The sequence below is a fragment of the Macadamia integrifolia genome, chromosome 2 (assembly GCF_013358625.1).
Source record: "Macadamia integrifolia cultivar HAES 741 chromosome 2, SCU_Mint_v3, whole genome shotgun sequence".
Taxonomy (NCBI): domain Eukaryota; kingdom Viridiplantae; phylum Streptophyta; class Magnoliopsida; order Proteales; family Proteaceae; genus Macadamia; species Macadamia integrifolia.
In genome coordinates, this window is record NC_056558.1 from 28,809,798 (window position 1) to 28,881,886 (window position 72,089).

The 72,089-nt window shown below is 36.9% G+C and overlaps 1 protein-coding gene and 1 long non-coding RNA gene across 3 annotated transcripts; both read right to left on the minus strand.

Moving 5' to 3' along the window:
• Positions 1-7,248: 7,248 nt before the first annotated feature.
• Positions 7,249-33,177, minus strand: LOC122089410. The gene is made up of 5 exons (XM_042659117.1): positions 32,682-33,177; positions 29,819-29,979; positions 28,352-28,382; positions 19,864-19,966; positions 7,249-7,680 (listed from the first exon to the last, which is right to left on the minus strand). The coding sequence occupies exons 1-5, from the start codon at positions 32,982-32,984 to the stop codon at positions 7,574-7,576; spliced, it is 705 nt and encodes a 234-aa protein (XP_042515051.1). The 5' UTR covers positions 32,985-33,177; the 3' UTR covers positions 7,249-7,573.
• An 8,724-nt stretch (positions 33,178-41,901) lies between these two features.
• LOC122058124 lies at positions 41,902-52,139 on the minus strand. Of its 2 annotated transcripts, XR_006133681.1 has the most exons (4): positions 51,047-52,139; positions 50,366-50,510; positions 48,741-48,859; positions 41,902-42,268 (listed from the first exon to the last, which is right to left on the minus strand). It is a non-coding gene; the product is annotated as an uncharacterized LOC122058124 (long non-coding RNA). The 2 variants fall into 2 exon arrangements; XR_006133680.1 differs by having other exon boundaries at positions 50,366-52,139.
• Between the last annotated feature and the right edge of the window lie 19,950 nt (positions 52,140-72,089).

Below are 72,089 nucleotides of genomic sequence, written 5' to 3' on the forward strand. Positions count from 1 at the left end.
AGAATATTATTAAAAAAAAATTGTTAATTAATTACAGACCTACACTTCTATTAGCCTCATTCATTGCATCTCTGGCGTCTTGTGTGCAGAGGAGGAGGAGGAGGATGAGGAAGAGAGAGAGAGAGAGAGAATTATAAGAGAGTGGGAGAGATAAATCGGTTAATAGGTGAAATTGAAGGGTAATTTAGGTATCATTTTTCTTTTTGATTTTTGTCTATTTAACAAAAAGCATTAATGAAAACCATTTTTTATCAAAACATAAAAATGGTTTGGTAATTACTAAACAAAAATGGTTTTTTGTGAGAAATAGATTTGATATCCCTACGTATAAAATGGGTTTTTGAATAAATGAGTGAAGAGATATCCCTACGTATAAAATGGGTTTTTGAATAAATGAGTGAAGAGATATCCCCCTCACTCATCTTCCTCATAACTCTCTTTCTCCAATCTCCACTTTCTCTCTTTTGTAATTTGCTTCAACTTCTTTTCCTCTCATCCTCCCTATCCCTTCTCCTCCCTCTTCTTATTCACCCATCTCATCTCTCTCTCTCTCTCTCTCTCTCTCTCTCTCTCTCTCTCTCAGATCTGGAACCGCAAATAGCCCCAAGGGCCTTGTTGCAGCCTGCTGTGGCCAGCCCTCAAGGGCCAACACCTGTGGCTACTGCGTGTGGTTGGTCATGGCTAGTGGGCTGTTGGTTGGTCCTCTCCTCTTCCACTTGCAGATCTGAATACATGAAGAAACTATCCTTATAAATTAAAAAAATAAAATAAAATTGAAGAAGGCTGCAATCAATTGATGGAAGGAGAAGAAAAGAACGGAAGTTGGGATTGGCCATCGTCGGAAGTGACGGATTTGCAAGGAGGAGAACAAATTTGCCAGCGGTTGAGGGTAGGGATGAAGCATAGATGAGTTTCTACTTGTTTTTCTTAAAATTTAAGAAAATGACATTTTTACCCTAGATTTTGGGAAGTATAAACACGTGCTCATTAATGTTTAGCGCAAAAACAACTGCAAATGGTTTTCAGTGAAAAACATAAATGGCTTTCAAGTTCTTTTTTATTTTTGTGTTTTTTCAATATTTTTTAATAGAAATAGACTTCATAAATAATACCAAATGCACACCAAAACTATTTTTTAGACAAAAATCAAAAAGAAAAATGATACCAAAGTGGGCCTTAAGCGATACAATAAAAGTTTTTTCTATTTTTTTATTAACTGATTTATATATCGGACGCTCGTCCCATGGGAACTAATTGAATGATGGCTCGTTTCCAAAAGATTTGAATTTTCATAACGATCAGATTATATCTGATCTTGTTTCACTTTTTCAGTTATCCTAGATATAATTTTCAAATATCGTATCTTCCACTATTTAAATCGTGTGTCTCTATCACTTGTAAGTGATTTATCATTCATTAATAAAAATAAAAAAAAAAAAAAAAAGTTAATGTTAGGGGAGTTTCAGTTAATATAGATTAAACGTAGGGAGTGATATGAAATATCCCTTCCTAATATTCCAATCTAACAGTTTCAGCTCAAGGATTTACAGGTACACCTCTATACTACACACTTCAAATCTACCTTATCAAGTCTACCGATGACATCAGCTCATTTCCTGGCCCTTAATTGGTAGGAGTCAGCTGTGCAAGTTTTGCATGGAAAGCCGTGTTGTAAAAAAAAAAAAAAAGATTGGGAGGCCCTCTCAGCTCACTCCGTCCCTTACTCGTCTCAATACAATTGGAACTATTTTCACGGAGTGGATTTACTTCCTCTCTCCTCTCTCAAAAAACTCCTAAACTCACTCAAAAAACCCAAACTTCACAAATATCATCAAGTTTAAGATTTTGGGTAAGGGTCATTAGCAAGAGAAGAACCTTATTTGATTTACTTCTGGGGAGAATCAATGGCGGAACAAGAAGACCATTATAAGCAATCCACCATGATAGTCTGGTATGCATCTCCAGTTCTTTTCCATTCATGTTCTTAGATTTTGGTTTCTGGTTTTTTTTTTTTTTTTTCATTCGACCGTCGGATTGGAATAAGTACAGGCCTGATAAGGAGAAGAAGGGCTCGACGAAACAGGGGATTGTTGCAGGGGGTCAAGAAGGGCTTTTGACTAATAAGAAGAAGAAGAAGAAGCGGACGATAATAGATGATAAGAGTAAGAAGATTTGTGTGTGTGCTCCGACCAGACATATAGGATCCTTCCGGTGCCGTCTCCATCGGGTGCTTGGTGATGGGCAGAAACCATCTTCTTCCTTTTACTCTAAGAACAATGCTTTTATGGTGAGTGGTGGCGACTGTGGTAGCGGTGGCGGTGGTGGTGGTGGCGGTTGCTCAGGTAAGGGGCAGAAGATTAGGCTTTCGAGGTTTGCCAAGAGTGATTGCTTTGTTGCTTCCCAGGAAGAAAATCACTCGGGCAGTGAGACTTCCATCTCCTATTCATGATATGGTTCTCTCTCTCTCTCTCTCTCTCTGTGGAGCGGTTACTGGTGAGACTTCGTAGATTTTGAAGGAAAAGGTGGGAAAGTTGGACATCTGGGAATTAGATTCCCAACCCATGGCTATTGTGGAAATATAGCCATCTGGGTGTTTGAAACTTTTAGAGGGTTGTTTTTTGTTCCTCCTAATTCTTTTTCCCCATATTATCTTTCGTTTGGGAAACTGGAAAATGATATATACTTAATCGTTATATACTTAAAATGTGATTATTATTGTAGAAACCATTATCATTCTCCTTGTGAGTTGTGAATCTTGTGACAGCTCGATTGGGATTTGGGAATCAGCTCGATTGGGAATTAGTCAATGTTGTAGTATTGTTATATTAATTAATGGGTTAAACAGATTATCCCTTAATTAATTTACTTTATATGGCAAAAAGTTTGATATGTAACTGTTAGCTCACATATTAGCTCACATACCATAAACGTCATTAATGTATATTAATATCTCATGTAAGCAAAATTATAGAATTAAGAACCAGATCTACAGCGAATAATGGATGAGGGCGCCTTAGCTGGCCCCACATCAGACTCAAATTTTCGGTGGCTGAGTCACTGTCTCCCTGCATAGGACTTTTATGCATCCCCATCTCAATTACTAAGCCTCTATCCAGTAGAAGGGCGGGTGGATTGAGAATTTGAGGGATATTATTTGTGTAGATACTAGATACATACAGTGGAGTATTCAATTGATTTACTGCCAGAAAATCATGTTCAATTAGTGGAATCGGATTTTGTTGATCCGAAATGTAACTATGTTAAGGTCTCATATTAGTCTTATAGGGGTTGATCTTACATTTATTTTTAAAGGGAATTGATGTCAGTTGATATAGTCTTGAGTACCCTCACCTTGTAAATCGGTTTATAGAGTTGACTTCTTCCAAGCCTGTATCAAACCGGATATTTTGAAAATTTTTGTAAAACTGGGGAGGAAATCTCCATTACTTTTGGAAAAACTTTAAACTAGATTTTATAATAATTCTCTCTATAATCTTGGAAAATCATATCAGATAAGTAGAACAAATGCCCCTGTTAAAAAATATTCTTTTTCTTTTTTTGGGGTAAAACCTATTGGAAATCCTTGATGTCACCGAGTAACGAATTGATCCTTACCCTCAATTTTTTTTCCCCAACGAACTATGATGCACAGAACAAGCCTTACTCTTTCTTCTTCTCTTTTTTGGTCCAAGCCTTACTCTTTCTGACTTTGATGTAGATAAAAAATTTCTAATATTTTAATGTATATTTTTCCTTGTTATCAATAAAAAAATAAAAATAAAAATCGTAAGTTTTTTTTCCCCCCCTTTCATATAACATTTTCTTTAAAAAAAAGAAACCTAGAAGGCAGAGGAGAAATGACCACCCCACCCCATGAAAAATCCAACTATTATTGATGCTTCCACGTATACATCCATTGGTTCATTCGAAAGTGTAGGGCCACACTGCTTTTTAGGCAACCCTCTCATTTTTTTCTTACGGTCCTCTCATGAACTTTGACCCTATTCCAACCCATTACCTTGTGTTGAACAATTACATCCACACCCCCTAAAAGTTGATAATGTTAGTTTTGAAATATAAAAGACTAATTGGATTATGCTACAATTTCTTGTCCAGCAAAAAAAAAAAGTGACTGAAAAGAGAACTTTCCAACAAAGGTAAATTTCACCACCACTGCAGAGGTAAAGCAGTCTGTGCTTCTCTTAATTTATCTTGCACGATCAAAATCCCATAACTGAAGTGAACCACACCCAAACTACTACAGAAGATGGTAGAAAACAGCGGTGACAGCAAAAGTACATCTAACAGGTTGGCAATTCGCAACATTGTTGCTGATGATTTGTAAATGAAGGTAACTAACAAGAGAGTAATGGGAACTCATGATTCCATTGATCACATACATATATTGGTCCCAAAATAGCTTCTGGCTCCTCTTCCCTTGAAAATACCAACTCTAGAAGGTTGGTCGGTTGACTTCCAGAGATCAATAAACATCACTACAAGTTCAAAATATGACATTTCTTTGAAAACCCATATTCACATTACAAAAATCGTACTATAAGCAAGTAGAGTTGCAGCAGTCATTGAAACTTCGAAATTTCATAGGTTTTCCTCTCGGCTCTGCTCTTGGTCTTTTTATTCTTTTCTTTGAGTGAATCTTGAGATGGGGGAAGGTGTCTAGCTTGACATAGAAGGAACAAAAGAGATTTTTTTTTTTCTCTCATGCGATTGTGGTATGGGAGATTTGAAAATTGAGGAACTCTAGTTGATTTAAAGTCTCCATTCCTCTCTTTTGATCGTGGATAGAAATATGAATGAAGCTCTATCTTTAATTCTAGGATCCTCCCCGGTAAATGGCTCTTTTGGTGCCTCCCTATCCTCTTCTGATGATCGTTTGGATTCTTGCCTTGTTTTTTTTTTTTTTTTTATGATTCCTCAGTCTCGGTTAGACCTAGAGCTTTGGGCCCAAGATGCATCATTCTTAACAAGGATCGAAAACTTTGTGATGTGGCCTCAGATCATGTTGTGCCCTCTTCAATTAGTTTCTTGGCGCTCGTTATTGTACAGCCTCTTGTGGAAATTATTATGGTAGTTGAGGATATTAAGGTCTTCTGATCTAAGTTTGCTTCTTGTTAGTTCTATCATGTGTTTAGGACGAATAGTGTTGTGACCCATGCGATTTCTAAGTGGGCAGTTGACTACCCCTCTATGGGTGTTTGGGTTTTCTCGTTTCCTGAGGATTTATTAAGCATTGTAAAATCTCTATTGCCTTCTTCTGTTTAATATATTGGGGGAAGGGCCCTTGCACCCAAAAAAAAAAAATCTTTATTGATGATTTTAATTAAAAAGCCACAGTTTGGACTCAATTACATTAAAGTGAGAGAAACTGAGCCACTAGAGCTAAAAAGGTAAAAAAAACATAACCCAATTTGACGAGTTTTTGAAACCTGGCACATAGAATAACACATTTGTATACACCCTAGAATCCAAATTAATAACAATAAAGGAATGGATTCAAGGGGAAAAATTACCTTCACAATGCAAAGGAGAATTATCTTCACCAGTACCATTGCACCTTTCTCAAGTCGTCAACCTTCTCAGGTTGTCGATTTCGCAGCTCATAGATCTCCAAATTGAATTGATTAAGGTAGTTGCATAGTCGTCGGAGTTGGGATTTGGTTTCACAGTTTCAAGACTGCTGGAATGGAGCTGTTAGTCCTTGCAATTCGTCGGAGATGACAGCTTCATTTATGCAAGTCCCTGGAGAAGAAAGGGTTGAGAAGAAATATGATGTTGGAACAATTGAAGGTTAAGAACATATTTGAAGGTGTTGTATTGAAAGGGTAAAACGATAAAAATACATTGACAAAACTTAATATGGCAATTAATGAAAATTTTGCATAACTTAACGTATTGTCGCTACTTGTAAGCCCCACAAAAGTCTAGGGGAGGTCCATGTAATTGTTTAAAACACAAGGGAGGAGGTTGTAACAGGATCAAAGCCTAGGGAGGGCCATTTAAAAAAAAAATCTTTTATTTTTTTAATGAAGGTAAATTCTATCATTTCACATAAAAATTACATTAAATGTTAGATTAAATGACATTCAACTTTTTGAAAACCCTTCTTGCATTAAATGTTGCATTTAAATAACATTTGAAAATAAGACAAGGGGTTAAAAAATAAATTTTTCTTTTATTTTTTTTATTTTTATTTTTTTCTTTTGGTAGAGTAAAAAAGTTATGTTTTAAATTTTTTACAACTTCTTAATTCACCGGTTTAGTCACAAGAAGTTGTTCCCAAATCTAAAATGTTTTATTCAATAGTTATTGATTAAAGGTTATGTAGATCCTATCTCTAATAAAAGAGTTTCATAAAAAAATAATAATAAGAAAAAAAAAATGTAGGTAGTGGTTTCTATTTTTTTGTTTTTTTTTTTCGGCCTAAAATAGCTAGTAATTTAAAGTAGAAAAAAGAATTAAAATGAATTTGATACTTTTGGAAAGGTGTTCAGGAATCTTCACATTGGAGAGTGGGGGTAGTGGTGGAGGAAAAATAAAAGGATAACTTCTGTAAGTCCATCTTTTTGGAATCTGTAACTGCTTCATGTAGCAGGGTGGATGAGGTTGAGATTTTGTGAACAGATAAACCCAAACTCCTCTGCTTTTATTCCAAGTTTTAGTCCGAACAAAGATGGCTACGAAGAATGGATGCCCTTTAAGTACGTGGATCATGTTTTGGTGTTGTTCAACAGTAGTCCATGCCTTTGTAAAAAGGTCACCAAAGCAAACTCCTCCCCAACCCCCTTTTCTTTTTTACAACCCATTGGGTGCCTCCAGACCCCTTCAAACTCTGGATAGTTCGTGAGAAGTTAATTTTTTTGTGGTTGGGTACAGGGTTGAGGAGGAGAGAGTTGCCTGTGTGAATGCACCCAGCATTGCTTTCAACTTTGTCTCCCTTTGTTTTTTGTGTTCAGGTAAAAGCAATTTTCAAAGAAAATTTCAAGGTAAATCCAGTATAAAGAAAGTTTCACCTGAAATTTTTCCTTTTTACATGTTTTTTTACCTGAAATGAATGGGGCTTTAAGTGGTTTGCAAGACGGTAATGTTCTCTGCACATGGCCACAGTGGATCTGGATTGCTAAAAAATGTCCTCACTTTAATAGTACACTCCCTTGCTGGTACCTGCAAAGTTCATGATGTTTTCTCTAGCAGAGATGGAGGTTTCAATATTCAAATGAAAACTTCATATAGACACCTTGGCAGTAAGCAAGGCTCACGACTATATCATTAAATAGAAGCGCGACAAATCAATATACCTTGAAAAAGAAAATCTCAGGAAACAATTGATACAACATGAAAATAATCCCATCCTATATGATTTTAGCTCCTCTTTTGTTGTGAGACTCCATACAACTATACAAATTCAACTTTTAAGGCTCCTGCATTCAGATAATCGGGTTTCCACCTTTGATCTACCAACCAACATGAGCTAGTCCATTTCATGAGATTAGAGTTGGGTGTGTGAGGCTGAACCTGCATTCCAGGAATTCTCTTGTATCTTGTCAAGTTTCACTCACTCTTCCTCGGACCCAGAAAAATATTTCTGGGCATCAAAAGGAAGAACCCTGGAGCTTGAATCACGGGAATCAAATCCAGATCCATCGTTCATGGGGGCAAATGCTGCAAGACAAGCCACATGAAGATGAATCAAGAGCAGAAACCAAGGATGTGAAAAACAAAGGTAAGAAAGCTTGCCTGGATCATGTACTTCTTGTTTAATTAATATAAATTTATTTATCAAATTATTGAAGTCACAAGGGTCCATTATTTTTCCAAACATCACGAGGCATGTATTCAGTCATGTGGACAGATGTGTCCAGAGTCTAATTCAATCACATTACCCCCAATGTATTGGCATGCATCGTGTATATGTACTGTAGACAATATTGAGCACTCTCCGAACTCTGAGCAGAAATAGACGGTTTAGATTTAAAAATTCATAAAATGGATGGCTCAGATTTGCCATGTGATTTTCAGAAACATCACATTCCTTTCTTACATGGATAATTACCCACATTTTGGGGTTGACTACCTATGCACTCATCAATTTATTACATAAGTTTAAATAAAGCCCACATAGACCATCAAAAAGACCACCAAAAGCCTACTTGAATCAATGTCACTATTGAAACTGCAAATAAGAAATGAAAAAATACACATAAGTTTGCCTCGGTATGTGCCTTTTCTATCAGACTAATCTAAGTTCATTCCTTTGTAGTTACCCCAGAAGATTTCAGTAGAGATTAGAAAAGATCCTACCCATCATCTAGAACTCATCATGGTCCTAAGTGTTAGTATGCCATTCTACACACCCCCAAAAAAACACAAGGATTCCTTCTCCAAATGGAGCATCAACCCAAATTTCAAGATGTTATATCTCAAAGTATAAGCTAGACTAGGAACAAACACTAAAGATGGGTTGCAATGGAAACTAGAAAGTGTTAGTCACAGTATTCATAAATTCCCATTTGGATGGTACCAATGACATCAGTGTTTGGTTGTATTGATGTATTTGATCCAAGAAATAACCAGAGGGAGATCAATCACAACAAGATCACAAAATGCAACAAACATAAATCGATAATGGAAACACAGAAACACTGTAGGGTCTAATTGGAATCACCTCCAAGAGGGCTGGAACTGTATCACCACAGTACAAAAGGACAGCATCACCACTGCACCAACAAGGCTGAAGCCAAAACTCACTTTTTTAAAAATCATTAGAGGGTCTAAGCCCCTTCTCCTTTATGTATAATTTCATAGAAACCAAAAACTAGGAAGCCTCCAGTATAGTAAGCGGATCCCTTACAACTTAAGTCTTCCTTCAAAAGAAAATGTTGTAATAATTGGTTTTATGGGTTTTCGGGAAAGTGTCAGTTACCAAACGGATCCTAAGGGGTTTAATGGTCTTTGTAATTCTCTAGAACCTTCTCTTCATTGTTATAAACAACGAGGGATAGTATCACATTAGACACAAGTCATTACCCCATCCAACATGGTACCACAGCCTTAGAATCCGAAACCCTAAGGGCTCTCCCTCTTCCTCTTTCTCATCTCTCTCTCTCTCTCCCAACGCCTCCTTCATCTACGCCTCCCTCCATCTCTCTTCATCTGCTTCTCTCTCGTGGTGGGAGCTTCTCAAACCACAAAGAAGGTTTCAAACCTCCATCCAACCTTCCCTTAGGCTCTCAAACTCTCTTCTACAATGATCTAAGAGACCCATAACCTTTTTTTCATCACTTTTTCAGGGTTTTCTCCCTGAAATCGTTTTTCCATCGCCGGGATACTTTTTCCTCACTCGATGCTCCGATCATCTTGATGTTTGTTGCGATTGGTGCCCCTTATCCTTATAGTGGTATGGACCGACCACTTTTTTGTTTGATGTCTCGATTCTAGAGCTATCCCCAAAATCGTTTTCTCAAGGTTTTACCCTTTATCGATTTTTTGGGTTTTCTAGCTTTTTCTAGTTATTTTGGTGCTTTCTCTACCTCCGGCTAGTGTCTCTTCTATTTGCATAGCCCCCTTGAGTAGCAACCATGTCTACCAGCTCATCTGCTTCTACTGGCAAAGACACCACAGCTCTTCCTACCTTTCCTCCTTGTGCTATCAAGCTCAATAGCACAAACTACCTTATGTGGTCATGCTCGGTCTGCATCTCCATCAAGTCCCATGGCTATAACGAGTACCTCATTGGAACCACGAAGCGTCCAACCACCGGTCCTGAGATTGACAAGTGGGAGTGTGCCAACTCTCTGGTTATGGCCTTCATTGTCAACTCCATGTTGCCACAACTTTTGTATGGCTATCTCCTCCTTGATTCCACTGTAAAGATCTGGAAGTCTGTCCAGGATATCTATTCCTAGGCAAAGAATGATGCTCAGGTCTTTGAGCTTCGCCAGAAGGTTCGTGATCTGAGGTAGAGAGGGCTCACTCTCACAGTACTACTATGAGTTGAGGACACTATGGACTGAGTTGGATTACTCTATGAGGAGTATACTCCTTCCACCCATGAAGATGTCACCAGTTTTCATAAAGGAGAGAACAAGATCAGGGTCTATAACCTTCTGGTAGGTCTGAATGTGGAGTTTGATCAATTGCGATCCCAGGTTTTGAGTCCTATCCCCTTTCCTACCTTAGATCAAGTATATGCTATGATCCAACCTGAGGACAATTGACGTACCACTATGCTTCCACAGCAAGCCGCCACTCCTATTGAGAGATCTGCACTTGTCTCTGGCACTCAATTCCTTAGTGTAGCCCCAGAGTCTGGTGGTTCCCCTACCGGGACTCCAGTGAAGTGCAATTACTGTGGGAAGTAACGTCACACCAAGGCACACTGCTAGAAGCTTCATGGTCGTCCTGCTGATAAATCTGGAAAAGGGCGAGGGAAGCGTCGTGCTTGTACTTCTAGGCAGGCCAACCATACTAAGAGCCCTGACTCTGACTCTGCTCTTAGCACCTCAGTAGCCTCGCTATCATCTGATGAGCTTATTGCTCTTCGGCGGCTCTTAACACGTCCAGACTCTCCTGCACCAGCCACTGCGAGCTTTGCTCTTTCCACCCCTTTTGGATCAGGTATCTCCTTTTGTGGCCATATATGTTTGTCCCTTCTACCCTTTGGATTATGGACTCAGAGGCTTATGATCATATGACAGGCCGCTTGTCTCTTTTTTCACAGTACACTACTTGTGGTAATGGTAAGGTCAAATTGGCTAATGGGACTTATTCCACTATTCTGGGAAAGGGCTCTGTTAGTTGTACCCCTTCTTTATCCCTTTCTACTGTATTGCATGTTCCTTTCTTTCCCACTAACCTTTTGTCCATTAGTAGTCTTACTTCTAGTTTTAATAAAGTCACATTTTTTTCGTCTCATTGTGTTTTTCAGGATCTGGAGACAGGGGCAACGATTGGCTCTGGTAGGGTACGTAGTGGTCTGTATCTGCTTGATGATGACTCAACATTGGTCTCTGGTCACGCTCTTCAGACATGTTCTACGTCACCTCCCATCTCTGAGTTACTGCAGTGGCATCGTCAGTTGGGACATCCCCCTTTGGGAACTTTAACTAGAGTTTTTCCTTCCTTTAAAAATTGTAATTTGAGTCAGTTTTTTTTGTGAGGATTGTTTTTTGACCAAACAAACTCGAATCGCTTATTCTATTTTTGGAAATAAAAGTGCCACTCCTTTTTCATTGATACATTATGATATTTGGGGTCCAGCCCGTTATGTGTCTGTCAATGGTTTCTCTTCTATTGATTGTCATTCTTGGACTACTTGGGTTTATATGATGTGAACCAAGGGCAAGACCTTTTGTTGCTTACAACAGTTTCACTGCATGGTTCAGACTCAGTTTGGTGCTACCATTAAGATCCTTCGAAGCGACAATGGCCTTGAATACTTTGAAGGGACCTTTCAAGCTTACCTTTCCGATCATAGGATGATTCATCAGACTAGTTGTGTGGATACTCCAGCTCAAAATGGGGTCGCTGAGTGAACGAATTGCCACCTTTGTGAGGCATGAGGTAGCACAATCTCTTATATTTGAGATGCATGTTCCTCCCCAGTACTAGAGCGACTCAATTCTCACTGCTGCCTTTCCTATCAACTGAATGCCTTCTCGAGTCCATACCTTCCGCTCTCCTCTGGATCTTTTCCAAGGTTCCGCTGCTTTTCATGTTCCACCTAGGGTATTCGGTAGTGTTTTCTATGCTCGTGAAGATCATCCTTATGAAAGTTTGATCCTCGTGGTCTCCGATGCGTTTTTCTAGGGTATGCTCCTACTCAGAAAGGCTATCGGTGTTTTCATCCTCCTATTCGACGTTGGTCTGTGACTATGGGTGTTGTCTTTCACGAATCTGCGTCATACTACACTACAATACCTCTTCAGGGGGAGTCTCCTTCCATTGTGGAAGATGTGCCACTGTCTCTTGAAATTGTTATCCCTACTAGTATCCCGTTTCAGGGGGAGAGCAACAACACTCCTCTTCTCCTACTTCACCTCGGCCAGAAATACGTGTATAGTCGCAGAGAGCATACTCAGACCACTACAAATCCACCATCTACCCTACCATGCCACTTGTCTCCTCTCAAGCCTGATCTTATCCCCTTAGACCTTAGTAATTCTCCTTCTTCTGTTGATCAGTCTCTTGAGTTGCTTATTGTTGTTCGTAAAGGCATTAGGTCTTGTACTTTACATCCTATTGCTAAAAATGTTTCTTATGACTCACTTTCTCCTTCCTACTATAGTTTTGTGTCTTCTCTTTCCTCTGTGTCCATTCCCCATACCTGGCAGGAAGCGAGTGCAGACTCACAATGGCAGGTAGCTATGGTTGAAGAGATGTAGGCTCCAAAGAAGAATGACACATGGGATCTAGTGTGTCTTCCCTCACAAAAGAAGACAGTTGGGTGTAAGTGGATCTTCACAATAAAACAAAAGGATGATGGTACAATGGATCAATATAAGGCCAAACTTGTTGCCAAAGGCTTCACACAAACTTATGGGATTGAGCACCAAGAGACTTTTGCTCCAGTTGCTAAGATGAACACAATCCGTGTTATCTTGGCTTGTGCCGCCAACTTGGATTGGGATCTTTAGCAGTTAGATGTGAAGAATGCCTTCCTTCATGGGGAACTTGAGGAAGTGTATATGGACATTCCTCTTGAGTTCACTTGCTCCAAAACCCAAGGGAAGGTATACAAACTGAAGCAATCCCCTCGTGCTTAGTTCGGACGTTTCCATAAGGCTATAGTCACTATAGGTTACTCTCAAAGCAATGCCGACCACACTTTATTCATCAAGAGATCTAGCGGAAAGATTGCTATCCTAAGAGTCTATATAGATGATATTGTTGTTACTGGTGATGATCTGGCAGAATTCTCTCGCCTCAAGAGATACTTGAGTGAGGAATTTGAGATCAAAGATCTACGAAAACTTCGTTACATCCTCGGCATTGAAGTTGCCGGGTCTCCTCATGGGATCGACTTGTCTCAGCGAGGTATGTGCTCGATCTTCTCTCTGAGACAAGCATGTTGGGGTGTAAGCCGGCAGACACTCCTATTGAAGCTAATGGTCACCTGAGTAGCAAAGAAGGTGATCCTGTGGATAAGGGGGAGATATCAGAGATTAGTGGGGCAGTTGATTTATTTCTCTCATGCACGCCCTAACATAGCATTTGCCATCAACCTGGTTAGTCAGTACATGCATGATCCCTACTCGACTCACATAGAAGTTGTGTTGCGTATTCTCTGGTACTTGAAATCTTCCCCAGGACGTGGCATCCTTTTTTCTCCTCATGATCACGTTAGGGTGGAGGCCTTCATAGATGTTGATTGGACAAGTTCCCCTAAAGATCACAGGACTACTACTGGTTATTGTACCTTTGTTGATGGAAACCTTGTTAGTTGTTATGTGGCGAAGTAAGAAGCAAGCTGTGGTTACCCGTTCAAGTGCCGAAAAAGAATTTTGTGCAATGGCACATGGCATTTGTGAGCTCTTATGGCTTCATGGTCTTTTCACTGATTTGGCTATTCCTGCTACCCTTCCTATGAAGATCTTTTGTGACAGTAAATCTACCATTAGCATTGCTCACAACCCTATCCAGCATAATCGAACCAAGCATGTGGAGATCGATCGATACTTCATCAACGAGAAGCTGGATATGGGCCTTATCATTGTGCCTTTTGTTCCCAGTAGTGAACAACTAGCTGATGTATTCACTAAAGGTCTTAGTAGTAAGATGTTCCATCCTATTATCTGCAAGTTGGGCATATGTGATATCTATGCACCAACTTGAGGGAGAGTGTTGTAATAATGGGTTTTAGGGAAAGTGTCAGTTACCAAACGGCCCCTAAGGGGTTTAATGGTCTTTGTAATTCTCTAGAACCTTCTCTTCATTGTTCTAAATAAAGAGGGCTAGCGTCATATTAGACACAAGTCATTACCCCATCCAACAGAAAAACTATCTAGAACATCACAAAATAAAAACTATGGCTGGATTGTAGCATATCTATCCACCCTTAAAAAATAGAACTCACAATTCCCAAAGTAACTGGAATATCTTTAACAAACTATTCCCCACCCAAATCTCCTCTAGATCTTTTAGAATATCCTTCAAATATCCTCTAGATATTCTAGAATATCCTCCAAATCTCCTCTCTATGACCTGCATCATGTACAGTGCAAAGCCACATGTGAATGCGAAATACCCCACTGTATGATGCAGGAGCCCCCATTTGAGAACCCACGCCATGAACCAGATCAAAATTTGGATCTCTGGTCTAGTAGAATATTAGTAGTTTATTTATTTACTTATTTAGTTATCTCGTAATCTTTCACTTAGGCTAGAGTTTTATTCGGTTTTTAATTTGAGTTTGATTTCATATAGGTTGGGTTAGATAATTAGAATATTTTATTTCTATTTCAGTTTTAGACTTCAATTAGGAAAGTTTTAATTCATATTATAAATATGCTTGCAACCCAATTCGTTGGGTAGATTAGGTAATGAATTGAAAAGTTGGGTTTATGTGGTGTGAGGCCTGCATGATTGTGTGTGCATTCCCCCCCCCCTTCCTTCCCCTGCAATTCTTCTTTATTTCTTCTTTCCTTCCACTTTTGCTCTGTTATTTCTGTACCCAGAATCTGCCGACTCTACAGGGCTGAGAAGCATTTGATATCTCTCATCCCCAATCTTCTCCCTCTGAGACTTTGGAGATTAAACCTTTAGCTATAGGCAATTCATCTCCTAGAATTTCAGACCCAAATATCTCCTCTGCTAAACGACTTGATTTGGAATTCCAGTTGGGAATACCATTACCGACAGACTCCATCGCAGTAAGGTTGCTTCAGTTATTCAATTGCTGGTTTGGTTGAATAGTTGCTTGGGTTTAGAGGGACGTGAGTTACAAACTGAATCTGAGAATTTGCAAAGACCTGAAGAAGCAAAACTCCACTACCCAGATCTATTTTCCACTTCTGGTAGCGTCTGGAGGTAGAAGATAACTATTCTCCTTCCAACTTTCCAAGATTCTTTAGCCTTTTTATTTATACATTTAGTTTCCCATAATGATGCCCCTCCTATTTTCCTTTATCTTCTATTATCATTTCTTTTGAGTTTGTTCCAAAGTATAACCTTCATTAATAAATATAATTCCCACCTTGTGTCCTCTCCTATTGAGTAATCCTATAGCCTCTCAAATTCTGATTTATTACAAGTTTGCCATTCCCCTTGAGAACTTGCGATAAATTACAAAATTGCCACCCACTTTGTACACTTGGTCTATTTATTATTTTGCCGCTTAACCTTGGACTTGAGTGTTTCTTTGTTTGGGTGGGGCCCCAAGCAATCCAATAAGGTTTATTCTGACCCGGATTACACCACTGTGCAATGCTGTTATTGAGGAGGCAAGGAGAAAGAGAAAATCCTCACTCCTTAAATCATTTTAAGGTCTACATATAACAGTCTATAAGATTGACAATGAATATGAATTCACAAACCAGAAAGAATCGATGGAGGAATCATCATAATTATTTGTCAGAGGAAATATTTCTTCTCAGGTGAAAATATATCAAGTGCTTCATTGAATATTTTTTAATCGCTTAATGAAGGATTGAGGAGCAAATTTAACATGCATATGTGATTTCCAATTAATCCAAAGCACTAGGAGTGAGAATATTGATCTTCAATTCCCTCCACAAAGCCAAGGGACAGCCTCATTACAGATGCCACATGACCTAAAGCATATTGTGAATACTTAAGTAAGATTTGGATACAACAGCTTCTCAGGGAAGGAGGTGAAGGTAAAAACCTGTAAGACTTATTGATGTAGGGCCAGAAGGGGTAGGGAAGAATCCCTGAGATGAACTAAAAGTTGGTAGAGAGGATTCATAAAAGAGAAGGGGGGGACACAGGCAAGGGCTATCAGGCCATGTAGGCAACACTCGATACCAACTCAGTTCATTCTTCTATTCTGTCCAAAATCGTTGGTTACAACATGTAATTATAATTTCTCTTGAATCTTGGTCTCCCCCCCCCCCCACTAGCTCCTCCTTACAGATGGAAGAAATCTGGAATACTTTGCCTCAGCTGCCCCCTTCTGGCCTCTCAAGGTGTGTAACTCTGCTTTGGAATCATTCCCCTTCTATGATCTTCAATGCTAATGCTGCCTGGGTATATGTCTGCTCTCAAAGCTCTCTCTCCCCTTGGCACAAACTAATATGGTTTAAGCATCACATTCCTAGACAAAGCTTCATGGCCTGGAGAGTCTTCACAAAGTGCCTGCCCACTCAAGCCTTCCTCAGCCTTCGAAGTATCCCTGTTGTTGGTGTATGATGTCTTGTATTCCGTCACAATTTAACCCAGGGAGTACTAGTGCAGCGTCTCGACAAGCAGGACGTCTCCCCGAGTTGTTATCTTTGTGGAACTGTGTCGGAGGACATTGATCATCTATTCTTTGCTTGCCCTGTTGCTCATTCCATTTGGAGCCTAGTCCTCTCCAAATGCTGGCTTTCTTAGAGAAGAATCCTCCCTTTCCACAGGGAATGGATCTGGATGGATATGACATTCTATGGAAAGACCATTTGTGACTTGGTGGGCAAGCTAGCCTTCTGTGCAACCATCAACCAGATCTGGATGGAGAGAAATCATAGAAAATGGACCTCCAACTCTTGGCCTCTTGAAAACATTTGGAGCTCCATCTTTTTTTACGTTAAGGCCAAGATCTCAAAAGCTTCCCTCACATGTCCCCCTTTCCCTAGAAATGATCATATTGTAACTTCCTGAGAGCTTTTTAGCTTTATATCCAGCCCCTGAATTCTCATTGAGATCTTATTTTGTCTTCTTTCTCCTCCCTCCCCTTCTTAGGGGCTTGTATATTCTCTCCTCTTTCTTCCTTGGTAATAAATTAAATTATTCACCCAAAAAAAATAAAATTCCTAAACTTGGACTAACATAAGTAGAAACTTAATAAAATCCAAATTGGAAATTCCCCTCCTTGTCTAATATGTTCTCCAAAATAACCCTTAATAAAGGATCATATCTTTGCCAAATAAAATAAATATTCTAAATATCCCACTGATTAACCACCAGACTTGGATCCGGTTCATCTCTATCTGGATACCAAGACGGGTTTCGATCGGTCCAAGGTTGTGCACCTGCATTAATTCCTCCGGTGTTGAGAGAAACTTGTCCATAAGTTTTGAAGAACAGTAACAATAAAAGCTCACAAGTGGGAGTGAATTGCTCCTTCTTTGCATTGCGAATCAAATCCAAGGTATGAAGCTTCAAAGGTGCATTCAAGTCCGGAAAATCATAGGGGAGAACAAACTTATGATGGGTAATAGTTGGCTTTAAACTGATGTCCATCATTACTTGATCCACGATCTTCTCATTTTCCATTGTCATTACTTGTTCCACAACCGGATGAGCTTCCTCTTGTGTTGATCCATTAGGCTTGCCCTTTCATTCAACCGATCCATGAAGAACAAATTTCTGCGGCATATAGAAAGGCTGAAGGGTGCACAAATTTGCATTAAGATCAAGGATACCGTTTCAATCTTCCAACCAATCTCGACCCAATTTAATAACGTGTTGAGGAAAATCAAACACTTCACAAAAAGCTCCATCACAATATCAAAAAGCAGAAAATTCAACAAAGACATCATCCTCAAACTCAATAATAATTTGGTTGGTCTTTAATAGCACACCCACCACAGATCGTAAAACAAAATTGTCGTGTTGCCTATCATCAATCAACAAAGTACAAGTTTTCCATTGGGCAATCAAACTCTGAACTTGAACACAAAAGATTCTATGGCTTTGAATTAGAAGCACTTTAAACCACTATGGCAAGAGAACACTTAAGGTAAGGTTTAATGGAAAAACAGTAAATACAAAGCATGTATAGACAGGGGTAAACTTGGAAGCAAGTTAGAAAATAGGAGAAGAAGGGATAGAATAACAAGGGAGGGGCAAAAGTGAAAAAAAAAAAAGACTCAGAAAAAGAAAGACTTATCAATTTTCTAGGGAAGAGGAGGCGTGGGTCTTCCTTTGACAGAGGGGGATGTCTCCTTGGAGAATGAACTACAAATTAGCGAGGGAGAAAACTGAAGAGCCACAAGACGATGCGAGAAAGGAGGATCGTGTGACTTCAAAGGAGGACTAGGATGCAAGAAGAGCAAAACTAGGACCTCATGAAGTCGGAAGACGAGAAAACCAGGTTAGTTCTCTGTCTCACGCTTTATATTCTCTAAGTCTTCTTTTCTTTTATGGTTGTTGGTAAGAAAGGATTTAGGGGTCAATTGAAGTGTTCTTTCTTTTTCTATTGTCGAAAACCTAGAAGAAGGGAAGGAGATCCATTGAAGGAGTCATAGGGGAAAGAGGAGGGTGGTGGGACTATGGGGGTTTGCTATGGGAAAGGAGTTCACCAACGGTTTTATTTTTATTTTTATTTTTTATTTTTTCCTTTTTTTCTTTTTTTCTTTTTCATACTCTTTGCAAAAGCAATGGAGTAGAATGGGTAGGAAAAGAGATGGGGAAAAAGGTAGAACAAGGAGAGAACGAAGGAACTTGGCTCTGATACCAATTGATGGAGGGCCAGAAGGGTTAGGTAAGAAACCCTTGGATGATCTCAGAGTTGCAGGGAAGGGAGAGAGGATTCTCACAAAAGAAGGGGGGAAGGAAACACACAGCCAAGGGTTGTCAGGCCATGTAGGCACCACTCAATACCAACTCAATTCATTCTTCTATTTTTTCCAAAACCATAGGTTGCACATCTATTTATAAAGTCCCAAAACCCAAAGACTCCTAATAACTTCCTAAACTTAGACAAACATAAACAAAAACTTTATAAAACCAAAATTAGAAATTTCCCTACTTGTCTAATAGCTACCCCCAAAATATCCCAAAATAAAAGATTACATATCGTTGGCAAATAAAATAAATATTCTAAATATCCTACTGATCAACCACCAGACTTAGATAGGTTCATCTCTATCTGGATACACAAATGGTTTTGGATCGGTCCAAGGCTGTGCACTTGCATCACCTATTTCCCAATCTATGAAGATGTTGGGACGCCAATAGGGATGCCTCTATATGGGCTCACTTAGTGTCATCCGCATAAAGTTATCCCTCTATATATCCTTCACACTTGTCAAATGATGAATGGTATAAGATAATCCAGGAATTATTTGACGAAGTTCTTCAACTGAAATGATTTTGGGCAGCAGAAGGACATGCATCCAGGGGAGCTTTTAGCATAACAAGGAGGTTGGCAGATAGACCAGTTCATTAGAAAAAGAAATTGAGAAAGTATAAAAATCCACCAAAAGAAATTTTGAAAGATCAAACATGACACCCAAAGAAACCTAGTCCAAAAGCTTCTCAAAAGGGAAACAGAAAGACAATCCCCACATGATGAAAAATAAAGAGCAAGAAGAAAATAGTGATGGAGGAAGTTTGGCAGTCAAAATCAGTAAGCATGGTTTTCCTATCCTTTGCTTTGGGTAAACTAAATGGTTTTCTTGGTGGGCGGATATTTGAGTATCTACATAAAAGAATTTATATTCTATGTCCAGGTTGGTTTGGAGCTTTTAATGGAACTTAAACGGATCCACGCCTTATTAGATGCCGGTTTTCACTTCTTTTGAGGGATTTTACAGCATATTTTCACGTACTAAATTTATAACCTGCTTCCCTCTTACACTTCCCAATAAGGTAACACCAACAATCCAAAAAGAAGGGACTCCCAGAATCAACCTAACTGTCATATTGTTGTTAGAGGAAAAGTAACCAGCGCATAGAACTCACCTTTCTCTCTCATTCTTCTCTCCCTGTCATACTCAAACTTGTCCCGAATTTGGCCCACCTTTTCCCAGGTATCACTTTGTCCATGTTTCACAAAACTCAGCCCCTGCATTAAAATACAATTTATATATGGGGTGGTATTAGTTAAAAACATCCAAATATATAAGCATGTCTAAGATTTGAAAGGCATGTAGCATATGATTAACTAACTTTTGAGAGAGCAATTATGGAGACAATCAAGTAAACATGCAATAATTATTCAGTACGAAACGGTTCTCCAAAATGTGTTTCCAGAAACAATTCTATTCTTGGAAGTATCAATCACATGTATACTCAACTCTAATGTAAGGCTAGGTAGGAACTACCCAACCCCAGTTAGGATGTCACAAGTTCAAATCTGAAATCAGATTTCAAACAAAAGTGCAAATCTGGCTGAAACAGTAGAAGACCTGCGGTTGTCTTTAAGAGATTCTGATGGAGCTCAAATTTTGATTGAATGCTCCTCTTGTGGTGCTAAACAAACCCTTAAAATATGAGACAACTCCGATGGCTGAATTGAGAGTTATGTTATCGATATGAATTAGGAAATATTTTACCATTCTTCAGAGACTAGGGTTGCCAGCATCAGTTGATCCTCAAAATTGGAGTGAAGATTTCAAAATATGAGCCTCAACCGATGATTGCTAGGGAAGTTATGCTCGAAGAATGAAAAAGGAAACTTATGGAAGTTCTGCAGTATAGCAGCCAGCTATAGGCCTTCAAGCTGGTCTTTTGATGGAACTTCTGAACTTCAACAAGCTTGTTTTGATCACTCACAGCAAACAAATAAAAAGATAAAGAAAGAGAATCAATGGAGGGCTGAGAAGGGTGGAAGAAGAATTAGGGAATAGATGCCCTCGATTTAGGCATCTCACCTGGGGCATCTCATCCAACTACATCCCACAACACAACAGCATAAGCCATCTTTTTTGTTTTAACTCCAATTTGTCCTTTTCATTATAATGGTTGGCTTTAAATAGCCTTACATTGCTTGAACAAAAAGACATAACTAAAAAAGGAAACTAATGTTGGAAATAAAACCTTCTAACTTTACTTCTAACTTGCTAACCAAGAGTAAATTAGAAACTAACTAATGACAAAAAGGAAACCAACCTAAGTAACAAAATAGGAAAGTAACATGACTAACTTGCTCACTAAGTAAATTAGAAACCAACTAAACTAAAAATAGAAGATATTGCACAAAGTACCATTCACGTGTCCAGTGTTTCGTGAACAGTGTTTTCTGACTCTCTTTTTTGCCTTCTTCAAGCTTTAATCTACATCAGTTTCATGTTACTGTTCACATGAACAGTGTTTTCTGTCTCTTGTTTTTCTCTTCTTCTTCAAGCTTTAATCTACCTCAAACTTAGACTTAAGCCAACTAAATGGGGGTTGGTTACATAGATCCTATTTCTCCAATCAGTTCTATTCAAAGTCATACAAGATTCCAATACTAAGATATACATGTCCTTCTATCTTAGGCCTACCTCTAGCTCTTTTAGCTCCTTTAATTTTCAATAACTCACTTCTCAGTACTGGAGCATTCAAAGGCCTCCATTGCACATATCCATGCCACCTCAGCTAAGTTTCTCACAACTTATCATGAATAGGGGGCAATGCCCAGGTTTGGTCTAATTTTTTCATTCTCTATTTTATCTTTTCTAGTATTAACAAACATCCACCGCAACATCCTCATTTCAGCCACATAAGTTTGTTTAAATTTTGCTTTTGTACTACCCAACATCCGGAGAAGTCATTGCAGGTCATATAACCTGTCTATAAAAAATTCCTTCAGTTTGAAGGGATACTTCGATTGCATAACACTCTAAATGCACCCCTCCATTTCATTCACCCTATTCTAACTCTTTGTATAGTATCATCCTCTATTTCTCCTTATTTATTCATGACTGAACCTAGGTATCTAAAGTGATCACTATGCGGTAACTCCCTATCATCAATTTCCACCCCTCCCCCACTCTCTATCCTATTGTTACTAAAGTTACACATCATGTTCTCTGTTTTGTTTTACTTATCTTAAAACCTTTTGATTCCAAGGTTGATCTCCATAAATCCAACTTTGCATTTATCCCAACATCTATTTCATCCACCAAAACAATATTATCTAACAAAAATCATACACCAAGGGATATGATCTCGAATGTATCTAGTCAACTCATCCACGATTAGTACAAGCAAATACAGGCTTAGAGCGGAACCTCGGTGTAATCCAACCATTACTGAAAATTCACTACCATGTCCCCTCATAGTTCTTACACTAGTCATTGTTGTATTTTGGGTTGTCCTTGTTGTCAACACTACCCGATGTAGCAGTGTACAGAGTACAAGTGGCAAGTTGTGTTAGATTTTTCAGTTTCAGCAATGGTCAGATTCGTGGGCATTTTGGCCCATTTCATATGGAAAATTCAGCAGATGATAGTTCCGGAAAGTTGTAAAGTGTCGGGTTGTGAGTCCAACGCAACTAGAATTGTCTCAATCCCACTCCAGATTAGAAAGTTATGTCTGTTTCCGTACAGTCGCTCCAAATCAGACAAAGTGTTCAATGAAATGTCCGAATGAGGTGTTGAACATGTTTCAAGGCCCAACGGCCCTATTCAATGACATGTCAGATGTGGTGCTGTGGATTTTTTGGCACAGTGCCATGTGGCTCATAGTCAACGATGCGGCAACTACTTGGCTAGCTGCACACAGAAGCATAGTTGCCAAGGCGACAAGGCAACCCAAGGCGGTGGAAGGGTGCCTAAGCGCTTAGGAGACAAGGCGCTCAAGTGTTATCTTTTATTTTTCCTCTTTTTTAACATTATTCAATATGCTACATATACCCTATACCATAAAAAATCAACATTAAGCAACCTCAAGTCATCAAAAATCAAAATTTTCTTGTTTTATAATAAGTTTGACTGGGCAAATGATTTTATTTTTACACAAAACTTTTTGTATTACCTAGAGCACAAAACCAGTTTTCCAACAAATCCAAGATTGCTTATATCCAAGTTGTATTGATAAAGATATGTTCCGATCAAACTCATTTTAAGGTGCGGGAATGCTGTTAAATATCTCTTGAGTTGAAAATAAAGTTATGGAGATCAAGACAAAAGATTATTTTACCAAACTTCTGGTTTTTAGCAATGGTTTACTATGATAAGATTTATGGAATTTTCAGATTTGGGAAAAATCCCAACATTTGAAAGTTAAAAATCACCCTTACAACCAAAAATCTAGTTTTTGTTCTTGAACTGGGGGTTTGACTTTTTATTGTTTTGGAATTTGAGTTTTAAACTATTTTTATTAGATTAAATAGGGGTTTTTTTTCTTATTTGTGAATAATATCTTTTTTGGATGGGTGGGATTTTTGAATAATATCTTAAGTAAACTAAATAACAAATATAAAATCATTTCCTTAACCAATATTTGGCATAAATAAGTTCCAGACTAGCCAGGCCAGCACCTGCCTTACACTAAGGTGATAGTCACCTTGACCCCTACAAAACTGCCTAGATGCCAAGGCATTGCCTTGACAACTATGCACGAAAGGCAACCACGGCACACGGCATAGCCTTTGGTTGTACACAGCACGGTAGCACGAGCAGCACACAAGCCCACGTGCACAGCCTGGCCAGCCTACATGCGTCATGGCTTGCCCACATAGGCACGCGCGTGAGCTAGCAAGCACATAATATGTCTCAAAATGGCTTAGTCCTGTATGGTTCCCCAAGTGTTCACTAAATTGCCTCTAAAAGGCTCTTGGAAGTCTAGCTTATGTGACCAAAGGGTCCACTAGGGGTTCTTCCTGTAAATTACAAAACTCAGATGTCCACAAGAGCCTCTATTTTGGGTGGAGGAGCCTTATGGCGATTATGATAAGTCGGGTTGATTCCCCCTTGTACTCTCATTGGCCAGGTACAGACTAAGGAATAAGCCACGAAGCACTGAATCAAGTCCGGCATCTAATTCGCATGTGCAGAATTGGTACACTTAATGATTCTCTCTCAAAGCATCTTAGCTGACCATTATGATATGAAATCCGACGGTCTAAGGAATTGATTCTCCCATGGACCAATGAGAGGACGAAAAGTGTCCCAAGCACTTTATATCTTGTCACGATTATTCTAATCGGGTGGTCGTGATTCGTCATGATCTCCGCTGACAAGTCTAACATGATCCAACAGCTCGGGATCTATCTAGGGTTCTATGATCCTAATCTATCAGCTCTAATACGTCCCATACTTGTGTACTTCGCGTGTACACTAAACAGAACCCAAAGACCATTTGATGGCCTCTCATTGCCCAACTTCATTTTCTCATAACTCCTCCATCCCAACTCAGATTGGGGACTTTCAAAAGCCAATTTTCTTGTTTTTTTCATGCTCTACACTCCCAAGACAAGAGAGTGAGAAGAAAGAAGAGAAAAAGCCCTAGAAAATCAAGAAGAAAGAGAAGAGGGTAGGAGGAAGCTTGGGATTGCATTGAAGTGTCTCCAACAACCATTCTTGAGCACCACTGACTTGTGTTGAAGTCCATTAAAAGTTGGTTGGGTGTATTAAAGCTTCATTAAAGTGTCTTTGCAAGAAAGACAAAGAAAAGAAGAAAAGGAAGACAGATAGAGAAGGAAGAGGTCCCCACTTGCTTGCACACACTTGAAGATTCAAGTTCTCCATCGCATTGGGTTTTAGTTGAATATTCTAGTGGTGTCACAAGATCCTCTTAGGGTATCAAGATCAAGTACGGGCATGTTTGTAAGCATCCCTACCTTCAGTTAGTTTGACTTTAAGACTTGTATCATTATGTATGCTAGTGTGTAGCAAGGTGCATGACAAAAGGTCTAGACTAGCTTGAGCTTGTGTTTGGGGCATCATTGTATAAGCCCATTTTATATATTTTTGTTGGTTTTGTCCAGTGGGCACTAGACACAGGAGTTGTACCTCCCTGATAGTTGCATCTACCATTTCGGTGTTGTAGCGCCCTCCCAGTTATATGGTGGGTTAATTGGGGTGGGTGCTCTTATTAATTGTAGCTGACTAAAAGTAGCGTATTGAGCAATATACGAAGCCCAACTTGGGCAATACTCCCTGGATATAGGCAACTTTTCAAACCACTTATTTTGAAGTGTGCTTCAGGATGGGTGTGCACACCAGGTAGACCTTGCCACATGATTCTATGTCTACTTATGGTTAAGTGGCTAGGTGTGTTACATGACTTCACAATTAGTGCACTAGATATACTGTCATAATCCTAAATTTTCCGCAGATTTGTAAAGAATCGATCTATTTAAACCATGATCATAAGCAAGTGCATAAATATAACTCCTGAAGAAAAGTGATATAGAGTTGTCCGAGATCTTCTATGTCTAATATTTTGTAATTTTCCATTGAAATGAGATTAAACCAAAGGCCGGTTATTTCTTGGGTTATCAAATGATACATAGTGCAATACAGTCAAAACAAGACGTGTAGTAAGAAAAGAATAGATACCTTAGAGAGAAGTTGTGTGCAAGTGTTGGGAATCATCAACAGTGCAGTAGGGCCAAAAGAGGAAAGAATTAAGTACACTAATTCACCACCCCCCTCAGTGTCAACCATAGTTCAATAGTCACTACATCATACATATCTTTAATTATATCCACGTATTTACTAGAAACATTTTTCTTCTCTAAAATTTGCCAAATTAACTCTCTAGGAACTCTATCATAGGCTTTTTTTAAATCAATAAAGACCATATGAAGATCTTTTTTTTTATACTCTAAATCTTTCCATTAGTCCTCTAAGAAAATAAATAGCTTATGTGGTTGATCTCCCTAGCATAAAACCAAATTGGTTATCCGAAACATTAGTTTCTTGTCTTAGACGCGCTTCAGTTACTTTCTCCCATAATTTCATAGAATGCTCATGAGTTTAATTCCTCTACAATTATTACAACTTTGAACTTTATTTTAATAAATCAATACCACAATGCTTCTTCTCCATCCATCCGGCATTTTCCTTGTACTCAAAATCTTATTAAATAACCTAGTTAGCCACAATGATCCACAAATTCCTAGATTCTTCCAATCCTCTATTGGGATGCCATATGGACCTACCACTTTACTTATTCTAATCATTTTTTTTGGGGGTGGGGGGTAATTCAGCCACATTAATTTTTCATATATGTCTAAGATTTAAGTTCCTTGATGGTTATTGTAAACTTCCAATATATTATTGCTTGCATTATTGTCATCTAGTAAACTATTGAAATATTTAGTCCACCTCTCTTTAGTCTCCTCATTGTTTATTTAAATATTATCATCCTCACTTTTAATACATCTAATATGGTTGAAAACTTTGCTGTTCCTTTCCCTCAATTTGGCTAGTTTATAGATACCTTGTTCTCCTTAGTGCCTAAATTTGGCTAGTTTATAGATACCTTGTTCTCCTTAGTGCCTAACTTGTTATAGAGATCCTCATATTTCGTATCCCGTGCTTTCCCTAAATTCTTCTTAAGTTCGTTTCCATTGAATTTATACCTATTTAAGTCCTCATCTTTTGCTCTTTGGCAAGCTTTAAAACTGGATTTCTTAGCCTTTGAACTTCCTCACCCCACCACCAAGTCTCCCTAGATGAGTGTCCTATTCCTTTAGATTCACCTAAAACATCTTTAGCTGTATTTTTAATATATGCAACCATCTTGTTCCACGTTATATTAGGGTCATCACATAAATCCCACCTTCCATGTGATACTAAATTATTAGTAAATGTCTTCAAGTTTTCACCCTTTGTTCCACCATCTTATCATATGGCAAATATTCTAACCAAACCTACAGTTCAGTGTTCTAAAATACATATATATGGTCATTAATCTATGTTTTGTGGCTAAGTTCTCCCCTAGTATAATCTTACGAACTTTACATGATAACCTATCAGCTCGTCTAGTTAGAAAGAAATCTATTTGGCTTCTATGTTGTCCACTCTTGAAGGTTATTAAATGCTTTTCTTTCTTCTTCAAACATGTGTTTATTATTGAAAAATTGTAAGCAACCACAAAATCTGACACCGAAATCCCCTCCTCATTCCCATCTCCAAAACCAAATTGTCCATGAATTCTTTCATAGCCTCTATTATCCCTTCCAACATACCCATTTAGATATCACCTTATTATAATCCTTTTATTTTGACTAATTCATTGAATTAAATTATTCATGTGTTCCCAAATCTAATCCTATTTGGAGTGCGTAAGCACTAAATATATTAATTACTTCCTTCTTAATATAAGTTTGATGGATATTATCCTATCGCTAATCGTTTTAACATTTACAACAATTTTTAAATCTTTATCAACTAGTATTCACACTCCATTTTTATTATTTGCATCTCCAATATAGCAAAGTTTATAGTCATCTAAATCCTTAGCCTTACCCCTTCCATTTGGTCTCTTTTATACAAGCTCTGTTAATTCTTCTTCTTTTTCATTACATCTATCAACTAAATTCTTTCCCATTGAAGCTCCTATGTTCCAAGACGCTAATCTAATCCTATGCTCTTGGGCTAGCTTCTTTACTCATCCATGGTGCACAAGCCTCCTCTATGTAGTTTCAGCCGCTCCCTCCTCGTGCTCCTACAGTGTTATCATTGGGCAGTACCCCAATGTGAACTAAAATCACAGTAGCACCAATGACTTGTCTGATGGAAGAGCTATCACTCCTACATGGTATAAGAGGTATCCCTCGATGATGCTCCCACATCATACAAAAATGTAAAAATCATGTCTTTTGAGGCAAGATATATATATCCTTGAGTTATAATGGAAACACACTCCTTCCTAAATCCTGTCTACTCTAAAGTTACCGTACCACCCAAAATATGCAATGCAAAATGAAGTTAGCTTTTTCCACCTATCCTGGTATTCTAACCTCATCCATCTATTCCTTTCTTTCCTTCTCTTAACAGGATCTTATTGCACTCAAACTCCATTCAGCTCAACTGAGCCTCATCAACTAGCTGGGTTGGCCACACAAATCTTGTTTTGCCATTCAACCATGTTTGAAGTTATATCTTCTGTTAACCTAAAGCCATCTATAACTTCTCTATATTCTCCCCAAGTTCATTTTCTGTCTACTGTTTGTTCTTTTAGCTCCTCTAGGTTGTACCATACTGCTCATCCTCACAAACCGCCCCTATTCCATTTTTCACAACTTTTATCAGTTTTTAACTCAATAACCTTATCCTCTTCCCAATGCCCAAGTAGAAGTGCAATATCCCCTAGGTAGGCAAACTTTGCAGTTTCTTATTGTTTAATATGTTTCATTGGTACTGGTAAAATCTGATAGGCGACAGCTACCAAAAGCATAGGCTCATAAGCATCCACAAATCAAATTGCCATGAGAAAGGAAAGCATTCGTGACTGAGATACCAAAGCTTAGAAAGAAAGCGAAGCAGATGACATGCAACTGTGGCATTCTCACCTTCGTTTGCTCAGCATTGGATCGCCTTCTCCTGAGCACAAAAATGAGAAATGTAAGTGCACTTTAGTGCATTCAATGTAAACTTTAGGAGATTTTCTGTTAAAGTGTATAAAAGTATTGTGTTAACAATTTACAGCAAATAGATAAAGTCAACCACGGTTGTTTAACAAATATCAACCAAGAGTCAATAAGCATATGATGTATCAGCACGGGTTTTTCTCTTACTCATAAATTTTGTTTCATTTCAGCTCAAAAAATCCGAAATTTTTTTTCAGTGCCAAAATGAAACACTTTTTCACAAACTTATTCATATTTGAGAGCCTTAGGTTGGCAATATTTTTCGATCGTTTTAATTGTTTTGGCCAAAATAATTGTGAGACAATGATGTGGGATCTTTTATTTTGAGATAAATCTGTTTGGTTTTAGTTGTTAAATATGAAAGCCCATCAACAGCTAAGCTTTAATATACCCACCCACCTTGTAGCCATTTCAAGGGTTCTCCAATGCCCAACCCAATAGTCGTTTGAGGTGGCATGGACATGTGCAACAAAGGCTTTTGAATGCTCTAGCATTGAGGTGTGATTAATTTCAGATTGAAGGAGCTAAAAGATCCAGGGAAAGCCTAAAATGACTCTAGGAGTGGTGGCGAGCAAAGGGATGCATAGTTAGGATTAGCAACAAGTATGGCTTTGAATAAAGCTGATTGGAGAAAAAGAATCCATGCAACTGACCCCATTTAGTTGGGATAATGCTGAATTGAGTTTAGTTGAGTATGTGATATTTTCCTAAACTTCCAACAAAAAATAAATATATATTCATTTTAACATTTATTCATAAAAATTAAAAAATTAAAAAATAAAAAATAAAAACTCTGAAATATTTTATCAAAATTACCAACACAGATTTTAACATTTCTTCATATTCACCCAAAAAACAACTCCGAAACATTTGATTAAAATTACCAACACCTAAATATCTCATCTTCGGGACCGCACTGAAATTGCCACTAAAATGAAATTCATGACCAAGGTTTTATACTTTACTACAATCAAGAAAGAAACAACTTTTAAAAGAACCGTGGAGACCATTCTGAAACTCATCCTATAATTTCTCCCATAGAAAAAGCCATAAGTAACATATTATTCGTATAAAATAAGAGCCAGCTGCAAGCCAGACCTACATATACCAAGAAAAGCCAAGGTTCCTTAATGCCAAGACAGGTGACTTCCCACTTCAAAAGAAACCATTTGATTCTGGCAAAGCAATATTTTATAGCAATTTTTGCATACCAATATTCTATTATTCTGGACAGACCAACTAATGCAAAGACATAAGCATGATATACTTCAGCTAGAAGAACAAATAACAACCCTGTTTTCTTATGATCCAAATCAAATCAAGATGCTCTAGTGAGCCAAACACCAAAAGTGAGACAAAAGATATTGAGGATAAGCACTGGAGAATGACCTGTATGGAGAAAAATCCAGATCATCATCTTCAGCAGATTCATAATTGGCATGATCTTGGGCAAGTTTCTTGGAATAGCCTTCATCCCAGTATAGCCTTTCCCAGTTCTCTCTGAGCTCATTATATAGTTCCATATATCTTTTGCACCAGGGCTCATGCTCCTTTCGACTCAATAAATGAATCAACATCAGGAAACAGATGCATGGGTAGATAGATTACATATACACAGCATACTTATTTAAGAAAGAAGTAAAATTATTCAAAATAACCGCCAGAAGGTATATGATTCCCAGAATAATTTGAAGAACCCTGATAACACCTTATCCCAGGTTTAAGCTAACAGAGATCTTTGGATAACAATAACAATGACAAATAGCAACAAGTAGGCTGTCAAAGTGGTGAGTTGGTGTCTAGACAATAATTAATTGACAACAGAAAAAATGAAATTTGTTAATTAAGGGGAGGTAGCAATTATCAAAGTTGATATCCTGTAAAGAGCAAAAGCATGGAATATAACATATGCTCATCCAAGAACAAAACAAATCATACATTATAAAACAGTAAATTCTACCAGGAAAAAAAAAATAAAACAATACTGTAGCAACTACAAAGAGATGAACCCATGTCTGGCAGCGGAATAATCAATAACGACACTTAATTTTTACAAAGCTTAGAGACCAATGGTAAACTCCATTAAGTCATCAACTATTCATAGCCAGTGATTCAACAGTTTCTACCAAAAAAAAGAGATTCAACACAGTCAACTTTGGTGCACCTACACAACCAGCTTGCTTTGTATTACATAGATATACAAGAGTCAGCCACTGGACTCAGTCCATGCCCAAAGCTCCTACCATAGGGATGCTTTGATAACATAACATGGTGTTAATTATTAAAATTCATAATAGTTAACAGAAAAAAAAAATTGTGTTGACAATACATTTTTAATTATTTGATGCAAATCAGGAACATTCAAGATGATGTTCCACGGTGTATGTTTTTTTTCTGATAATATTTTCTGGTGGATGAGACACTATAATAGGGATTAATGCTACGTTGGATTTATGGAGATTAAAATTGAATCAAGAGGTTTTAAGATTAGTAGTGTGTAATTTTAGTCACACTATGACAGAAAACGAAATGGTGGAACTTGAGGAGAGAGAGATATTGCAAAGTGATTATTTTAGGTGTCTGAGATCAACCATAAACAAGGAAGGTGATATAGAGGATGATGTTTCTCAGAGAATTAAAGTATGATGGATGAAGTGGAGAAGCGCTTCTGGTGTGTTTTGTGACCAACGTATTCCTATAAAGCTTAAAAGGCAAATTTAATAGGACAGTCGTGAGACCGGCCATGATGTATGAGGCAGAATCTTGTGCAGTCAAGAAGCGTAATATAGATAAGTTGAGTGTAGCAGAGATGAAGATGTTGAGATGGATGTGTAGCAAAACTATGAGGGATAAAGTAAGGAATGGCCGTATTAGAGCTGATTTAGGAGTTTCACCAATTCAGAATAAGTTCCAAGAAATTCGTTTGAGGTGGTATGTCAGAGGCCTTAGGATACACCAATAAGGAGGAGTGATCCTTTTCAAATGGAAGGTGCTAAAAGAGCTAGGGCAGGCCTAAAATGACCATAGGAGAAGTAGTGAGAAAAGGCATGCAGAGTTTAGGTCTCGACTCTAGAATGACCTCAAATAGGGCCGTTTGGAGGGTAAGGATCCATGTAGCCGACCCCATTTAGGTGGGATGTTTTTGAGGTGTTGAAGTGTTCCATTCTTTTTACTTTTATTATTATTTTTCCCTTTCATGGATCCATTTAGTTGGGAAAGGGGTGAGTTGTTGTTGGTATACAAATCAAAGGAAATGAATAAATTATAAATGGATAATCTTCTCTAATATTGATGATTTTAAAGATAAGTTTCTGTTGGTCAGGATTCCCATTTTTCAAACCAGACTTAACCAACAAGACTTTAGTTTCTTGCACATCTTTTGACTAAGCAAGGCAATCATGTTGCTGTTTATTGATTTTCTGGATGGTTCTGTTGTTTATGAACTCTTTCCTTTATATTTTAATACTACTATCTAGCCATGAACAATTAATGCACATGAAAAGCATAAAGCACATTCCCTTTTTAAATATAGTGGCAGGGCATCTCAATCAAATTCAAAAATTCTGAAAGCAGATATATCCAAATGGCAATTATTATCTCAACAAACATGTAGCATATAGAGAAAAACATGCAGATTTACATTGCTAATACAAGAAACCGTCTCTCCCCAAATACTGAATTCGGCTCATCAATTCAGTTCTATACTATCGATTGACTTAGGGGTATTGCATGGTGAAAAGAAGCATTGCATTGCCTATGGGTTGGAGCTGCTTTTTTCCTAGAGACAGTAAATATAAGATGAAGCTAATAGCTGGAAGGCACAAGAAAACAATTCTGTTTGCTGCATAGAGTAATCATTGCAGAAGGCAACGGCATACATCTAAGGACAATTCTGTAGTGAATTGACACTAGCATTATTTTCCAAAAGATGATTAGTGCCTTCTTTCAATATCTAAAGAGCAATTGAAAGGAAAAAAAATCTAAAGAGCAATCTTCATATACAATCACCCCAAGGAGCCTCACAAAGGTTCTGATCAACAATCAAGTGAGCGACCAAATCAAATACAGTTGTAACCACGATTCTTACTTCATTACTAAATACTGGGTAGACTGGATAAACGGCCCAAGGAGATTTCTCAATCAGAACCATAAGTATAATATCCTACATTTACAGAGTATATCCAATTGGGTCCTAATTTAGAACGAGTGTTAAAAGAAAGAAACCCTAGAGAGATGAGGGCTTAAGACTTACAGATTCCTTAAGTACGAGGCGAGTTCTGCGCATGAACTGCTCTCTCATTTGTTTTCGGCGCTTGTTGGGGAGGTTATCTCTTGGGATTACGAAGCGCTCCCTCGGAGGCACATTCTCACCGATCTCGTGCATCTCCCCATCCACTACCCACCATTCTGATTTGTCGTCCGGCTTCTTCAACATCTTGCTCCTCCTCCTCGAAGAAGAAGAACCACCGGTCCTGGCCCTACGAAGCTGCTGGGACTGACATTGATCAAGAGGCTGCAACTGCAACCTCTGCAGTCGCCTTGCAAGTGAAAGCATGAAGACGTCAATCAGTAAGTAATAATTCGAGAGAGGAGTTTCTGCTGCTCTCTAGTGACTCCAGGAGACTGAAGATTTCAAAACTTCTTGTACAGAGGTTAGGTCCCTCTGCCCATGTTAATAGAGATGTCCGAGTATGAGGAAAACTGGATTGGGTAGAAAAGCATACAGTCGTTTTGCTTCCCTAGTTGAATTAATTTCTGGCATCATGCCTCTCTCTCATAAGTTATCCTTAGATTGGGCCTAATTTTTCTATTGGCTATGTTTGGGTGCCAGGATATGAGAGAATTAAAGAAATTTTGAATTTAAGGAGAGATGTGGACTCCTGAAAATCATGGTGTTTATCAAGTATTTCTTATTATTTTCTTTTCTTCTTTTTTCTTTTTTTTTCTTTTCTTCGCATCCAAACATAGTCATCACATGGTCGCATGCCCCTTCACCAGCATGGGGCCAATGAGGAGGAGCATATGGGTATCAATAGGGGCTGGGTTTTGTATTTTATTGAGGTGGGAGCATCATTTCTGCTTCTTGTCTCTAGGATTAGGGACCGTGTGACAGGGAGCATTACTTTGCCCTTCTTTTAAAATTTGTTTGATTCGGACTACCTAGACATATCATTCGGGGGCTTAAGAGATTTTTTCCTGAAAACTTGGTTATCTATCAAAACTAATAGGAAAATTATCTTATACCACGCCTAATTTGAAACCTTATATTATATACCACCCTAATTTTCTAAAAATATCTAGTATGTCCCCTCTTTTGTTAATAAAATTACATATAAATCCGTTTGTTGGATCAAAATCATCAGGTGATGATGTGATGAAGTTATTATTTTCTAAATGGCAAGTTTACCCTTCCTTAAGGGTAAACTGACTGTTTTACTCTGTGATGTAAAACCCCCAATTCATGTGACCCAACATAGAATCGAAGGTTTAGGGCTTCTCTTCCAACTCAGGCGACCCAACATTGAAGAGATATTTCGATCTAGCAGCTCCTCTGACGACGAAGATCACCTAAGGATTGACGAGATCGAAATCTTGGCAGATCTTTAAATTCTTCTGTTGCAGAATCTTGGTACTTAGGGCTCGAACAGAGACGGAGGGACAACCGCCTATTTTTATGGAATCAAAGTCGATGGAGCTCCTGAACTTGAAACGGACAACCATGATCTGAACAAATCGTCGGCGAGGGAACATCAATTCAAGTAAAGTAGTAAACAGAGACAACGCCGAAGAATTACAGAGACCGAGAAAGTGGCGCAATTTTGATGAAATCAAATACAGCAAAGAACAGCTTAATGATTTGATAATTGATGATAGCGAGAACCAAAGCCACAGAGGCACTTCTTCTTCTTCCTCCTTTTCTATTCTTCTCGTTTGCCCCTTCTCTGTTCTAGAGATCTTTTTAATTTATGGAATCTGGAGATCTCTCATAAAAGCCTAAACCAAGGTCCAAGATTATGTGCCTACGGGAAGACACGGGATGACCCCAAGTACCCAACCCCAAAAAATGAAAAAATAAGGAAAAGGGAATGTCGCAACTCGAAAGAGGAGATTAAAGGAAGCATGCATCTCTAATGCAGAGGTTGCCACCATTGTTGCAGAATTTTTATGGAGTTCTTATCCATGAAAAAGGTAAAGATTGTTTCTTCATTTATTTATTTATTTTTTAATTTAGAATCATGAACCTTCGGTGTGAGGATCAATCTCGTCTTTGGACATGAACAGAGAGCACTTGGTGGGGTAGGGCAATTGGCTATTTCAGTGCCCCCAAAATTTTCCCACTCAGATGATTCATCTTCAGTGGAAGAGAGCATTTTCATTGAGGTCATCTTTAGAGAGAACGAAAAAACGTAAGGGCTAGTAGTTACAGAGAAAAGGAGAGCAATTAAGAAAAACAAACAGGGTCAAAAGGGTATTTTCCACTTTCTAAACTACAGGTGTTATGCATCAGGGGTACGGTTGATATTTTTAGAAAATTAGGGTGGTATATAATATAAGGTTCCAAATCAGGGTGGTACAAGATAATTTTCCAAACTAATAACATGATGAATAAACTTTCGATCCTAAGTAGGTTGTTGAAGAAATTGAATGTTGATATATATGGTCATTTGGAAACCCTTAGCTATGAATGGGTTATTTTGTAAATCTTTAGAGTTCGAAAAAAAAGGAATGATAGTGACTTCAACCCAAATTCTATTCGCAAAGACGAGGCATGTTTGAGATGGTTCCTAGAGGCGAAGGACTTTTTTGGCTCTAGAAATCTATGCATAATTAAATTCCTGATGGAGACCGTAACACCTAGTTTTACAATGTGTCACTAGGAACAATTTAACGAAGCATAGTATTGATTTTATTATTGACAAAGAATAAATACTCCCAACAAACAGTAGCTCAGGAATTGGAGACAAAATGTTAAATTGACTCACAACAACAACAACACATCTCAGCCTTATCCCAACTAAATGGGGTCGGCTACATGGATCTGTGTGAAAGAAAAAAAAAAAAAAAAAGAGGTTTGGGACATCCCACTCATGGACAATCGGCAACCCAGATCTTAGCCCTCTATGTAGCTCTGTTAGATACCATACTTGGGTGAAGACTTAACTTTTGCATGTCTCTTCTTACTAACTCCTCAATGGTCATTTTTTGCCTGTCCCTAGTCCCTTTTGCTCCATTTATCTGCATCTGGTCACTCCTCCGTACTGGTGCATCTAAAGGCCTCCTTTGAACATGTTCATACCATCGTAACCGACTCTAAGCTTATCATGAATTAGAGCAATTCCCAAATTGGCTCTAACCTTGTCATTTCTTGCTCTCTATCTCTCAGGGTTTTTCTACACACCTATCTTAACATCCTCATCTCAGCCATAGTCAGCTTATCTATGTTACGCTTCTTGACTACCCAACATTCTGCACCATACATCATAGCCGGTCTTATGATTGTCTTGTAAAATTTTTCCTTATGCTTTAGAGGAATTCGTCAATCACATAACACTCTAGACAGCCCTCTCCATTTCTTCCTTCCTACTTTAATTCTGTGAGAAACATCATCATCAATCTCACCTTCTTTGTTTAAGGTAGAGCTCAAATATCTGAAACAATCACTTTGCGGGATCTCATATATTCCGTCATTGTTATACTTATCTTAAGACCTCCTGATTCCAAAGTAGATCTCTATAGTTTCAACTTATCATTAATCTCTGCCATTGTTTTACCGATCAAGACAATATCATCTGCAAAAATCATACACCATGGGATCCCTCCTTGAATATTCCTGGTTAAATCGTCCATGATAAGTGTATACAAGTAGGGGCTCAATGCGGATCCTTGATGTAACCCGCAAATAATAGGGAACTCAACACCTTAGCCTCCCACTGACTTCACAGTAGTCACCACATCTCCATACATGTCTTTAATTATATATACGTATTTACTTGATACCGATTTCTTCTCTAAAACCTGTCATATTAAAACTCTGGGAACTCTATCGTAGGCCTTTTCTAGGTCAATGAATACCACATGGAGATCCCTCTTGTAGATTCTCTATTTTTCCATAAGCCTCCTAAGAAGGTAAATCGCTTCTGTCGTGGATCTTCCAGGCATGAAACCGAATTGGTTCTTGGAGATATCGGTTTCCCTTCTTATGCGAACTTCTATTACCTTCTCCCATAGTTTCATAGTATGGCTTCTGAGTGTAATGCCTCTATAGTTGTTACAACTCTATATATCACCTTTATTCTTGTAAATTGTGACAATAACACTTCTCCTCCACTCATCAAGCATCCTTTTCATGTTCATGATCTTGTTAAACAACTTGCTTAACCAAACAACCCCACATGCTCCCAAACTCTTCCACACTTCGATTGGGACCTCATCTGGGCCTGGTGTCTTCTCTACTTTCATTTACCTTAGGGTTTCTTTAAACTCATGTACTCCTATCTTACATACATACCTATGATTCCTGCAATCGAGCAGGATACTCGAACCACTCCTATTAGGGTCATCTCCATTAAGTAAGTTACAAAAATACTCATCCCATCTCCTCTTTATGTCTTCATCCCTCACAAGCACTGTACCCTCCTCATTCTTAATACATCGAACATGATTAAGATCTCTACTCTTTCTTTCCTGAATTTTAGCTATCCTATAGATAGCATGTTCCCTTTCCTTGGTACTTAAGTTGTCGTAGAAATCATCGTATTTTCTTGGCCTAGCTTTTCCCACAATCTTTCTCGCTTCATTTCTGGCGGTCTTATATCTCTCTTTATCTTCAACTTCCCCACTCCTTTGCTAAATATTAAAATTATCTTTCTTAGTCTTGATGGTTGTCTGGACCTCCACATCCCACCATCAAGTCTCTCTAGGGGTCAACTTAGTACCCCTAGACAACCCTAGAACCTCTTTAGCAACTTTCTTAATACAATTTGCATTCCATGTCACATTGTGTTGGCGTCCCCTTCACAATTCCACTTCCCATACTTCACTACATTATCTGTTAAAAAACCCCACTGACTCACCTTTCAATTTCCATCACCTAATCTTAGGGCAAATGTGGTTCCTTGGTTTCTTCTTCGGTAAACAGAAGCACATGTCCTTAGCAATGCATAGATCATAGGCAGTTAAGAAGTCCAAAACTGAGATTCCCTCCTCATTTCTTTCCACAACTCCATAACCTCCATGCACTTCAACATAACCTCTACTATCCTTACCAATGTGTCTGTTGATATCTCCTCCCATAATAATCTTTTCATCCGGTCTAAAGCTATTTATCAATTCATGTGTTTCCAAAATTGTAGCTTGGAGCTCTCATCTAATCCCACTTGGGGAGCATAAATGCTAATAGTGTTGACCACCTCTTTATCTAACACTAGCTTTAGGGATAGGATCATATCTCCTACTCTTTTAACATCCACCACATCATTCTTCAGGTCTTTATCCACCACTATACCAACTCCACCTCTACCACTTTGGTCTCCCGAATACTAAAGTTTAAAGTCATCCAACGTCTTAGTTCTCATCCCTTTCCATCTAGTGCATGCACTGTTAATCCTTCTCCTCCTCATGACTTCTATCAATTCCAAACACTTGCCCATCAACGAACCAATGTTCCAGGTAGCACATCGAATCCTCTTTTTATGGTCAATATTCATGACACGCTCTTGTACATGTTAGAAGATAGATTAATATCGTGTGTCGTTTGCGTGTGATGCCCTGACAACAGGAATAAAAAACATAGGACTCAGAAGGAGGTAAAATATGATAAGAAAAATACGGGGATCCATGCAAAGGGTGGATTGGCTAGATATAATATGGTGCCAGCTGCCTATCTGATGCACCTGTTAGACTAACTCACAGGAGCTAGTAAATTGAACGAATGAACCCTCCAACCATTTCTAGCCATGGGAACTTTTTTCTTGTCTTTATGTTTTGAACACTTCTTTGCAGGACATGAATAATGTTTGTATTCACATCCTAGCCAATATAGTTAGGTATGAAAAGAGTCCAAGAACAATGCCTCTACTTATATTTCTTAATTTCTAACAAATTTTTTCCCTTTGAAAGAAAAAAAAAACCCCCCCAAGGCTTTATTTGATTTCCTGAGATATTTTCATACTGGCTCCAGACCTTTGAGTCTTTACTTTACTTTTTCATAAGGGTCATGTGGTTAGGACTTTTATGTGGGCTTAACTGACATTGAATGGTCCATTTGGCCCAAGCAGTTGTAGACCCACTCTGATTAGGAAACTCTTAGCCCTTTCCATTATGGGAGTGAAATAGGATTTCAATGATTCTATTCTAAATAGAATATTGATGGTCCCTATAGCCATTACCTACACAACATATTATTTGGGAGTATTGCTTTCTCACAAGAACAAGTGCGTAGAAAGAGGAAACACCAAAGTAAGTAATTGCAGAAGATCTCAATAGAGGGACTCCAATTGCGCAGTTCTTCATCACTATTCGGGAAATTACCATTGATCTTAGTTTAGGGACTACACCCACGCTTAACGTGTATATGGTTAATTTCTTTTATGATTCGTACTTGTACCCTAAACATAGAGTTGGTCATATGATTCTCTGGAATAGAATCCCTAACACATGCAACTAAAGAGCATTATATATACAAGGATTAAGTATCACTATTGATCGTTGTATTTGTCGAATGATTTTAAGAGACATATCAAAGCGTATAATATCGTATCAGAGATACACAAGATATGCCACAAATATACACATAAATGGACAAGATATGCATGGAAATACATTTTTATATTATAAAAAAGTATAAATAAGCAATACTTGTAATATATTTCATGCATAAACACTAAAATGGAGAACATTGTATTGAGAAACAAGTGCATTCAATTGAAATTGTTATAAAGGATGAGGTTTTTTACATGCATCAATAGTCTATTGTCGACCTTCTGAGAAATTTTTTAAACCTTTGAACAAATTGATGCAATAATTCATGTTTGATGCAGTGTAGTATTTTTATTTTACCTAAATCTACTAAAATTTATATAGTAAAAAGCAGAAGTAAAACAAAGATATGCAGAAAAAAATCGGGGTTTTTCAATTTACCTATTTTATGTTATGCTTAGCACAAATGGATGATTTTTTTCCTTATCCTCCAATCCTTTAAACATTGGTTTGATTATAGATTTGAATCATTTTCTATGAATAATTTAAAGCCCAAAGTCCAAGAAATGAAAGGAGATCAATTGTGCATTTATGCTTCAGTTTTTGGAATCTTATTTCCTGCCAACGAGAAGAAAAGGCTTTGTTTAGAAAGTGAAATGGGGTATGTAGATATGTATCTTAATATCAGTGTGTATCGGTACGTATAGGTGTATTGTATCGACACGTTAAGATACACTTCATTTTTTAAATTTTGTATCGCGCCGGTATTGATCGATATCAATACGTATTGGCCAACACAATATGGACCAATAGAAGGTAGTTAGGTTTTACAATAATTAAATTAGATATCCAAAGCCTACAATATGATTGAATGGGATCTTATTAAAGTTGTCATTGAGTTTTTTTGTATCACTTCTAGATGGTGTGACTTGGTAGGGTACTTGATTTCTTCAATCTCTTGTCTATTGAATGGAAGAAATTTGTTTTGAAATATTGAGTCATCTAAGGTCATTCTCCAAGGATGTCATGTGACTACTTTATTTTTCTCACTACTAATTCTGTCTAAATTATTAGAGGTGTATAAGGATCTTAAGATGTTTCATAGGGTTAAGGTGGATAGAGGAGCTCCTAAAGTTACCCATCTTTTGTTTACCAATGATACTTTTATTTTTTTTAAAGCTAAGAAAGACAATGTTTTGACTATTAGAGTAGTTTTCAGATTTTTTTTTTTTCTTTCTGATTTATTAGGTCAGCATATCAATTTACAAAAAGTGAGATGTTTTTTTAGTAAACATGTCTCTTGTAAAGATTGGCTATTTTTAAGAATTGTTGAGGATTTAAATCATAACTGAGAGTGCATCTTATTTAGGTGTAAAATCATTTACCCTTGAGCTAAGTCTAGAGGTTTAAAATATATATTTGATTAGGTGGAGAATCAAATTTCTATATGGAAGACTAATTTCTGACTTATCTATGCTGGAAGGCTTGCATTGATTCATTTTTTTTTTTTTTTTTTGCTAACAACGGTTGTCCAGGCCTTGGGCTTGACTAGTCCCGCGGGCCCATACTAACCCCACAACCGCATGGACCAGGTCATACCGGGGTTGAATGGGAACCATTCAACTTTCACTGAAAGTAGTGAAGAGCACTAAACACCCTCCTGTGAGTGGCCCAAGTGTGCCTAGTGGGAGTCGAACTTAAGACGTCCAAGTTTACGGCTCGTACCAAGTTCGTTGCTCACCAACTGCACTACCCCCTTGGGTTTGTATTGATTCAATTAGTTTGTCATTGAATTCTACATATTGGGTACAATCTTTCTCTTTCCCTAAGTCTGTATATACTAACCTTGACTCAATATATCCTAGGTTTTGTCAGGAAGTAAGGACTGTATATGCTCATTAGTAGTGATCATCAATGTACAACTTGTGTAAAGAGTGGAGCAAACAAGACTAACAAGTGAGAGAAAAGAGCATTCACAGAGTTTTTTGACAACCGATATGGATCTGGGTATAATTTTATTAAAATATTTTAATAATAATATTATTTTAATCAGTCATATTAATACTAGGAAATATTCTCATTGATAACTTAAACCTTTGGTATATTAGTCTTTAATAGGTTAGAAGATAAGTCTCCTTGTCGATTGAAGCTTTCAAATTTCCACATAAGGTGGAATTTTGCTTGGCCCACTTCACACTCAAGCCTTTTGGACCTATGGGTTCACAAGGATCCTTTAGTGATCCCTTTATGGTTGCTTGTTTCGCTTGGCATAGATCTTGGATAAATGTTAATTTGGTGGTCTTGATTTAAGATTCACAGTAAATAATATTTTTTCTTTAATGAAACCACAATAAGGAAGGTTTCAGTTATAAATTTCATTAGTTATGAGAAACTTGATTGACTCCCATTTTGATGCCAACACAGGTTGTTTCATTAGTTATTAGAGTTTCACAAATACTACTAAGGTGTCGTTTGACAGCACTTCTTTTCCTGGAGAGTGTTCTTTTACAGAAATGTTCATTTTTTATTCCATGTTGTGAGAACACTCTGGTGGAATAGAAATAACGTTTGATAAACCTATTCCAGAAATGTCCTTAGAACAGGAAAAGAACAGAAACAACATTTGGCAGACATTTTATATAAATTCACTTCTAAAACAATAAAATCAATAATTATATACATGCCGTTATGGTTAAATTTAACTTAAATAAGAAAGTACTTTGTTAATGAAATTGCCTTTTAAAATACCATTACACTTAAAGGAAATACATAAATAAAAGCATAAAAGTTTCCTTATTCATCTTAATAAAAAACCAAAAGTTTCCCATTCAAGTTTATAGGAATTACAAATTAAAAACCATAGCTACAAATGGGTGTCTTAACTACCCTGATGAATTATTGTAGAAATACCAGCCACATCCTCATCTTCCTGTTCCTCGTGAACATTGACTACCCTGACTTTCTCTTCATTAGCATCGACAATGTCGTCTTTCTCGAATTGTTGAAAAAGTCATCTATTGTTTGTTTAGATTTGATGCAGCTATGAAGTCCATAACAAGTACACTTCTCCAACCTCAACAGTGTTGGGTGACTCTTGTGAGGAAGAGGCTCTGACCCGATGCAAAGAAAGACTACGAGCCTCTATTTCAAAAGTAACGATAAAAAGAAGATTATATGAATCTCAAGGTTATAAATAGCAGGAAACAATTGATAATTATATTGCCGTAACAATAATTTTCTTCTTTTCTGAGTGAAAAAGAGAATTTATTTTCATTAGTAACAAGGCAAAAATATTGAGAACTTGCAGAGATATAATAGAAAGAAGCATCACATTAAACAAAAAATTAATTAAATCAAGGAGATGTTGGACCTAAAACTGCTAATATGTTAAAGTGAATCCAAATTTGCAACATTGAGTTGATTATATCTTTGACTATCAAACAAAGTTTATCTGAACCCCCTACATGATTTTGTTGGAATTAGACATGGAGATATAGATTTCAAACTGCATGTACTTTGATCTCCCATTTACCTCTAAGTTCAAAATAGGAATTAAGCTTAATCTTTAACTTTAAGTACTTTAATAGTTCAACAACATATCACCAGTTATGGAAAAACAATGAAGCCCATTATTTATGGGGGAAAAAAAGACCAGTAGGCCTTGGTAAACCAAGAAACAGTAAATTGAGCCATAAAAAAAATCCCCAAACATAACAATTGAAGCTTCTAAATGTTAGTGGACAAACAATGAGCTAGTTACTTAAAATTGTGAACCCTAACCACATTAGAACGCTAACTTCACAACACAACACCAAATGGGGATTTGGAATATGCACTTGGTCTCACAAAGGTTTAATTCAGTTATAGGTATGACTATGAAGATTTTCCCTATCCAACTCTTTCCATTAATTTATTAAGCGAAAGTCTTCATCTCAAAAGAATAGGGGGTGCAATTAAGAGGGTTTTATGCTAGAGAGGAAATAACCCAAAATCCATTTGCAATTGGTTGTGATTCTCGTAGCTCAAATAAGGGTATCAACCTACATTTCTTGGGGTACAAACTGGAGCAAAAATTCCAATAGGAATGAAGAGAAACGAAGTAAGTTACTCGAAGTAAGAGCAACAAGAGAGAGAGAGAGAGAGAGAGAGAGAGAGAGATGCTACATAATGGAGAGAGAAAGCTGCGTGAGAGACGATGATACCAGGTCCACGATGTTGAGACCCCTTTTCTAGGGTTTCTTGCAAGGGAAGTGGGCAAGGGTTTTGGTGTGATTTTATCAGGAGTAGTTGGAATAAAGGCAAGGGGTTTTATTCTCCTAAGTTGTTAGAAGAACAAACAAAATAACTTTTTGTTATTCTCATAATCTACTCTTAAGTTATTCTTCTTCCCTGGTTCACTCTGTGGGAGTACAAAAATGAACCGGATGCACTAAACACATTTCTGTCCTATTTGCATTCCTGTATAATAGAAGAACACCAAAAGTGTTCTTGTAGAGTGTTGTCAAATGGCACCGAAGTTGCCTCTATTCCTTTTAACCCATACTTATTCTTAATTATCCTATAGCAGAAACTATGATGTTCCTGTTATACCCGAGCCCTAAACCTACCTTTTGTGATTGACTACAGATGAACAACAAGAGGGGACAGTGTCAAGGACTACTGGCTAGTATTAGTTTTCTACTACGAGGGAAGGAATGAACTTACTTGCAAGTGTTAATCATGTTGGGACAACTGGAAGGGCCACAAATCTCTGAATAAGTTAGTGTAAGTCTCCTACCCTTGAGAAAATTCACATGAACCTTAGCAGTAAAATACAAGAGAATCTAGCCACACATTTGTACAAGCCCTAGTGGCCATCGATGCAACAAGGTGTAGGTGTCCCAACTAAATTGGGCACAATTGCCCATATTGGTATGAGTACTGTGACAAAATAGGTTAATAGGCAATGGGGCCCGGCGTACTCACCCGTCACCTGAGATCATCTCCAATAGATAGTACAACTTATAAATGGCTGGATTAATGAGTTAGATCACCCTGAGGTGGGCCCACTAGTGCCGATTAGAGAATTAATCCATTAATAGGAGAAAAGCCATTTATTTCTCAAACATGCCTTAGTGAACTTAAGTTACTGTATAAAGAGTTTTTAGTAAAACCCATTTATTTCTCAAAACAGACCTTAGTGAACTTAAGTTACTATATAAGGAGCTATTAGCTCATTCAATTCACAACCACCATTTGTGAAGGCAAGAGAAGAAGAGAAGGGAGAAAGATGAAGAAGGAGAGAAGAAGAGAAGGCAAGGAAGAGAAGAAGAGTTAGAGCAAGGGAAGGGGAGCATCTTCACTCACTCACACCAAACTAAAGGTAAGTACATCTCTCTTCCTCTATCTCTCATTTTCTCTTGCTTTCTCTCTTATCCGAAATTCCCTACTAAGCTAAATTGGCACAACCCACCAAAATCCTCATAACTTACATCCTTGATTTACAAATTAGTTGGGTGATTTGGTGTGAGAGACCTAGATTAGCTAGTTGAAGTACTCACAATGGGATTTGGAGACCAAATGCATGAAAACCTCCAATCGAATTTCCCAATTTGAGTAACATAAGCCCTAAATTGTGGAAGATGGCCAAAAACCCTATGATCCACCACTCTAATTCAACTATACTTTGGGGATTTGATATAAGATACCTAGATTAGGAGATTAAGGTGATCACAATTGTGTTTAGAGACCCAATGTATGAAAATCCTAATCGATTTTCTCCAAATTGAGTAACCTAAACCCTAAATTGGGGAAAATGACCAAACCTCTAAAATCTATGTAAACTAATTGACTAAATTGTATAATTCCTAAGCTAATTAGTGTGTGATGTGTTACATACAGGAATTTAACATTAGACCAATAACCTTAACATTAAACGTACCTAAAATGGGTAAACCATGAGGTGAGGGTGTGATCAACACCATAAAAGGGAATTAGGAGTATATATAGCTTTCACCTAAAACCCTTTTGTTTCCAATGAATAGAACCATCAAGTGGTGAGGCTACGCAGCCCAAGAGTATCAATAGTACACAGCTCGTAGAGACGAGAGGTGAGTGGGTGTTGTGATTTAATTTGAGGACTGATTATTTATTTATTTTCTACGTATGATCATATAGATGTGCACGCATAAATTGTTATTTATTGTGAATCGAGATGTGCATATTGTTGAGATATGGACAGTGTGTGTGTGTTAGAAATATGGACAGTGTGTGGTTGTAGTTGTGTGTGGTGCAGTGTGGCCGAAGTTATTTCTGGTACTGCATTTCCACATTGTGAGAGAGAGTGTGGTTGTTAGGTGGGGTGCAGTGTGGCCGAGGTTGTTTCTAGCACTACATTCCCATAGAATGAGAGAGAGTGTGTGGTTATGGTTGTGTGGGTGCAGTGTGGCTGAGGTTGTCTCCAGTACTGCATTCCCAATCATGACCATCTTATTATTGTGATGCAATATGTATGTATACTAGATTGCATCCGATTAGGAAAAACAAATCCGAGTGGTACAACCCATTGCCAATAGGGGGAAATGTATTAGCTAATCCCTCTTGTCCAATGTGGTTGAGGTAGTTTTTGATGTTAAGACTAACCAGAAATGGATGAGATTGTTTCTGGTGTCGAGATTATTAGGGATTATTAATAGGGGCTTATCGGGTACCGAAGTATGCATATAGGGACCGATATGCTCCTTACTCGCGACTAGCTTGTATCATTGAGTGACCAATGGTGAATTATGGGACTAAGGATACCACTTATGTTGTAGTAGCACTAAGATCTCATATGGACTTAGTTTTGATGTTAGTCTTGTGTGATAATAATCCGGATCATATGATGCATTCATTTAGTATTATTGATCTTTATTGTCGCATTCATACTTGTTTGTGCTTGCTTGTATAACGATTTTTGTGGAAGCTCACCTCATTTATTGTGTGTTTTTAGATGGTGATCTAGGTACTCCTTCAGATGCTATTGTGGAATCACCAGCTCTGTATGGTGATGAGTTATAGGTTGAAAAGCTAGTGAGACACGAACCAAAATGTGTTTGTGAAGAATGTGTCTATAGGGCACCTTGAGAATGATAGGACTCCTTCTGACCTTTTGATTCTTTTGTGCATATATTTGATGCAAACATGTGGGTATTTACTTATAATTACGTTCAGACAGAATTAAACATTCCTTTTGTGTAAATATGATATGTATCAACAGAAGTTTACTAGTATATCCTTACTGATTATTAAATGCTTGTGGATTTTTTAGTTCATTTCATAAATTTGTGATCTAAAAGTACTACATCAGTGATCCTGGTTGTATAGTTGGATATGAGAACGTGTCCAAGTCACTAACCTTTAGGTAAGTAAAGGTGGAGTGTCAAAATGAAAACTGCTAGAATGCTACTTGACGACCAAACTAATATGTTGTGGTTTACCTAGATTATTATCTAGCAATCCATATTATTTATCATTTTTTTTTTTTTTTTTTTGTGCAAAGGAAATGGTTATGGTTAGCCTTGCTGATCAACTTGTGAAATATCAATCCTATATATATTTATTGCATATTAACTTTGCTACAGACTGGCCCCCTAAATATGCAGCTACTGCTAAACAGTTTGTCAAAGCGAACGTGATCCATTATTTGAATAGTATAAATCAGAAGTAGTATCTTATCCTATGTTTTTTCACTATTGGATTGAATGAATTCAATTAGGGCCACTGATGTTCATGTTGAGGTCTAAAAACCTAAAAGTAATTATACATCTTGTAGCACCCCAAATCCGAGTAATAGGTGCAAGTCCTTGTAGATCATTGTTAAGTAATGGAATATATATATATATATATATATATATACTAGTAAAAATTATACGTGCAAATGCACATGTGGTCATATTTTGAGGGTGAGAGGATTTGAAAGAGAGAGAGAGAGAGAGAGAGAGAGAGAGAGAGAGAGTAATAAAGGTGTTCAGCTCAAAATAAATAATATAATAAATGTTATCCTCAATTCATCTATCAATAATGCATTTTTTTCCCCTTTTTTTGGTTAAATCAAAATTACTTTCTTGGATCACAAATAAGTCAAATATGTGAATGTCTATACATGGATACCAAAAATGTTATCATGACTTGCATTCTACTTTAGTAAGCGATTGTTTGACGCAATGTTCTTGAAACTGAAGTTTATTTATTTTCAATATTAGACAAGCTCAGAGTAAAGTGGTATCTTAAAAGGTATATAGGGCATTATGAATGGCACAATAATACTTTGAGATGAAAACCAAATAGTCATAGGAAAATGATTTGATTCATCATTCTTCAATGTTACAAATTAAAACCAAAACCATTCGTTCTATAATTTTTTATTTACTATAAAGTATATAGAATAATTTCTAAAACGGAAATCACAAGAAAAATTACTACAATAATTCAAAACACAAACGGGTCATTAGGCTATTTTGCAGGAAAACCTTGAGCAACATCTTTAGACCTTCTTCTCCTTAAATTGACATTGAAACAAGAGATAGATAATTAGAGCATTCTAAGGAGCTGTTGCAATGGGCACAAATCTCAAAATAAGTAGTCAGATAAGATAGCAAAATATGGTTGAATCGGATAAAAAAATATTCATAAAAAATCGTTAGAAAAAAATCAAGTAACCTTCAATGCCTTCATAGTTGATAAAATCATGAGGCTCTCAATGCAAAAAATAAAATAAAATAAATAAAGATTCATAGAAAAATAAAAAAGTAATAGTCTATTCAACGAATTGAGAAATTCCATAGTATCTTCAACTTAGATATTAATAATGACAATGAATTTGAGAGAAATATTTTATATTTTTGACATCTTTCATAGTGTCGATAAAGTTGCAGAGAAGTCTGACTTCCGATCATCATTTCAAAAGTGGGTTCGGTCGTTGCTGCTTAGTGCTAGAGTTGTGCCAACATTGTTACTCTTACATATTCGAGATTGGATTCGGTCGGAGATAAGTTGAAGGAGTGGGGAGTGAAGTGAAATGAGAAGAGAACTGTAAGAGACAGAAGGAGAATTAGAAAAATATTTATTTATCCGCAACAATGACAAAGGGATTTGAAAGAAATAATTCATATTTTTTACCGATTTCAAATTTAGATAAAAGAGTAAATCCTTGGAAACACTTTGATAAACCGCATGATATCACTTACATTGCATAAGATGAAAAGAAAAAGCTCTATTATAATTGAAACCATCGACTTCTCGGACTCTCAATCAATGACAAGGACCTACAACAATTCCAATATTTTTGAAATTTTTATTCTCTCTCTCTCTCTCTCTCTCTCTCTCTCTCTCTATATATATATATATATAGGTAAAACTAAGAAAATTAGAGCTATAGGAAACAAAAGAAGTCCAAGAAAAAAAAAAAACTACCAATGCATAAATTTCGAATCAGACATGGTATATTACATTACAAGCAACTTTAAGACCATCCATAAATGCATTCAAAACATTGATACGGGTAAATAAAATTGATCCTTCTGCCAATGTATCATATCCATTAACATGAAAATTAAGAAATACAAAAAGGATTTATGAAGAGCAGAATCTATACCAAGACTGTATTGCTCGAAGGTCCCAATAATAGGGTAGGGAGCCTTGGAAGTCCAATCCAGTAGTCGTGACTCTCTTGCCATGGAATTGGGTTAAATTCTTTCTTCACCCATTATATCACTGAAAAAATAAAAAATAATCAGAAATTAAAAACAATCTAACATTCAGACTTGATAGAAGTTGATAAATACAAATTTAACACCACCTGTCCACTCCAAGTAGTCCTTCATAAAACTGCACCACCAACCCCCCCCAAAAAAAATAATAATAATCTAATTTACTAATTTACAACTTCCATGAACAAGTATTACCAAGAAATTTATAATTCCAATGTGTAATTCCATGTCAACAGCCTTTGGAGCTCTTTGTTTAGGTATGCTTTTTAAATTTCTCCAATGTGTGGTTCTATGTCAACAGCCTTTGGAGCTCTTTGTTCAGGTATGTTTTTTATTCAATGCTGATTGTGAGATAACTGTGGACTGGTTTTGGATAAAGGTAAATATGCAGTCTCAGGTTTGAAGATGATAATTTAATTAACAGAATATGAAGAGGTCAGGTGCTCATGCAGGGATTCGGGAACTATCATTCCTTCTTAGGAGACCTTCCCAATTACGAACTTAGATGTACTGTTTTGTCCATGGAGTCAATATAACCCACTTACTCTCTTCATCCATTTTATTATTGACCACTACAAGTGTTACCCAAACATTTGCCTGGATCCATCAATTAACCTTGAAGATCTCCTATGAGGGTCTGTCAAATGATGGTTCAGATCCTGTATGTTTTCCATTTCCCTGGTCTGTCTGTTTACATACTACAAATTTCAGGTAAATTATGGCATTTATATTATCCTATTATAGAATGTACAAAATAAGTGGGTGAGCCTACAGTGCCACAGTTAAGTTGCCAAATGCCTAGTGGGTTTGTCATTTGGAAGATTACCCCATTTTTATTGGTTGAGCTTATAAGTGGAGAGGATTCATCGAAGTTTTTGGGTGTACAGGGGAGAGCTATAACAGTTTTGTTTAATAACATAGAAGATTGCTTGATTATGTGAGTTACTGTTGAAGAGGATTTTAGAGTAAAGGGCTTCAATGAGCTAGAAAAGACTTTTGATTGAAAATCTTGAAAGTTGAAGGTGGCCAAAGGCCAAATACTGGGTTTTTTTTTTCCAGTAGGAGGTGTTCTCTTTTTAAATTGGAGGATTCTACTTCATTTATTCATGCTATGCTTTTCTCTCTACTTTCTTGCCTCAACAACTATCAATAAATATTATTGTTTCCTATCAATAGAAAGAATATGCTTTTCCGATTTACATATATATATTTATGATAACCTAGCAATATCTCAATGCCTTGATAACGAAAATCTTTCAAAAATGGATCTTGATTAAATGGACAACTTTTTCAGTTCAATTTTTATTTCAACAGAGATTTTGATCATGTACACGTCTAAGTCCAATATCCAGCAAAAGAACAGAATAGCATCCTAGAATAAGGTGGGTTTATGCAAAATACCCCATTCAGGTACCCACTAAATACAGCTTAATAGAGAAACATATAAACTTAAATTTCAATCAAATGCATAAAAATTAAGAGAGAGGAAATCGGGAAGGAATGCACAAACCTCCTTGTTAACATCAATATGGAACATGAGTGCAAGTTTTTTGTATGCACTTCTAATTTCTTCAGGCATCATGCGATGATCAAGACAACCAAAACTTCATATGGCGACACTTTCGGGTTCTCTTACAAGGGTATAACAATAATGTCTGCGGTAACCAAACATTATAAATACAATAAAATCAACTTACTCAAAAAATCAATACAAACTGGAGACCAAATCAGGTAAACCCTAAACAATTGAAAAACCCTAACTTTCCAAGAAAAAAAAAATGAGAAAATCAAAGTAGAAGTAGAAACAATAGTATAATCTTCCCCAAAAGCTTTCTGAAATCAAATTTAGGTTTCAAAGTTCCTAGAAAGAGGGAATGCACAGGAGAGAAAAAAAGTTAGGACTAAATTTATAATATATAATATAAAATAGTATGATATTGATATATTAATACCATATATCATCTAAATCATTGAAGATGGTGATCTTCTCTAACATGTAATAGGAAAGCCATAAAACTACCTATAAAGAATTAAAATAATAAGATATAATCATAACAGAGTGAGATTAAAGGTCTGGTTGGGGTGGATGAAGTGCCCATAGTAGCGATTAAAGGTCTATTTTTGTCTTGTTAACAATGCTCAACGAATGTGATCGAACCATTGACTATCGATTCTGCTCCATCACCCTTACCCATGCTCTGCATTTCCATCTCAGCAGGAAGATGCCCCAGTGAAACAGTGTTTAGAGAAGGAGAAGATGAGGAAGAGTTAGTGGGTTTGGACTGGACTCCCAAGGCATGTGGTCCAGGAGGAGGAGATGTGGGGTTATGTACCTCGGGATGCTGGAAAGTATAGGTTCCATGGGGTTGCCACTTCTCGCAGTTGGCAACTGAAGTTCATAGATGCTTGCCAAACGCATGAAAGTATGGATCAATTCCATCTTTCTCCTCACTGATTAGAACAGGACATTACTTCATTGCTGATCGTCGTCGGAAAGTTCATTAGTCGGAACTGCACTTTCCATCTTCATTCCCAAGAAAACCTCATCATATATATAGCAAACCTCTATAACAAGGCTAGATCTTCGCAGGAATAGCAGTGGTAGGAAGGAGGCGCTTAGTGGCGTTGATACTTAAAGCCGCATTTAGAATTTCTTGGCGTGACTTGAATGAGCACTTTAATATGCCTCTGTGACCAATTCTCAAACAGTTAGGGCACATGATCATGGGTCTGTTCTGAAAAGCAAACTGAACCCAGACATGCTCTTCGGGAATACTAAGATCTACGAGTACGGTGGATAAAATTTCTTTCGATAAGGGAATGAGCATCCTTGCTGTCGGTGGGAATATGGAACTGAGAGACCCAACAGTACACTCTATAATTCAGCCATGTTCCAGTGCTTGAAAACACAGAAGCTAAATATCGTAATCATTGAACATCCAATGTAGTTTGTGTAATTGAACCCACATAAAAGCATGAGTGAAAAGCACTTGATGTGCAGGAACATCAGGGTTCTTTGGTTTGAGAACTGCAAGATGACCTTAGTAAATCCATGGTTGAGAAAAGAGCACTGGCGAGATGGGAGTGAAACGCAAGAAAGGAGATCCCAATTCAGGAGGAGAGCTGCTGCATAGAGAGAAAGGGGGTAAAAACGTTGGGAGGAGAGAGAGAGATGTATCTTGTTCATGAAATCCGCTAACTTTCATTGGGGGATTCATGAAAAATCTTTTCCTCACCAAAAAAATATGGATAATCTTTCCATGTCGGAGAGATTCACTAATGGATTTCTATTTTAACTTATTATAAATGTGGTTGCTAGAGAATTATGGACTATTTTATAAACAATAAAAGTTAGATTAAGGGTACCAAAGATTCTAAAAACAATAAGAAGAAAATGTTGAAAGATTATGAAAGAACGATGGTATTTTAAAAAGTTAAAAGGATATAATAGTCCAAGAAAAGATTAGCCACGAAGGATGAATACATGCACTCATATAATAGTATGATATATGTTTCTCATTTATTAATAAAATAGAGACATTAGAATGTCACCATGGTTAACCATAATATTTTGATAAACACTTGAAATTTCAATCATCTCACATGATAAATATTTATCTATCAATTTAGTTCTGAATCTATCACTATATCTATACATCAGCTAAGAAATACTACCATCCTTTCCATTTGCATCAAAGTTGTAATCTCTCGTTATACACATCTCAAAAGTATATTAAGCTATTAAAAAAATGTCATCTTTATCTCCCTTCAACTATCTAAAGGAACCATCATTCCCTTGGTATCCCTTAACACATTCCACACTCTAGCACTTTACCTGTGGATTATATATACATACATATATATAGCTATGGGGTGAGTATTTGAATTTTAAAAGTAACAGCAAGCGTATGGATCAGTGTAGCTAACGGGTTGAACACAAGAAGAGCAGCCACTTTATTTTTAGTTTCTTTTAGTAATGCGAAAGTGTAACGATTGATTATGGTGATCTACTCCTAACTACCGTCCTAACACAAATGCATCTAAAAACATCTTAACCAACACATCTAGGGAAATTAGAATTAAAATTAAATGACCTAACCATTCATATCTAATCCTAACCATTTGTCATCTAGGAATTTAAATACTCAAACCACGCAATTAAAAAGCAAATAACTGAAAGTAAAAGTGCTGAAAAATAAATAAATAAAATAAAAAGGAAAAAAAAGGTAGAGAGAGGCACACAAGTAGATATTTCTACTTAGCCCGAGGGATGCACCATAAATAATACGAGCTTCCCTACTTGAGCAGAGAGTACTCTTACAAGGGTTTTTCTACTTGGCTTTACGGGAAGGGATGCAATATAAATAATCAAAATAAAATGATGGTTCTATAGCTAGAGAGGGGCAAAGCCAACGCATAATTTAGCCATGAACCTTGGGGGAAAGGGAAAGCATCAAAGTAAAAACTGAAATTTAAATCCTAAATTAAGAATTAAAAGGGTAGTAAGAAGAAGAAATGAGAGGGGGGTGAGAAGACTACTATAGAAGCCTACTTACTTGAACTTGAAAACTTGATTGAGATTTGAGATACTACCACTACTAAAAACTAGATTTGGAATAAACCAAATCTGAAATTGCTAGTACTATAGAAAATAAATGTGAAAGAGAAACTTGAACTTGAAAGGAGATGCTCCACAGCTTGTTCTTGTCACTTAGAACTAAACCTAGAACTAGAACTTGAAAATTACAACTTCAATTGCATAAAACATAAAATTAAAAGACTAAATCAAAGACAAAAGTGCTTGCATTCATTAAATAAAATATATTACAAAAATGTTTAATAGCAAAAAAAAAAAACTAAAACTAGAATTAAAGAGAGAGAGAGAGAGGAGGACATCCAAGGGGCCCTTGGACCCCCTTGAATGATTTTGTGGTGAGGTGGAGGAGAGATAAGAGAGAGAGAATCGTGTGCACAACCCTCTTGGATGACCTCCTTGCTTTAAGTGATGAGTAGGAGAGAGAAAATATTTCAAAAAAAATCTCCAAAAAATGATAACCAAGAGGTTCGAACTTGAGACCTCCTAATAAGGAAGGATTTTGCATACCACAACTCACCAACTACTCTAGATAATTGTTGTTACCAAAAACGAATCCTCAATCACTTAAGGGTGTGGTCTATCGATCCTTGTTGACATTTGAAATATTCTTTGTACCCCTAGGACAACTGTAGATGGGCTGGTTCTGCATCTCTGTTCAGTTCTGATCCATTATTCTTTTTCTGGCCCGAAAAGAATAATCACCTGTACAGGTGACCAAACGAATGTGTACTTTTAATTGAACACACCCATCTTGCTCAGAATCTTGTCCTCTTCGCAAGTATGAAAAGAAACAGGACCTTTTTACGTGTAAAATTAGAGATATAATACCCGATAGTCCTTAAGGCCTTGAAATAAAACCTGCAAAATGAAAGTAAAACCCAAGGTAGCTTCATTCTAAATATACTAGCCTATATTTCACACATAAATGTGCTCATCAGTAAGCTAATTAGCTCAATAAGAAAAATATAATCATATTAATATAGTAAAACATGCGTATTTGAAATCATGTCATAATTATGGCTTTACTTATAAAAATAATTAAAACTATGTTATAATATCTATCTTTATTCCGTTACATGAAAAACATGATCGATACAACTTGGCTTTAATTTTTTGTACATTTATTATTTGACTTATCCGGTTATATGTGTAAATGATTCTTTCTTTTCCTTATCCAAATATTATTCTTTCTTTTCATTCTCTTCTTTTACTTCTTTTATTTTCTCTTCTTTTTTACTTTTTTTTTCTTAACTTTCTTGAGTTGTGAATCCCCACCTTGTCCGATGACTTAACTCTTGGCAGAATTTGTCACCACATTGTCCGATCACTAAAAGTTCAAAGTATTAGGGAGAATCAATCCCTACCCTTTCCGGTCATTGAAGTGTCGACGAGGATCCCTTCCTCACTCTTTTCATTAATATTTTCACTATTTTCTTTCACTTTTTTCTTTATAATATACTTCTAACTTAGTCTTGTATCTATCAAGCCTCACACTTGTAACAAACCTGGAAAATAACATCTGGATTCATTTAAAGATATAAAGTAGATATTGGAAACAATGATACACACCTATATATAACGGTGAAACATACAAAACAATGATAATATGGCTAATATAACAGATATTGCTCACCTGGGTGTCTACTCTTCTAGTGCCTCTACAACACTACTCACTTCTCTTGAATCTCAAGTTCCTACATAGTAATGCATAACATTAGGTCTCTTTTATTGGTAGTCTTAATCTAATAGGAAAAATACATACAAAATCTCCCTACAAAACTCATTTGATGAGAAATACTCTAAAATTCCTTGATGTGGGTAACTAAACCCTTATATTTTTCATTTTCTTGACCAATAAGCGCACAATATGACACCCACACATAATATTCAACTTATATCAATGAGTATTTAACTAAGTTTCTGGTAAATGGGTAGACTATCGATTATTTAAAGTGAAATTTCACTTACCATTAACCTATTAATTTCTAATTTGTTTAAGCATACATAGAATACTTACAAAAAATGACTTAAGATAACTATTTTAAATCTTGAGATTTCACCATATAAACAATCACCAAATCTAATGTCTCTCATTATTTTCAATCATAAAATAGTATAACAGTGTATTGATTCTAAATTTTCAGACTTCGAACAAAAATATGTACTTGTTATTTTTATCCATTTCATATGAACATAATCTCAAAAAATCAAAATACCTTCCCAACAAATAGGACATCAACATTTTCATCAAACAAGATACAAATTCTCTAATTATTCTTATCCCATATCACATCATTGTATAAATTATTTCAATATTTAACATGAATAATCCCTTATGTATAGGAACCATGTCCATGCAAGCCCATTCCAAACATAATTCATAGACCTACACTATGGTCTATCTTCTTCTTTCTTTCATTATTTTATTTTCATTTCTTCTTTTCATTTCCCTCTTCTTCTTCATTTTTTTTCTTTATTCTTAAAATCAGCACACATGCATGCGTGCACGTGCACACACAGTCACATGGATTAAGGGAGAAGATTGAGTTGGGCGTCTCAGCCTCTTGGCTAGGTAGCAACCCATGCACATGGCTGAGCAGCAGCCTAGCTGCAAGGTTGGGCTGCACTACCTCTCTCTCTCTCTCTCTCACCTTCCATTTTTCGTAAGACACACCTCAAAAATTGAAATTTTTGAAACCCATAACCTTAATTTAAAATCTCAAATGTAAATCCAAGCAAAACGCTAAAAATAAAATCTAAAATGAGAAAGAAAAAAAGAACCTATCACTTGGAAATTCACTCCTCCTTAGCTTGCTTTCTCTATCATTTTGCTCTATTTTACTACAATCTACTTGCTTTCTTGAATACCTCTTTCTTCTCTTGTCTTTACTTCTTAAAATCTTTCAATGTTCATTACTTTCAACAATAGTGGAGAAATCTCTCAAACTCATAAGATACTCATCCAAACTCACTTTTATAAAATCCCTTTCAAACTCTCTTCTTCCAGGATTTTCTCTTTTTTTTCCTTTTTCCCTTCCTTCTTCTCACTTCTTTCTCTCCCAAGGCAAAACCTCAAATGAAAAACTAAGGGTTTTAGTAAAAAAATAACTTTTTGTTCCCCTTCTTTTTGTTTTATAGATGTTCATTTGTGTTGAGGCTAAATTCACTAAAACGGCTCATCATTTTTACTTGAAAAGGAAGTCTGAGTTATTATAATTAGTTCACAGTGACTTAGATGATTTCAAATCACATGAGTCAAGAGGTGACAAAAGATAATTCATTATCTTTATAGATGACTATTCTATATATACAAAGTTATAGCTTCTTAGAACCAATGATGAAATAGAACAGACCTTCTTGTCCTAGGCTGAGGTTGAAAATAAGTTAGAAATGAACATTAAAAGACTTAAACTAATAAAGAAAAATAATATGATGCTCAATTTTTATCGTAAATTTGTGAAGAAAATAGAATTATTCATTAGACTACAATCCCTATTAATCTCAACCAATGGAGTTGCTAAAAGAAATAAATAGAATTCTAAAATTGATAATGAACTCTATGCTTATCAATTCAGAATTACCTCTAAATTTGATGGGCAAGTCATATTATCATCATGTTATATTCTAAATAGGATACTCCATAAGAAAACTAGCTTTATACCATTTAAGTTATGGCATGATAGAAAACTTTACCTTAGTATCTAAAGATTTTGGGTTGTTTATCAATTAAGAATTACATCTCAGTTTGTGGAAGAAAAAAAACATATTATCATGTTATATTCTTAACATGATACCCCCATAAGAAAACTAGTTTATACCATTTTAGTTGTGTCATGGTAGGAAATCTAATCTTAATTATCTAAAGATTTTCAGTTATTTAGCTAAAGTTGGATTTCCTCAACCTAAGAAAAGAAAATTAGGAGCTAAAACTTATGTCTGTGTCATTATTGAATATCCTCATCATAGTGCAGCATATAAATTTATAATAATTAAATCTATAGATGCTATTATTGAAGTAAATACTATCATTGAATTTAGAGATATTGATTAATAGTCAAAGACTTCAAGCAAAAGAAAGATATAGATTTTTTTTTTTATACTTTCTCTCTTGTAGAAAAAAATTGCAATAATAAAGTTATTGATTACAATCGCACTAATCTATAAACTTGTTATACATCAAAACGATGTAATAATGATATTTTTAAATGGATATTTAGAGAAAGAAATTTATATCAAATGAGCTGAAGGCTGTGTCATCCCTAGATAAGAGCATAAGGTGTGCAAACTTGTGTGCTCTTTACATGGCTTGTAAAACAATCATCTAAACAATGACATGTAAAATTTAATAATGTTTTAATTTCTAATGGTTTTCATGTCAATGATTTTGATATGTGTTTATAGAAAGTTGCATAACAATAGAGGTGTTCACATTGTTTTGTATATTGATGATATATTAATTATGTGCACTAGTTTTGATTTTTGGTAAAATCCATTACAGTTTTTCTAATGTTAAATTTAACACCAAAGATGTGGGAAAAACCAATATGATTTTATGAGTCAAGATTATTAGAAGAAAAGATAAAATGATTTTGTCTCAGGCAAATTATGAGGAAAACTTATTTAAAAAGTATGATTATTTTGATATCAAAACCATGAAAATACCTTTTTTTTTTAAAGTCAAATATAAAAAAATGAGAGAGAACCAATTTCATAAAAAAATATTGGATATCTTTCTTCAAGTGAGAGGTTGGATCAAGAAACCATCCCCAAAGGATACTGCTTTGGTCACTGCTGGTGTTCCAAATTGGCACTAGCTCTATAAGCCTTCAAAACAACCCACTGGATTTTCTTCTTCATAAGGGGAGGAAGATGAGGCCAAACAGTTATATTGGACTTTTGATTTTACGTTGTTATTTTCATGAGGTTATAAATAATCCAATGTTCATTGAGATAACTTTACATTTACTGAATTGCGATGCGACCCTTATGAAATAGTCATATAAGTTTTGCCTTCCCCTCCCCTTTACTTATGAATATTTTGTAAATCCCATCTTGATCGATCCCTATCGAAAACCCTTAAGCAAGGGAAACATGCCTACTTTACTGAAGTCGTAAGCCTTTGGCACTGAAGTAGGGTGAGTTGCCGGTTATACTTTTCTCAAATAATTAGTTTTGTTTCTTATTTAATAAATTACATAGGACCTGATATCGCTCTCGTTGTTGAAAAGTTTTGCCAATACACCAGGAATGCAAGAGTGAACATTGGGATGCCTTAGAAAGGATGCTATAATATTAAATGGTACTATGAATTATGATTTACGTTATTCTGATAACCCAATGTGCTTGAAGGATATTGTAATGCTAACTAGATATCTGATTCAAATGAAATACTGTCTACTAGTGGATATGTATTCACCTTAAGTTTTCATGAAAATTAGTTAGATAAACCTGTGGCCACCATGGAATTAGAGTTTGTGGCTTTAGAAAAATCTAGATCTGAAGCTAAATGGCTAAAGAATCTAATAGTGGATATACCATTATGGCTTAAGCTTATGTCTTTCATATATCTTCATTGTGACAATCAAGTTGCCATTGTAAAGGTTTAAAGTAGAGTTTACAATGGTTAGAAAAGACATATACGCCTTAGACTTAACTTGATAAAGGAATATGTAAATAATGGTACTATTGCTATTGACTTTGTAAAGTCAAAGAGGAATGTATTAGACATACTTACAAAATCTAAAGTCACCTAGACTATATTTAGGACATCTAAAAGAATAGGCTTGAGGCCCGTGATTCATAAGTTAAGGTAATGGACACCTAATGTATGTGATAGGAGAATTTTGAATTAAATGCAATGGGTAAACATGAGGTTACCAAATGATTTTACTTCTACTATTATACATATTGTGCCTATTCTAGTTAGATGAAAAAATAGTACTCATCATAAGAACTAGAGGATTAGTTATAAGACTCCTAATCAGCTAATGCTCATGTAAGATGGGGTATGTTAATTGTAGTGCATACTATGAGTTGACCTAAGTCAAAGTAGGGGGTGAGGCCACCTTTGATAAGAATTATGGATAAATTATCTAAACATTTATAAGTCTAAGAATGAGACAAGGTAAGAAATAACCATAATATAAAAGGGTGACTACAATGTCAGATAGCAAGATATGGATGGTAAGTTAGTCGGCTACACCAATGAGAAAAAGGTTTAAGAAGTTTGACTTCACCCATACTCTGTAGCGTGGCTTATCAGACCTAGTGTAGATTCAATGAAAAAATCTACATCAATGTGTTCTACCATTTTAATGTGCCCAAACTATTATTTTATTTTACCATTATTTTGAATCTTATGGGGGGAGAATTGTTGGATTTTAAATCATTATTTAAATTATTGAAAATACCTTTTGGTTTCTTTTGTCTTTTCATTTCATATGTCCATCCTTTTATCTTCTTGTATGACCTCTCATATGTCTATCATTTTGTATTCTTTTATGACCTTTCATGTATTTATAAGGTTCATTTAACTTAGTTTATTTATATTTGGGACTTTTCACTTCAACTTCTTTGGGACTTTTCACATCAACTTCTTGAGGGTATGCATCTCTTTACTATGAGAGACTCTATATCTTTATATCTTTTCTAGAAGTCTCTCTTCCTCTATAAATAGAGAGGACCTCTAGGCATTAGGCTTACCAATCATCAAGTTCACTCAAGTCATTTGTATATTCTACTCTTAATTTTTAGTGTCTAAGCTTAAATTTGTTTAAAGTATTTTATCTTTAGTTTGAGCACAACATTGGAGTACTCGAAGGGGTCTAATAGTTGATGGATAACTATTAAGGGTATCATCTTGGAGGCATACATAATTCACCCGGTTGGACCGTTGGGGTGGCTAGGGACTTAAGGAGAGTGTCAAGTGGCATGACTTAGCTCTTCTATTTTGTTACATCTTGGAGGCATACATAATTCACCCGGTTAGACCGTTGGGGTGGCTACGGACTTAAGGAGAGTGTCAAGTGGCATGACTTAACTCTTCTATTTTGTTAACAAATTTTGTTACAAGATCCCTAAAAGTTTGTGATTCAAAGATCATTTGATGACTCAACAACCAAAGATAAGTGTATTCTCTCAATATTCTAACATCTTTTTCCTACAGTAAACCTCATTTGGGATCGAGGACTTGTAATGTGTTTTGGGACACTCAGACCCAATCCCTATGAGCTTCCTTGGGTGAAGCCGTATGCATCGGATATACCTATTATGGATGAGACCATTTGTATTTGTCTTATAGGATTCATTTGGTTTGGAACCTAGACCAATTTGAAAATTGACATGTTGATTATATATTATGTGATTTTCATACCATGATTTCATATTATATAGTTTGTTCTCATTTCAATTCAGATGTGATGATCCATACAATTTGGCGTTTATAGTCTCATTTAGACCAAGACATTTCGCTTGAGATTTATATTCCAATCAACATTTTTGTTTGTGTGCCATATTTAATTTGTCTAATCTGTAGAGTCATCTTTTAATGGGAAAGGAGTTTTGTTTTCCTTTCCTCACTTTTTTATATAATCGGCATTATCCCATTAAGTGTATGACAAGAATACCCAAAGTTCTAAAGAGCGAAGATAGTTGACAAGACTGACGTTGATCGTGATGTGTGGGGATGTACATGAAGCTATTGGTTTCTTTAAAACACGTTGTGCCATGTTAAGGAAGCTAAAGGTTATTAACTAGCCAAGTAATCACTCCCTAGGCGATGTGGGACTAAAGTTTGCACACCCTCACCGATCTCCCAAACCCCCTGTTATTTACCGTATTCTTGGTGGGGACACCTCACCGATTTCCCAGGCGGATCTGGTACTTGCTATATTCTTGTGTGTCACACCTAAACATAACTCTATATTCTTTATTGCATACTTATCAATCTCCATGTTGCATTTATTGCATATATTTTCGCTTTTAGCGGGAGCCTGAAGGGGAGTTGAGAAAATGAGAGGTAATTTATGAATTTAAATGAATAGGAGAAGGATCTACATCGATCCTCTACTTTGTTTTTTTTTTCTCTGGTGTTTCCTGTAGCAATTTCATTCCTCCTTTGAAGTAAGGGGCTCATCACTAAATCTCAAACTCTGCTTTATCCGTCCTTTTCTTTAACCACCATCTTCTTATTTTGCTTTTTGTGCCACCTTTCAAGTTTTTTGTATGAGTATGACGAATCCAGACGTATTCCACAAGAAGGATCTCCCGTCTAGTGAAGACAAAAACCTTGAATCTGATGAAGATGTTAATGTCTCTTCTGAAATTGCAAATAACCTCATAAAAGAATGGAACATGACCCTTATTAGGAGAGTTATGGCTTATAAACAACCACATCCAACCACCGTAAAGGCATCCCTATTGCTTGCTTGGTCTCCAAAAGATGCGGTGAGTATAGAACCTAAACTAAATGGTTCCTTCATTTTTCTACCTTTCATAATATTAACGACTTGAAAAGAGCACTACTAGAAGGTCTGTGGTATATAGAAGGCCATTGGCTTGTCTTGAAGAAATGGACCATTGAATTAGATCAGAGAGTGGAGAGTTTCTCTACTATAACAATATGGGTTCAGTTGCATGATCTACTAGCAGGATATCGCCTCCAATCGATGGGGTTATAGCTCTGCGAAAAAAATAGGCAAACCTATCAAGGCCAAACTTCATGATGGCTTAAGCGCTTGGAATAAATTTATTTGAATATTTTTTGAGCTTGATATCCGACAACCATTGAAGTCTCAGGTCCTCATGAAATTACTATCAGGTGGTTCTTAGATGATTCGAGCCAAGAATGAAAGTTGGAGTCATTTTGTTTCTTCTGTGGTGGACTTGGGCATATTGATACCTAACGTTTAAAATTTCATGATTTTGAAAGAAGCAAAAAGATGAACATTGGTGCTCCAACAATGAAGCCTGTGATATCTTACTCCAACGCCCATTCGACCCTTGGATTCGTGCTAATCAAGCTCTGCTAAAGAGACAGAAATGATCGTAACAAAAATCTGAACATGAATTTGTCTCCGGGAACAAGTTGGGAACGACCGTAGTCAGCTACAGCTAAATTTCTTCTTGGTGTACCATTGGAAAATTCATGGGAAAATTACATGATTACCTATTTTTGGGTTTCCCTTAACAAAATTACTCACAAAAAGTTTTGGTTAACAAAAATACCCAAAATTAGGTTTGAGTTTACAAAACTACCCACCCAAAGTTTTAGTTGACAAAAATACCCAAAATAGTGATTCTTCATCTTCCACATGTAATCATGTATTTTTTTTATGACTAAAACTTTGAGTGGGTAGTTTTGTAAAGCCAAACTCAATTTTTGGTATTTTTGTTAACTTAAACTTTAAGTGGGTAATTTTGTAAAGGAAAACCTAATTTTGGATATTTTTGTTAACTGAAACTGTTGATGGGTAATTTTGTAAAGAGAAACCCAGAAGTAGGTAATCATGTAGTTTTCCCAAAATTCATTGTCACTGCCAGATGATCAGAAACACATCAATGGTATGCATCGAAAGAGAGATAATGCTTGAAGGGCCCACTAAATTACCCAAACAATTCCCTAGATAGCCTACATAGTGTAGGGAATGGCTCCCTACTTGATAGTAGCAAAGAGGAAGGGATGTCTATGGCAAAAGAAGTCAATGTGACCAGGATAAACCCAAAGGAATGTTGTGGGGGAGTTAATGTGATGATGACATAATGACAACTCAAAATGAACATTGTGGAGGAGCTACTTCAAGAATGCCCTTTCAAAATAAAAGCTCTGAAGGTGATAATGTGACTATGACCTCAAAGGCTCTGATGTCTCCTAGTGGCCCAGAGTAAATGAAGTTCCTAACAACAACAATTCTTTGGTTTGTACATCATCTTGATTTCATTTCTCTAATTGGACAGGAGGTAAGTCTTTGAACCCATCTTCTTATAAGACTCTAATGTGACTGGACTTAAAAATGATGCCCACCTTTCCCAAAACCATGACTTGAACCAAGAAAACTTGGTTATTGGGCTTGTCAATCAAATGCTTATGGGCTTGGGGCTTAACCAATAGGTTGAATCTTTAACAACTATAACCAAGCCCATATCTAATACAAAGAGGGACCTAAAAAAAAAAAATGGGTTGGGGGAATTTAGAAAGCATGAATTTATAATGTCCCAAACCCATATCAAGATCATGAGGACCTTAATATTAACTCTACCTACAATGTCTCTCTTCTCACTGAAGAAACAAAAGGTTTGATGACTCTAAATCAATAGACCAAATTCTAACTAGAAAAGGAAAGAGAGATTGTGAGGATGAGATTGGTCCTTTCTCTAAAAAGACCCGACCTAATGAGGCTACATGTGCTAGTTTTCAAATTGAACCAATTGTAATACATAAGCAAATGATTTATCCTGAAAACAAGCACCAAATACCATTATCTTAACAAAATCAAGTTGTCCATAGCCAACTACCTTACTATAGTAAGTTGGAGACTGCCCCGAATGTCAAGAGAGCAGGGATAAAAGCTCATCAATTTTATCCATATGGATACCATAATAAGATAGAAAAAATTACCCAACGTACCTCTTCATCCCTAGAGATTCAAGAACACCTCCAAGAAACTGTGGAGTCTGCCAAAGTGTAGCTCCATGGGACATAATGAGTCTCTTACACTGGAACTGTTAGGGGTTGGGGAACCCCCTGATAGTTCAATATCTAAAAGATCTTTGTTTTAAGTTCCACCCAATATGGTTTATCTTTTTGAAACAAAATCTTCTCTTAGAAAAATTACTTGTTTGGCTAAATCTCTTCACATGTCTAATTGGTACTTTGTTGAGCCTGTAGGTAGATCTAGAGGTATGTTCTTTCGGATGCCACTGTGTCAGTAACTGTTATCAAGCTCTAATAGAATTATTGACACAACGATGATCCTTGGCATGCTACTTTTATTTTTGGTGATCCCATTGCTGAGAATGGAATTCATGTTTGGAATAATTTAAGATCTATTAGTACAACTAACTCTCTTCCATGGATGTGTTGTGGTAATTGCAATCAAATTTTATCTCATGATGAGAAAGAGGGGGGTCGTCAAATGTCAAACTTTGAGATTTTGGATTTTAAGAATGCCTTAGATGATTGTGGCCTTCTTGACCTTGGTTACCAAGGTCCTGCTTTTACCTGGTGCAACCAAAGATCTCCACCTCTTTTAGGTAAAGATTGGATAGGGTGGCTGCCAACATTACCTGGCGACTAGATTTCCTGATGTAATAGTGTTGCACCAAGCTGCCCATGCCCTTCTTTTTCATTCCTTTGGATTATAAACATGTTGAAGGCTTTAGACCTTTTCCGTACAAGCTAATGTGGGAAAAGCACCCAGACTTTAAGAAAATTGTTGATGAAGGGTGGTCCAAGAATATCCAAGGTTCAAACATGTTCAAGGTTTATAAAAAAAATCAAAGCTTTCAGAAGCCACATTTTTATCTAGAATAAATCCACTTTTGGACACATAAAAGTTAGGATTAAGCAATTGACTAGTGCTCTTCTTAAAACTACAAGAGGAGCCATCCACGCCTTCTAATGTGGAAGAGCTGGACATTCTTGCCAAAGAGTTGAATAATGTTCTTAAGCCAGAGGAAATTCATTGGTCTAAAAAATGTAGGATTCAATGGCCTGAAATTGGTGATAAAAATACTGTACTTTTTCATGCAACCACTTTACGGAGAAGGCCAAGAAACCACATTACCCGTTTCAAGTTTGATGGTGAGTGGGTAGACAACCAAGAGACCTTGGCAAACAAAATTGTTGATTTTTTGGATGACCTTTACCATGTCGAGGACACTTCCCACATTCACGACGCTCTCGCCTTTGTCCAACCCAAGGTTACTCCAGAGATAATGACTCCCTCTGAGGCCCTATTTCTAACGATGAAATCCGAAAGGCCTTTTTCTCTATAAAAAAATCTAAAAGTCCCGATCCAAATGGTATGTCTCTTGCCTTCTATCAAACTCATTGGGATGTGGTTGGTCCTGATGTTTGTAAAGCAGTTAAAAGTTCCGTTTCTACTGGTTGTATCCTGAAGAACTTTAACTTGACAACTATTTTCTTGATTCCTAAATGTAAAAATCCAGACTTTTTTGATAAATTTCGCCCTATTGCTTTGTGTAATGTTATTTATAGGGCTATATCTAAGATTATGACTAATAGATTGAAACCCTTTTTGAATGATATCATCTTGATCCCTCAAAGTGCTTTTGTGAGTGGCAGGTTTATCTCAGACAACATTCTTATGGCCCATGAAGCTTTTCATGCTCTCAAGTCGAGAAAGAAATGTGAGAAATTTTTCGCTGCTATAAAGCTTGACATGCGAAAAGCTTATGATAGAATCAATTGGGACTTCCTAAAAAACCTTCTATCTAAGCTTGGTTTCTGTGACCAATGGATCCAATGGGTTATGCAATGTGTTGAAATTGCTAAGTTTTCTTTCCTCATTAATGGGACCCAACAAGGTGAAGTTTCTCCATCTCGTGGTCTGAGGCAAGGTGACCCATGTGCTCATTTCCTTTTCATTTTATGTTCTGAATGTTTATCTTCTTTATTTTCTAAGGCCCTTAAAGATGGGAAGCTTGATAGGCTTAGGATTACAAGATCTAGCTCTTTTGTTTCCCATCTATTTTTTGTTGATGATAGCTTGATCTTCTTGCAGGCTAATATTAATTCATTTAAAAACTTTAAAGACACATTGGATTTGTATTGTAGGGCTTTCAGTCAAGCTGTGAACTTTAATAAATCTTTTATTTTTTTCAGCACTAACACTCCTAGATTTAGAAGGTTTTTTGGTAAAACTCTTAGAATCCATTGCTTCTAAAGCCCATCTAAGTACCTCGTGTCACACTCCGTTCACATAGAACTGGATCGGTGACTGGGTTACCTCCGGGCATGGTTTAAAGTATCTCCGATACCGATACGATACATCCTTTCGTCTCGATATATATCCTACGATACATATCGATATGCACCAATACACTATCATACATACTGATACTCTATGGAAAATATAAAATCAAGGTGAAATATACGTTTCGGTATGTATCGGTAAGTATCGGTGAGTATTTGTATGTATCGATTGATAAGTATCAATGAGTATCGGTATGTATCGATTAGTACGTATCGATGAGTAGCGATACGTATCGGTATGAACCGATACAATGCGCTACAGTCATATAATGGCCAAGATGGGTATTTTTTCAGAAAACACGATTTTTTGAGGGGTTTTTGTTCCAAAGTTGTTGCCAGCCATATTTCTCTCTAAATAAAATGGAAATCAAGGTTAGGAACAAGGATTTTACATTTATAGGACAACTACAAACTTTGAAATCTTAGTACGATACCCTCAATTTAGTGTTTATACGTAATATATGTTATCAATAGCTTTTTTTAACAATTTTTTTATGCAAAAGTGTTTAAAAAGGTGTTTCATAGCTATTTATGTGCGTATCTTTGGCGTATCTTAGCGTATCTCTGACACGATACGATATCCTCCGATACGTATCTTAATTTTGGTCGACCGATACGGCAATCGATACCGATACTTTAATCCTTGCCTCCGGGTAACCCAAGAATCACTAGGATCATCTGATGCAGTAAATCACAACACAACAAGCGACACAAGATATGGGAATGTAATTAAATAATTCAGCGGGAGTCTTATCACATGTAACTGTAAATTCCTCATTACTCTTGTTACCTAAATTGTTATATATAGTATGCATATATACATGTGGGCTCACAGGCATGATAATTACACAAAAAAATAATAATTTAAATATCTAGAGCATAAAATGGGGAAAATAGTAAAAGAATAAAAAAGGGAGATGATGGGTAATTACTACTGTTGCCCTGCAACGCAACCCTCGCACGTGCACTCAGCACAGTGCCTAAAACCTTTTGGAACCCACCAGTCCCCTACCGGAAACTCATTAGTGGATCCCAGCTCTTGCTCCTTAATGAGAAAACCTGCAAAATCATCTAAAAAAGTGTATATACAACGGGTGAGCTCACTAGCTCAGTAAATGGAAAGAAAGACACAAACAAGCAGCCGCATTTCAAATGATCCTATATGCATGTAATTTATTTTAGGCATATTCGCCTAGGCAACAATGCTAAGTCATAGGTTACGTGCTACTCACAACCACAGTGTGTGTATGCCTCGGGTACAAGATGCATTATTCATCCCGCAATACACCAATAGGGTTGTCAGAGAGGGTTGACCATGAGTACTCAAAAAAGTAAATCGTGATCGAACCACATTATAAAAGTAAATCATGACCAAACCACAACAGAAAATAAATGCAGTGTGCTCGGCCCTCTGAATATATCACCAAGGTTTCCAACTGTCCTAATGATCAGTCAGGCGTACTTCTAACCACCACGATGATCCGTGATTGACACTTCCCCCCAGTGATAACCCAACAGCTAAACCCCTGTTGGGAAGGGTCGTAGCATGAGGGAATGTCAACCTAAATCCAATGCTTCTATATAAGATAGTATGACTACAAAGTGCATCCGTGTCCCATTCCATTGATGTGCCATGCATTCGTTTCCAAGCTGACCGCAACGTCTAATCTAGTAATTCATCACATATCTAACAATTCATCATTATCCAATATTTGAAATAGTCCATGCTCATAATTCAAAGCATGTAATTTATATTTGAAATTTTAAAGATACATTATAACGATTCATAAATGTATTTCACAGTAAATGAGACATATGCGTGAAGGTGGCATTCATAAATTGCAAGATGATGTACATAATGAAAATGATGCAATAAACACTCCAAAATAAGATCAATGCCCCCTTCCCACTTACTTATTCATATTCAAGATGTGCACACTTGGTACGAGTGAGATCCGACGTGTGAAGATGAGGGTCACAAAAACCTAACACAGAAAGGAAGCTTAGAATACGTCCATTCCGGGACCATAAAACAATGAAAAACATTGGTCACAACACGTTTAATAATGCAAAGGAGGTTGTCGATGAAGTTCGAGCTCAAACGGAGCTCATTGAACCACATGTGGGTTATATAGGTGGGTAAGAGGACCCACCTGTGTAAGCCACCCATGCAGGTAGAACCCAGACCACTCCAGCGTTTGCTATTGGTGGGTCTAGGTACCCGTTGGTCCTACCCATCGGTAGGCTCCGAGGTCCAGCCAAGACTGACGGGTCTCACTGATGGGTTTGGTTACCTGTCAGTGCCACTCACCAGTGTCCAACTGGTTCTTGCTATCTTATTTCCCTTCTTCACCTCGCCTTTTGGGAACCCGGAGGGTTGATCCCTTCGTATTTTTCACACATTTAAGACTCCATCTACATGAATACAATATAGATCTAGGTTCAAATTAAGATTTATGAACAAATCATACCTTTAAACTCAAGAGAACCCCAAAACTTAAGATTCCTCCTCCAACTTAAGATATCACTTAAATGCTTTCAGATCTTGTTTGTTCCTTCTTTAAAACCTTCAAAGACAACACATAGATTCTCTTTTAACTCCTTGATTTGACCACACAAGAGGGTTTCACAAGATTCAAGAAATTTTAGATTTATCTACCTCAAATCGTAGCTCTCAAGGTTCCAATCACCTTTCTGGCATCGAAACAGTGAGGTACAATTTTGACAATGAGCGGGGAACACTTTCCCCCATACTTTCTTCCATTCTCTTCCTTCTTCTTCTCCCTCGTCCTTACTCCTCTCCACCAACCTTGTTGAACAATAAATGGGAGAAGAGTAAATGCTATTTATAGTTGGGTCATAAATATCTACTAGGGTGTGTTTGGCTTTGACACCTTATGACCGGACACACATGACCCCATTACGACGGGGAACTTGAAACACGTGTGATCACCCAAGTTGGGCTTGTTGAGGCCCATATTTCCCCTACAAGTGGGTCCCACGGGAGGGTCGTTCCCACCTGTTGGCCAAAACATGGCCAACCTTACTGGATTTCAGTGGGAATCGGTTCTCAATACGTATTTCACTCCCGCCACTTGTCGTGAACCAAATTTTCATAATCTAATATGACAACATACCTTCCCTACTAGTACATAGCCTTATGATATATGTAAGGGCATAGCTTAAGAGTGTAAACCACATCAGGCACTGGCTCGAATTTGTCTGAACACCCCGTATTCGAAGTCACCCTTGCCATTATATAACATAAGGCACCCGCATCAACCCTTGCCGATTCGGACCCTACATGACCAAACCGAACCAACCAGACAATAAACCAAGTTTAGAGAGTAGTGCACTACACCTTCGCCTTCCGACTAATATTGGAAAATCTAAGACTGCCATCTTCTCTGAAGTGCAGCACTGAACCCTTGCAAAAATTCAAGGTTGGAAGGGCAATCACTCTCTTTTGGAGGAAAGGAGGTTTTGATTAAAACTGTTGCCTCTGCTCTGCCTTCCTTTGCCATTGCTCACTTCAAGCTCCCTTCTACCTTACTAAATGATTTGAGTAAGACGATTGCTCTTTTTTTGTGGGGCCAAAAAGAGTGAGAAAAAAACCTAATGCACTAGTTGGTCTAACCTTTGTACTAGTAAACTTCATGGTGGTATGGGGTTTGGAGATTTACGTTTTTCAGAACCAAGCTTACCTTGCTAACTTTGCATGAAAGCTTCTTTCTAATGTTGATTCCCCTTAGGTCTCTTTGACAAATACTACCCAAATACATATTTCCTTAATGCTCAACTAGGAAGTAAGCCTTCTTGGGATTGGAGAAGCATCCTCTATAGACGCCAGTTGCTTAATGATGGGTTGAGAATCTTGAGATGGTCCATTGGTGATGGCCAATCCACTCATATTTGGGACTCTAAATGGGTCCCAAACCTAGAAAACTTTTCTGTTAGCTCCCCTCAGCCTCCTAATTGTCCTGTTTTCTTTGTTGCAGATCTTATTGATGCTAATAAAAAAGCTTGGAAGCAAGACTTGATTTGAAATCATTTTACGAGAAGAGAAGTTGAGGCTATCACTATAATCCCAATATCTCTTCACCCATCTCAAGATAAGTTGGTGTGGTTCCTTAATAAATCTAGAAAATTTTCTATTAAGTCTGCTTATCATTTTGCTCAATCTCTTGCTGACTAGGTTCATCAAGATGGTGGCAATCCCTTATTAGTCCCTTCATCTATTTGGAAAGGCATTTGGAATGCTAAGATCCCCTCCAAAGTAAAGTTTTTACTTTGGAGTGCTTGTATTGGAGATCTAGCGGTTGGAAAAGAATTGGCCAAGAGAGGGTGGTCCAATTATCCATTTGTAATCAATGCGATCTACTGGTGGAAACTTCAGCTCATGCTCTCTTTGAATGCCCCTCCTCCTGGCATCTTTGGCTTGCCTCCCCTACTCCAAATGTGCCATTCCCCCATAATTGGATTGTAGACTGGTTGCATGAAAGTAATAGATCCAAAGATCAAAAGAGGAGATCGTTTGCTATTCTTGTTATCATATGTTGGGAAGTCTTGCTGTCAATGAACAAAGAGACTTCTGATCGAAATAATGTTCACTGGCCTTCTATTATTTCAACGATGCAATCTAAAATATTAAAATAGCTCCAGGATTCTTTTCGGTTCCCTCACCTACCTCTACTCCTATGTTACCATTGCATATTGACTGTCGAAGTATTATTCCAAATGGATGGGAATGTGCTGCATGTGATGCCCCCTCTAATGACCATAGGAAGACCGTTGGAATTGGGTTTGTTGTTTTGGGTTCTGAGACTTGCTTCAAGGTAGTTGTTGCTTTGTCTATCCCGTAGTAGCCCCTAGATATCTTGTTCGATGGGCCGGGGATAATTGCATCTTCTACTGGGTATATTTTTCTAATTGCATGCAGGTGGTCAATGCTATCAATGACGATTCATATTCGGCCTCCGTTGAACTCCAAACTATTTCTCGAGATATCTCTTTATTAGCTACTCACTTTTTTGGGTTTCGAGTCCTTCATTTATCCTGAGATATGGTGCAACCTGCTCATATTCTTGCTACTTAGGCATGTGTTTTCCTCGTGTTTGCCTCTTGGGATAGCGTCGTTGGTTGGCTGCCCCTTTTTCCCTTTGTACTTCTTAATTTTTTTTTGTACCAAAAGGAAAAAAAAAAAAGAGAATCATTAGGAGAGGAGGAGATGTGAAAGTTTATTTTTCTAAGAGAATCTAAAAAGAAGTTTGAAGTATGGGAGTTTAAGTAAATATAGAATAAATATAGGAAAGTGATACTAATATACATATAAGAAAAAACAATCGAGTTTTTCTAAATCTGTGGTCAAAGTAGATTCCCTTGACCTAGGCCCTTGATCAGCATCCATGTAGTATCATGGAACAATGGATGATATTTTCAACCTTTCGTCAATAGGGCCATATATTGATGGCCATTGTTGGTTGTACACTTCTTCCCCGCACAGTCAAGGAACACTCCCCTCCATCCCCCACCCAAAAACACAGAAAAAAAAAAAAATGCACAACATTTATTTTATTTTCTGTATTTTTTTTGGAAGAGGGATAGGTATGCTGCCGATATCAAGTATGCTAGCGGATAACACCA

Excerpts from the sequence above, each read along its gene's own strand:
- LOC122089410 (XM_042659117.1), bottom strand. The coding sequence starts at position 32,984 with ATGCTTTCACTTGCAAGGCGACTGCAGAGGTTGCAGTTGCAGCCTCTT. Across the intron at positions 19,967-28,351 it reads CCAATGCTGAGCAAACGAAG|GGGCTGAGTTTTGTGAAACA; the intron begins GTGAGAATGCCA and ends ATTTTAATGCAG. Across the intron at positions 7,681-19,863 it reads GAGAAGAATGAGAGAGAAAG|CATTTGCCCCCATGAACGAT; the intron begins GTGAGTTCTATG and ends CTTGTCTTGCAG.